At 47.0% G+C, this 71,274-nt stretch overlaps 5 protein-coding genes and 2 pseudogenes across 5 annotated transcripts; 5 read left to right on the top strand and 2 right to left on the bottom strand.

Moving 5' to 3' along the window:
• The first annotated feature begins 9,218 nt into the window (after positions 1-9,218).
• Positions 9,219-13,449, top strand: LOC136529061 (amino acid permease 1-like). The gene is made up of 6 exons (XM_066522113.1): positions 9,219-9,513; positions 11,499-11,732; positions 11,887-11,980; positions 12,092-12,309; positions 12,388-12,530; positions 12,650-13,449. The coding sequence occupies exons 1-6, from the start codon at positions 9,444-9,446 to the stop codon at positions 13,259-13,261; spliced, it is 1,371 nt and encodes a 456-aa protein (XP_066378210.1). The 5' UTR covers positions 9,219-9,443; the 3' UTR covers positions 13,262-13,449.
• A 906-nt stretch (positions 13,450-14,355) lies between these two features.
• On the top strand, positions 14,356-15,204 carry LOC136526208 (uncharacterized). The gene has a single exon (XM_066518953.1). It carries the CDS (start codon positions 14,356-14,358, stop codon positions 15,202-15,204), a length of 849 nt encoding a protein of 282 aa, XP_066375050.1.
• Positions 15,205-16,476: 1,272 nt separating this feature from the next.
• LOC136526207 (glycine-rich cell wall structural protein 2-like) lies at positions 16,477-17,340 on the bottom strand. The gene has a single exon (XM_066518952.1). The coding sequence runs from the start codon at positions 17,338-17,340 to the stop codon at positions 16,477-16,479; it is 864 nt and encodes a 287-aa protein (XP_066375049.1).
• Positions 17,341-48,155: 30,815 nt separating this feature from the next.
• On the top strand, positions 48,156-50,114 carry LOC136526205 (uncharacterized; annotated as a pseudogene).
• An 18-nt stretch (positions 50,115-50,132) lies between these two features.
• LOC136526204 (uncharacterized) lies at positions 50,133-51,055 on the top strand (annotated as a pseudogene).
• A 567-nt stretch (positions 51,056-51,622) lies between these two features.
• Positions 51,623-55,943, bottom strand: LOC136529212 (thaumatin-like protein 1b). The gene is made up of 3 exons (XM_066522303.1): positions 55,786-55,943; positions 54,970-55,690; positions 51,623-52,401 (listed from the first exon to the last, which is right to left on the bottom strand). Exons 1-3 carry the CDS (start codon positions 55,844-55,846, stop codon positions 52,233-52,235), a joined length of 951 nt encoding a protein of 316 aa, XP_066378400.1. The 5' UTR covers positions 55,847-55,943; the 3' UTR covers positions 51,623-52,232.
• A 2,769-nt stretch (positions 55,944-58,712) lies between these two features.
• Positions 58,713-65,927, top strand: LOC136529211 (amino acid permease 1-like). The gene is made up of 3 exons (XM_066522302.1): positions 58,713-59,108; positions 64,290-64,617; positions 64,747-65,927. The coding sequence occupies exons 1-3, from the start codon at positions 59,003-59,005 to the stop codon at positions 65,726-65,728; spliced, it is 1,416 nt and encodes a 471-aa protein (XP_066378399.1). The 5' UTR covers positions 58,713-59,002; the 3' UTR covers positions 65,729-65,927.
• The last annotated feature ends 5,347 nt before the right edge of the window (positions 65,928-71,274 follow it).

Raw genomic sequence — 71,274 nt, 5'->3', positions numbered from 1 at the left:
TGGATTTTGTGGCTCCAATAATGTTGAAATTATGAATGATTTGGAGCCATATGAGATGGCTAGGGCTCTTGATTCTGATGATGATCGTCCTGTTGGAGAGCTGACGGAGAGTGATGTTGAGATGATGAGACGTATCTTTCCCGACCGCCGTGATCCTAGAGTTCATGAGTTTAGTGATCTTGCTCATTCTGATTTGGCGTTTGCAGAAGGACGTGATGATGAGCTCCTAGAAGCTCCTGAGGTCGGTCCTAACATGGTAATTGAGGAGGGGAGGGTGTTCAATGACCTCCCTACTTTGAAGAGGTGGTTGCAGGCTTTTGTAGTGATACGAAAGAGGCCTTACAGGGTATTGCATTCATATGTGGAGCGCCGTTACACAGTTGTGTGTGACAAGGAACGCTGCCCATGGAGGGATTATGCAAGGAAGCAACAGGTGACCGGAAAATGGAAGATCACAAAAGTAGTTGGGCCACACAATTGTGCTGACCATGAGCTGACACTGAGGCATCGGCAGTTGACATCTACCCTCATTGCCAAGCGATTGATGGGAATTTTGTAGGGAGAACTCAACATGAAGGTGAGAACAATTATCAGGACCGTTGAGGCGTTGTATGGAGGATATGTGATAACTTATGGTAAAGCATGGAGGGCTAAGCAGCGAGCGTGGAACATGATATATGGGGACTGGGAGGATGGGTATGAGCAGCTGCCAGTTCTTTTCAATGCAATCAAAGCGGTGAATCTAGGCATGCATTATGAGTACATCCCAAAACCTAATGCATGGAAGGATGGGAGGCAGATATTTTTTCGTGCCTTCTGGTGCTTTCCTCAGTGTGTCGAGGCCTTTAGGCACTGTCGTCCCGTCTTCTCCATTGATGGTACGTTCTTGATTGGCAAATACTAGGGCACACTTCTTATAGCCATATCCTGTGACGCGAACAGCAAGTTGGTTCCTTTGGCATTTGCTTTGGTTGAGAAGGAGAACAATGATAGTTGGGGATGGTTCTTGAGGCTAGTCTGGATACATGTGGTTGGCCCTGGCAGGGAGGTTGGTGTCATATCTGATAGGCATCAGGGCATACTTAATGTCGTGCGAGAGCAGTTAGAGGGGTATGCACCTTTGCACCATCGTTGGTGTACTCGACACCTTGCCGAGAATCTCCTACGGAAGGACAGTGTCAAGAAAAACTTTAATCTGTTGCAGGAGGCTGCTCGATAGCTTGAGGACAAGTACTTTAGGGAAAAGTTGGAGCAGGTCAGAACCGCATCAAATGCAGAAGGTAGACAATGGCTCACAGGTTTGATGAGGGATTTGGAGAAATGGACGAGAGCTCATGACGATGGTGGCTGGAGGTACGAGTTTCAGTACAGCAACATGGCAGAGTCATTCAATAAGTTGCTATTAGGGATACGTGGTATGCCCGTGAATGCAATTGTTCAATTCACCTTCTATAAGCTTGTTGCCTGGTTCAACGATAGACACGCCCATGCATTGCAGTTGAGTAGTGATGGAGAGATATGGGCTCCGAAACCAATGGCACACCTAGAGAAGGCAAGAGAAAGGGCTGGCACACATGAGGTTGCATGCTTTGACCACGCCACAGGGACTTATCAGGTCGAGCATAGGGGTGGTACAACGTCCGATGGCGAGGTCCGAGAATCGAGGATACATGTGGTTGTCCTCCAACATTTCAAGTGCACTTGTGGTAAACCAAGGCAATACCACTTTGTATGTTCGCATTTGGTGGCAGCAGCTAGGCATCGCTACTATAATATCGAGAGGAGGATACCTCACGAGTTCAGTGTCAACACGCTTGTGAACACATGGAGCCCTCGCTTCGTGCCTTTCCGGGATCCTGGAGAGTGGCCTCCTTATGATGGGCCAAAGTACATTACGGATCCAGCTTACCGTTGGAACAAGCGTGGATCAAGGCAGAGGACGAGGCATAGGATGGTTATGGATCAGATACCCGGAAGAACTAGGCGTGGGAGAGGAACTCTATTTGTTACTGATCCCGAGCAGTACGAGTGCGGCAAGTGCGGTAGACTTGGCCACAACTCACGAAGTTGCCATTGGCAGATTAGTGAGGTAGGACTATTGGTTTATAGTATTATTTTATATTTTGTCGTATCATATATTTAATTATGCATGTCTCAATTTATGCTTGTATTTGTGTCAATTATGTATACATTTATAAGTTCATGTTTCATTGTACATTGCAATTCTAATTCATTCACTTTTTTTGTAGGATGGAGCAATTCCACCTGCTCGACCCGACGTACAAGGAGACCCACAGAGGACGTCTCGTTGCGCTGGGGCAGGTAATAATCTATAAGTTTTATTCGTACGTGTGTTCGTGAAGTAACATGTGACTATGTTATATTCGATGCAGGACCTTCCGCACCTTCGTTCTAGGACCCACAGTGGGTTCTTGGACATTCGGTACGACGATAGGTACACTCCTTTCCTACAAAGAGCTGGCCTGGATGTCATCTCCTTTCAGGTTCATCGTGGGTTGCCCAAGTTCAACTCAGCGGCGATAACTGCGTTGGTAGACAGGTATTAAAGTGAATCATTGCCTCCATTCATGGCCATTTGTTAATGCAATTGACTTTTTGACAAGTAATCTTCCTTGGTCTTAAATATAGGTGGCGGCCAGAGACTCACAGCTTCCACCTACCTTTCGGGGAGATGACAGTCTCGCTTCAGGACTGTCAGAAGATGCTAGGCCTAAGGATTCATGGGAACCCAGTCACCGGGCAGTGCAGGTCAGAGGGATGGAGAGCACGAGTGGAGGCCTTCCTTGGGCGTGAGCTTGGCGAGCAAGGGGCTCGCACTTCTGGAGTTCCCATCTCATGGCTACGTACAGAGTTCGCACAGTGCCCCGAGGAGGCAGATGAGGAGACGGTTGTGTACTACTGCCGGGCGTGGATCCTACACCTTTTTGCTTGTGTTCTCTTTCCCGACGCGACGGGTGACAATGCGTCCTAGATGTGGATCCACTGCCTCAGTAACTGGGACCAGGCGGGTCAGTACAGCTGGGGCTCTGCAGTCTTGTGTTTTCTATACCAGCAGCTGTGCGAGGGGTGTCGTCGGTCTACGGCGAACCCGTCACTTGGTGGATGCGTGTACCTGTTATAGCTATGGATGTGGGCTCGTTTTCCAGTTGGTCGTCCAGAGGTACTGGCTCGTCGTGAGTGGTTCCAAGGTCAGCCTCTAAGTCGCCAGCCGACGTGGGCGTACCTTTGGGACCAGGTCAGGATTTCGCACACGAGGATAGACCGGGCGTACATTCAGTACACGAACGAGCTAGATTCGCTGACGGCGTCTAGTGTAAGTAAATTTTATTTTCCATGCACATATTAAAAGGATTAGTATACCATCTATCATCTTATTTGAACATGATGCAGGTAGAGTGGGAGCCGTATGGTGGAGAGGACGCACTACTTTTTTAGCTGAGCACCGTATGTGGGGCCGACGACTACTTCTATAGGATGAGGTGCCCTCTAATATGCTTCTATGCTATCGAGTACCACCTGCCAGATAGGGTTGCACGCCAATTTGGAGTGAGACAGCTTTGGCCTATGCCTCTGTTCTCGACTGGCGTTGACTTACACAAGTAAGTGTTTTGATATTTCAAATGAGTCATGATAATGGTCCATTTCTTATAATATGGTGCCACGTACGTGGATTAATGTAACGATGACATATGTGCAGGTTGGATCGTCAGAGGAACAAGAAGATTTTTGACTGGGAGAGGCACCACCAGTCCTACATTGAGGAATGGGAGGAGATGCACGACAACCTGGACGACAACAACGAGCCACACACGAACCGTGAGTTCAGGCGGTACCAAGCTTGGTACCAACGTTCGACAAGGTGCAGGCTCAGACTACAGTGGACCGAAGCTGACTATGCCGACATCGAGTCCTCCGACGATGAGGACACGACGTACGACCGGTCCACTCTTGTAGGAAGGCAGGTGGAGGCAGGACCGATCCTGGACAGTGTGGTAAGCCAATCGACTTATTTTGTTATGTTTAGTTACATAACAATACATTAGGTGTTCTTGGACCAACGTTAGGAGTTATCTATTATAGTTATTGCAACCTTCGCGCTGTATAACCCTTGTAATAAGTTACATTCTTGTACAAAAGAAAACAAAACTAAATGATATATGTTCAGAAGTCTTATTATTGAAAACATTGTTGCAGGGCAATACACTGAGAAGCTCAGTTGAAGAGATCGAGCGCGTTCGGCCTAGAGTCAATGATGACTACATACTTGGCTTCCTAGATGTAAGATTACAAATATTCTTTCAAACAAATCATTAATACGTTATATTCTTTCACTTAACATTGTTTTGTACAACAGAGGCTGTCACGTCGTCTATGCCGTGCGGCTGGTCGTTGTGGTTGTAGGACAAACACGACGCATGACATGTACGATCCTTCCGCAGGAAGAGGAGCCTTGGGTTCCTCTAGTCAAGCAGCTACAAGGGACGAGGAGGAGGATGAGGAGGCCGCCGACAACGATGACATGGACAAGAGGCACGATGAGCTTGGGCCCTCTCAGCTCCATGACGCTCCATCGACTCATCCTACACCGCCTCTAGGCACTAGGCGACACCATCCCTGTGACCCTTACACTCCAGGCACCAGCGCTCTGGGTCACAAGGGTAGGGGCAAGAGTAGGAGACAGTGAGGAACGTGGTAGATGTTACTATGAACTATTGTATTTACTTATCTTTAATTATTCGGGATCGTATGGACATTGTGGACTATTTGTACTTTGCATGACATATTATGTTAGTTGTGATATTCGTTGTGGTTGCATTATGCTTGTTGGATGAGTAAATGTTTAGAATATATATTGATGTCTCTGTTTGTAACTGTGGATGCTTCTAATACAAGACCGTATCTTGCGAATTTTTTGCGTGAATCTTTAATCATACTATACTTGTACAAAGGCACAAATGTAGTACACAGATTAACTATAAATTTATTACGTTTATAATCCAGGAATATTTGTACATACGCTGTGTACAAGAATCTATGCATTTTAGAGAATCTATGCTTTTCAGAGAATAAACATAGACTTTTCAGATACACGGACATCATCGAATTATCACATCACTGATATAGACCTCTCAGCTGCAAGGACAACATGCAAGGAAGCACAACTAAACTCTATCTCCACCATCCATCTTATGACTGTTTGGTCCAAGGGCTGAGGTAAAGCGGCACACGGATCGCTGACATGGCACATTGATAGGCCTCCATTCCTTCTCTCGACCTATAAATAACCACTCACTCCCTCTCATTCACACAAACAATAAGGAAGAAGAACACTCCTCAGCATTTGCTTTCGTTGTAGTACCAATGTCTGGAGGGTCGTCCAGAGGGAGAGGAAAGGGGAAGAAAACTACCTGGGGGTGAGAGGGTCCTCTTGGTCCTGATTTCTTTGAGGAAGCTCTTTATGAGAGGTTCCCAGTTGAGAGCAAAAGTGATTTCACCAAAGAGGCACCACTGACAGGATACGATGAAAGGAAAGAAGAGTGGCCAAAATGCATGCATGGTGAGGACTGCCTAGTGCAGATGTTCACCGAGGGAATAGATGGAGGTCGTTGTTTCTTCAAATGCCCGCGAGCATGGGTAATTTCTTTTACTATTTGTTTCTTCAATATGTTTGTCTTGTATATCACTTACACGACATACTTTTTGTAGTCTTCCTTGACCGAAGAAAACTGTGGGTTCAGTAGCTGGGTCGATCCTCGACCTATTTATCCGCATGCGGAGTACATCTACTACGTACAAGACCGTATCTTCGATCTAGAAAGGGAAGTTAGCAGCGGTTATAAGGACGACGAACAGGACGACAACAACAATGGTGCCGATTCACAGGAGGCACTCTGCAATGATCCATATTGCACCTTCCCTAACCACAAGAAAAAGGGGTCTCCCCCATCACCCCCGCCACCACCACCACCAACAATGGGAGGCTACTATGGAGAAGGTGCAACACAATTTGCTATGTGGCCACACTACTAGGATGACTTTATGTTTTTCTTGTGGAGAATCACAGGTTTAATTATCTAAGGCATGTTAGGTTTAATTACCGAAGGCATGGTTTAATTACCTAAGGCATGTTAGGTTTAGTCAAAGAAAACTATGTACCCAGGTTCGGTACCTGTAGTCACATGCCATTTAATGTGTTTCGTGTGTTGATTTCTATAATATCGTATGTCGTTAACTGTTTTTTGCAGCACGTGTTCAAATGGAAATAAGTCTGTATCATTAAGCGGAATATTAAGACCATTGATAATGAAAACAACCACATAATGAAAAGTTCGATACTATGTCACATTACACAACATATTAATAGTATAACTAAGTGCCGACAGTAGACAAAGGGGCAAATGCACCTCCAAATCCTCAATCTGAAACGTACTGAGTAAGCAACTCATCATCCGAGTACCAGTCCTCTACTACAACCCTGTTGCTGCGGCTAGGCTCAACTGCGTTGCTCTCACTTGCCTGTCGCTTGTAGTAAGCGGCCTCCGCTTCATCTATGGCCGCTGCGGCCTGAGTGAAGAACGCGTCATCATCCTCCTCTGCCTGTAAGCCCGCCTCTGCTAGAGCGATGAGCTCGCTCAGTCTGCCAGTGTCGTCGTCAGCCTCCTGCGCCTGAATGCCCGCCTCTGCTAGAGAGATGAGCTCGCTCAGTCTGCCTGTGTCGTCCTCAGCCTCCTACGCCTGTATGCCCGTCTCTGCTAAAGCAATGAGCTCACTCAGTCTGCCAGTGTCGTCCTCATCCTCGTCTCCATCATCACACAGCACAATCGGTGATTGAACGGTACGACAAGCTCGTGATCTATGGGCATCTAACTTCTTCTCCTCATATCTTGCATGAGCCACCTCTACAGAATGTTCCCCGCTGCAACTAATCCCTTGATGTATAAAATGCTATCAGTTAGCAACTCGATAATATTACATTTAAAACCAGGCAACGAAAAAAGGTTTTCAAGCACTCACTGGCACATAATGTAGCAACATGCTCGTCCAAGACCTGCATCTGTACTCTTGTCTCCTCCCTTGCCTCATTCCTTGCCCTCTCCTCCTCTAACGTCGTCCGCCTCTCCAGTCCCCATTTGTTAAGCCCAACATCGATCGGGTTATAAATACCGCGCTGTCTAGCAAACTCACACATCTTTTCTTTGTGATGTTTAACGAATAGGTTGACGTAGTCAGGTCCATATCCCCTCTTCCGTGCAATTACTTGCCTCTTCTTCAGTTCATCCAAGAACTTAGCTTGACCATCATAACATTCCCAACTGCATTTCCTAGTGCTCTGTTCAAAACAAATATTATATCATATATGTATTAGGAGAACAAACAAAATACGATTTCATGTTTACCAGAAATATAACGAACCTCATCATACTCAATCATATGGCCGCAATAATGACCTATTCCAAGCTTCGAATGGACTAGGCCATAGTTGGATTTTACACCACATTCGCACATGACAGGAGGTGCTTTGTAGATTACCCGTTCTTTCTTCTTTTCCTTAACCCTCGCGGTTCTTCCGGCCATTGGTTCTTAGGACCATACAACCACTCCTTGAAACGACACTTCGCCATTGAATACACCTAAATAATGAGACATTAGTACATAAACACATATAGCTCAAGATTTTAACATATACACTTTGCACTTACTTCATGTTTGTTTGGACACACAAACTCCAACGTATTCTCAAGGTTTATCACAGCTCGATCTCCGCAATCGCACAGAGAAGGTTCCTCGAGTCGTCTAACGGCGGCTAGGTGCTTCTCCTTAGCCGTCATTGCCGGAGGGTTAGGGGGGGTGGAACCCACCGCTTGAAGTGCTCACGTGGATGTCTCCCTCTAAACCAATCGTCGAAAAAGAGGTACCTAGGATCAAACTTTTCTGCACCATCGATCCACTGAAAGAAAAAGCACCTCTCATGGTCCTACACAACGAGATTCCAATAATATATTAGTACCATACTTAAACAAATAAAGATAAAGGATAGTACAAATAATTTCTTACATTAAACCGACTACATGTGTAGAAGCAACGCGCGGCTGTGTCCGGATGTTTCGATTGAAAAACATGGGCCGGGAAACCACAATCACAGTTAGGGACAGGAAGGTCAGGAGGAACGGGAGCATCTTTGCTAGACGCGTCGGGGTATAATTCTCGAGGACGACCCCGTTTTCGCCAAAACTCCTCCCAAAACATTTCTTGCATCTAACAAATATGATGTAATTTAGCAAACATAAATAAAAACATCACAACAAAATATCAATGAGAACCATAACTATAATCCAATAAATTTCGTTATAAGAACCAAAAGCAGTTAACATTATACCCTAAACCTAGGGTTTCTCATTTCATCCACAATAATAAACCCATAACATAACTACATGCGGCTTGGTTTGCTAGCATTTTCCACGCCTTGAAATGAACCTACGGTTGTATAATACATATATTGAGGGATACAATGAAACCCTAAGTGATGACGATTCTTAGTTTCAAAAATCCGACTAATATGTACCGAATCTATGCGAGAAAAACAAGGAGGTGAGCGAGTATACCTTGCTCTCGAAGATCTATGGATCAAATCAAGGTTTTCAAGGTCCAATATGTCGATTCGTGAGGTAGGATGAAGTGGCGAGAAAAAAAACCCGAGGAGAAAGAAGAGGAAGAACGCTCAGGGAAGAAGGCTGGGTTGGGGTTAAATGCAGGTAGCTCGGCGCCAGAGTGAATGGCGCCGAGCTCGGCGCCAAGATCTACGGCGCCGAGCTCGGCGCTAGAGTGGATGGCGCCGAGCCCCTTACAGGCCGTTTGCCCGTGGCCAGGACCTCGGCGCCAGTCACCGTGGCGCCGAGCCAAGGATCTATTTCTGGAATTCTTTCCGTCATGAGTCTATTTGAGAGAAACTTTCGAAAAAAAGGGTCAAATAGTAAAAAATTCGGTCTCATGACCCCGCGGGCCTTCTCCGTCTTCGGCCCCGCAACCGCGAAAGACGGGGAAGTAATGCAGCGCGACCATGACAGGCGTCAACCTGTGGTCGTTCCACGCCAATGTTTTATTTACTTCCCCATGCCACCCGCGCTGCTGCGCGCGTTCATTTCTTCATTTCTGTCGATCGATAGCGTGGCGCTCGATCGTTCCCTCGCCGGCGCCCCTTGCCTATATATAGTTTCCTCCGCCCCTATTCCCGCTCCCGACCACTGGCCGGCCGGCACCGCCATCGGAGCGCACACGTCCTGCTGGTGTCCTGCCACCGGGGCCGGGGGAAAAATCGAGCGAGCGAGAGGAAACCAACAGCTAAGCCCACATGCATTGTTTCTGCAGCTGAGGTCTCTGGGGCACGGGAGTAGTGGAGAGGTTGAGTGACGGAGGAGAGAGCCATGGACGTCGACATGCCAACCCGCGGCATCCATGGCGAGGTTGACGACGACGGCAAGGAGAAGAGGACAGGTAAATATAATTAACCTGCTTTAACCATGCATCACACTGAATCGATCTGGAGGGTTTCGCCGTCCTCCTCGATGTTTGATGAACATAAACATGGGGCAACCAAACGTGCATACATGCCTCACGCAAAGAAGGAAACTTTATTTTGTTGCGGCCGCCGTTCGGTCGTTGCAGCTGCAGCCAACGTGAGATGACAGTGGAGGCACCATGAATAGAGGCCGGTGCCAATGAGATTATTAGAACAATCTGTCATACTACGGATTATCAAGAAATGCGGTGCATCCTTGAAGTGTTTAGGACACATGATATGTCACAGTTTTGTGATACAGGCAGGCAATAGTTAAAAAAAGAGAGGTATACAAAGTAACATTTTCCATTTTAGTTGAACTGTATTGTATAGTAGAAATGATCAATAACTGCATTTGTTGTCAACTCAGTTACAATATCCTTCTGAGTGTAGGTTATGAATCAATTCCGTCCTTAGAAATCCATATTCCATTCTTATTTCAATGCCTTAACTTTATCTTAGCAGCACACTTAAAGCTCAACTAGTCCTGTTGTGTTGCTACTTAGTACTTACAGGCCTATTCCGTTCCAAAACATGGGAAATTTTGGTTTTTCTTCTAAGTCGAACTTATGTAATGATCAAAATTATAGAAATAATATGTACCAACATCTATAACACCAAATTGGTTTTTACTAAATCTACTATAGAATATATCTTGGTACTCGGTAGTGTATTTATTATGTATTGTAGATGTTAATGTGTTTTCTATAAATTTGGTCAAAACCAGAGAAGTCTGACTTAGGACAAAATTAGAACCTCTTACATTTTGGAATGGAAGCAGTAGTGTTGATTTTGTGCTATAAATTTCATTTTCCCCAATTATTCTTATTTTTTTCTACTGAGGCACACATTTTTGTTCTCTTTTGCACTAAAGAAAATAAAATTTTAGACTAAAGACTTTTGGTCCTGCTTTGAAATTAAAGCTTATTAAACATATTTTACTGGTGTTACGAGTTTACATGCAGAGTTCACACAACCAAAAGATATAGTAGCCAAACGCCACACAACACCTACTCCCCTTGTCACTCAACAGAAACAAACATAGAGCAAAATATAGCAACAAACATATGGGTGGCATCCGCATACCGCATGGAGTTCAGGTAACTGAGAGTTCATGTATTTTATGCTCCCTTCTTATCAATGAAAGCCAGTAACCGATCTTTTTAAAAAAAATAAAGAGTAAAGGGCTCCTAGCTAAGCTTAAAGGTTAAGTGTTTCGTGCGTTTGTCACATCTTGAAAGGCCATCCTTCATCATCTTTGAGTAACTCCTCTGGCTTCTAGACTTCCTCCTTCCTTACATCTTTCTTTCACCCATGTAAGAATCCGAGCACTTTGTAAGCCATGTTTTTGGGAGGTTTAACAAGAGTATTATTGAACACCCGATCATTTCTAGTCTTCCATAAACTCCAACCCACCACCACCAGAACTACAATCCTCCTCTCGCTGTCATGCCACGCCATCTATAAAAAATGATTTTTCAAAGATAACTTTGGCATGCCAGAGATCTCGAGATCCACACCATGTATAATGACGTAGATCCCATTTGGTATAACTATTAGGTTATTAGCTGTGTTAGCAGGGAGAAACCAACTATTTAATTGTTAGCTAGGTGATAGTTAATTAGCTGGTTTATTAGCTAAGGATCCAAACAGAATTCAGCTAATTTTTAGTAGCTAACTGTTTATTACGGATCCAAAGAAGTTCTTAGTGGAAAACTTTCCTGAAGCCTTCAGCTTCCAAAATATGTCATCTTCATCACTAAACTCCGATCCACTTGATCCAGTATATCCACTGTACCTCTTCTTCCCGTACCTTCACTTCAAAAGAAAAAAAAGAACAGAAATAGCTAGCTCATGCATGATTCTGATTCCCCTCCCTTGCGAAATCTGCAACCTTGTTTTCTATATATGCATGGCACAGGGACGGCATGGACGGCGGCGGCGCACATCATCACGGCGGTGATCGGTTCCGGAGTTCTCTCGTTGGCGTGGGCGATGGCCCAGCTGGGTTGGGTGGCCGGGCCGGTGATCCTGCTGCTCTTCGCGGCCATCACCTACTACACCTGCTGCCTGCTTTCCGACTGCTACCGTGTCGGCGACCCTGCCACCGGGAAGCGCAACTACACCTACACTGAGGCTGTCGAGTCCTACCTAGGTACTTATTACTTGCAAGCAGCACTTGACAAGAACCTGTTGATCACTTGCAAATTCAGACGATCAAATAGGCATCATGCAGTAAATTTACATGCAGATCGAGGTCAGTGTAACTGACATTGCAAGATCTCTTGCGCGTGTGTGCATGTGTGCAGGCGGGGGGTATGTCTGGTTCTGCGGCTTCTGCCAGTATGCCAACATGTTCGGCACCGGCATTGGCTACACCATCACAGCTGCTGCCAGTGCTGCGTAGGTCCCTCCAACTAATTAATAAACTTTTGTGCTGATTTAATTTAGTAACCAAACCAAATGATCGATCGATTTGATTGTCTTTGGCTTGGCTATATATGCACTGTGCAGGGCTATCCTCAAGTCCAACTGCTTCCACTGGCACGGGCACGACGCCGACTGCACCCAGAACACAGGCTCCTACATCATCGGCTTCGGCGTGGTGCAGATCATCTTCAGCCAGCTCCCCAACTTCCATGAGCTCTGGTGGCTCTCTGTAATCGCAGCCGTCATGTCCTTCTCCTACGCCACCATCGCCGTCGGCCTCGCCCTCGGCCAGACCTTGTCAGGTACGGTGGTATACATCTGTAATTGTCTCAACCAATAGCAATACATAGCACTACTCATTCTCTGGCTGGCACTGGCAGGTCCCACGGGGAAGACGACGCTGTATGGCTCGCAGGTTGGAGTGGACGTTGATAGCGCAACGCAGAAGATATGGATGACGTTCCAGGCTCTCGGCAACATCGCGTTTGCCTACTCTTACACCATAATTCTCATTGAAATCCAGGTCAGGAAAGCTGCTTACACTCTTACTCTAATGGCCTCCAACACCTAAACGAGAGCATCAACTTGTTGGCCGCAAATAAAGTTGTTCGTGGTGGTGATGGCCGGGTATGTACGGTGCAGGACACGCTGCGATCTCCGCCGGCCGAGAACAAGACGATGCGGCAGGCGTCGATCGTGGGCGTGGCGACGACGACCGGGTTCTACATGCTGTGCGGCTGCCTGGGGTACTCGGCGTTCGGCAACGCCGCGCCGGGGAACATCCTGTCGGGCTTCTACGAGCCCTACTGGCTGGTGGACTTCGCCAACGTGTGCATCGTGCTCCACCTCGTGGGCGGCTTCCAGGTGTTCCTGCAGCCGCTGTTCGCCGCCGTGGAGGCCGACGTGGCAGCGCGGTGGCCCTGCGCCACGCAGGAGCACGGCGGCGTCAACGTGTTCCGCCTCGTGTGGCGCACGGGGTTCGTCGCGCTCATCACCCTCTTCGCCGTCCTGCTGCCCTTCTTCAACAGCATCCTGGGCATCCTCGGCAGCATCGCCTTCTGGCCGCTCACCGTCTTCTTCCCCGTCGAGATGTACATCCGTCAGCAGCAGATCCCGCGGTTCAGCGGCACGTGGCTGGCGCTGCAAACCCTCAGCTTCTTCTGCTTCATCATCACCATCGCAGCCGGGGCCGCCTCGGTGCAGGGCGTCCGCGACTCGCTCAAAACCTACGTGCCCTTCCAGACCAGGTCGTGATGCATGAACAAGGTCCCGTACGTCGTCATTACGTGCAGTACTGGTTTACGCGTTTTCTTTTGTATGCAAACAAGATCCTTACGTGCTCATCGGTTTGGAAGCTGCTCAAGCTCCTTGATTCTAAAACAGGTATTTGTGATAGTGGATTGTGGCTTGCTTGTTTTGCGATGATAATAGAAGGACGAGTAATAGGGTAGGAGCAAATCCTCGTAGGTGTTTGGCAATTCTCCTTCATTCTTGTGGCTGACTGCGGAAACAGCCTCCCAAGGCACTGTAAAATCTAACCAATTACTACAATCATCAGCTAACCAACAAAGGCAATGCTACGTTACAACCTTTACCTATAGGTAATATCTCAAATCAATCCGAGCCATTCATTTTTTCACATTTTATGAATTATTTAATAAATTAAAAAAAATCCAGGAAAACAAAAATAAAACTTATCGGTGGATTGCTAAATGAACTTTGACAATCGTTATACATGTTACTAAGTTGTGGCCTCAGTACGGGAAACTGGTAATTTACCGAGTGTCGAATACTTTGCCGAGTGCCAAATATCGGGCACTCGGCAAAGACTCAGTTTGCCGAGTGTAGCCGTCGGCAAAATAAAACACTCGGCAAAGGCTATTTTGCCGAGTGCCTAGTACTCGGCAAAATATAGGCACTCGGCAAACCTTAATATGCCGAGTGCCAGGCCCTCGGCAAACTAGAGCACTTGGCAAATATTGTCAGAGGTATAACGGACCCAACGCCGGCAAAATAAAACACTCGGCAAACTATAAGTTGAAAATTTCGGCAGAACCTCCCCTGTACGGGGAGGTTTTCAAAACCTGCAAGAAAAAACAGGCACGATGGCCGACAACCACATATCAAGAGAACAAATACGGCACAATGGCCGATAGCTAGATATATATTAATCCACCACCAACACACTACCACCACGACCACACCACCACCACCACAACCACCACACTACCACCACCACCACCACAACCTCCACCACCACCACCACTACCACACCACCACCACCACAACCACCACACTACCACCACAACCACGACCACGACCACACCACGACATCCACCACAATGACCATGACCACACCACCACATCCACCACAACGACCACCATTGCATGCCACCACCACCTACACCTACACCTACACCTACACCTCCTCCTTCACCAGCATTGTACACCATGAAGCGAGGGAAGGGCATACATGGACGCCAGAGGCCGTGGACGGGGCGAGGGTCACGGACAGGGCGGCGTCAAGGGGCCGGGGTGGGGCACCTCCTCCTCCTCTCTTCTCGGCCTCCTCTCTTCTCCTGTTCCCCTTCTCCTCTTCCTCCCTTTCTCCCACCTTCTGCTCGGAACGAGGGCGGGCATGGCGAACAGTGTGGACGGGGTTGGCGGGTGGCGCAGGGTCCTCCTCCTTCTCCGGTGGCCGGCGGATGGCACGGAAGTTCTCCTCCTCCTCGGGGCGGGCTGGCCGGCGGGCGTGGGCGGGCAACGCGACCGGGGCGGGGCACCTCCGGCGGGTTGAGGCGAGTGGCGGGGTGGGGCTCCTCCGGTGGCCTGCTCCTCCTCCCTCCTCCTCTGGCGGCCGGGGGCCGAGGGCGCGCGGGGTGGCGGTGGCGGGGTGGCGGTGGCCGGCCGGTGGGCGTGGGCGGGCGGCGCGGCCGGGGCGGGGCACCTCTGGCGGGTTGAGGCGAGCGGTGGGGTGGGGCTCCTCCGGTGGCCTGCTCCTCCTCCCTCCTCCTCTGGCGGCCGGGGGCCGGGGGCGCACGGGGTGGCCGGTGGCGGGGTGGCGGTGGCGGGGGCGCGCAGGGTGGCGGTCGCGGGGTGGCCGGGGCCGGGGCGCGCGGGGTGGCGGTGGCGACGGCCGGGGCAGCACGGGGCGGAGCGGGGCGGCAGAGCTTGGTGGGGCGGCGCGGGGAGGCTAGGCGGCGGCGCTGTGTGTGGTGTGTGTGAGTGTGTCGGCTGGGAGGCCGACGTATTTTTTTTAACCGCCCATAGCTTTGCCGAGTGCTAAGATCTACGACACTTGGCAAAGAAGATTCCCTTTTTTTATTTAAAAAATATTTGCCGAGTGGCAGGCGTTAGGCACTCAGCAAATAATTAAGTTTGTCGAGTGCCACGGATTGGCACTCGGCAAATTTTTTTTTTGATTTTGGCCACCAATTTTTTTGGTAGCCCTACAACAGTACCAGGAACCACATATTCAAATTTTGCACATTTTGACTGATTTTTTCTATATTTCATTAGTTTATTCCATTTTGTTGATTTTTTTCGGAAAATACGAGCTTGAACTGCAGGTGCATCGAATATTGGATTTGAATGATTCGAAAAATGACATTCATGTTTGTGAGTGTAAGTTTAGGCCAAATCCAGGAACTAACCTGAAATTTCTATCAACTTGCTCATGAGGCAACGCCACCAAATTGCGTGCGAGTTGTTTTTTAATTCCATAAAATGCAAACAAAATCGAAAAAACATGAAACTTGTGGAGATGCCGTGTTATCGTATGCGTAGGCTGTGGTAAAAATTTGAGAAAGTTTCGAGCACGTTGAAACATGTGGAGCATGGTACGTGACAACGTGCTCGAAACTTTCTCAATTTTTACCACAGCCTACGCATACGATAACACGGCATCTCCACAAGTTTCATGTTTTTTCGATTTCGTTTGCATTTTATGGAATTAAAAAACAACTCGCACGCAATTTGGTGGCGTTGCCCCGTGAGCAAGTTGATAGAAATTTCAGGTCAGTTCCTGGATTTGGCCTAAACTTACACTCACAAACATGAATGTCATTTTTCGAATCATTCAAATCCAATATTCGATGCACCTGCAGTTCAAACTCGTATTTTCCGAAAAAATTCAACAAAATGGAATAAACTAATGAAATATAGAAAAAAATCAGTCAAAATGTGCAAAATTTGAATATGTGGTTCCTGGTACTGTTGTAGGGCTACCAAAAAAAATTGGTCGCCAAAATAAAAAAAAAATTGCCGTGTGCCAATCCGTGGCACTCGACAAACTTAATTATTTGCCGAGTGCCTAACGCATGGCACTCGGCAAAGTTTTTAAATAAAAAAAGGGAATCTTCTTTGCCGAGTGCCGTAGATCTTGGCACTCGGCAAAGCTGTGGGCGGTTAAAAAAATACGTCGGCCTTCCGGCCGACACACTCACACACACCACACACAGCGCCGCTGCCTAGCCTCCCCGTACTGCCCCGCCAAGTTCTGCTGCCCCGCGCCCGCCCCATGCTGCCCCGGCTGTCGCCACCGCCACCCCGCGTGCCCTCGGCCCCCGGCCCTGGCCACCCCGCGACCGCCACCCCGCGCGCCCCCTCCACCGCCACCCCGCTACCAGCCATCCCGCGCGCCCTCGGCCCCCGGCCGCCAGAGGAGGAGGGTGGAGGAGCAGGCCACCGGAGGAGCCCCACCCCGCCGCTCGCCTCAACCCGCCGGAGGTGCCCCACCTCGGCCACGCCGCCCACCCACGCCCGCCGGCCAGCCACCGCCACCCCGCCACCGGCCACCCCGCAACTGCCACCCCGTGCGCCCCCGGCCCCTGGCCGCCAGAGGAGGAGGGAGGAGGAGCAGGCCACCGGAGGAGCCCCACCCCACCGCTCGCCTCAACCCGCCGGAGGTGCCCCACCCCGGCCGCACGCCCGCCCACGCCCACTGGCCGGCCCGCCCCGAGGAGGAGGAGAACCTCCACGCCATCCGCCGGCCACCGGAGAAGGAGGAGGACCCCGCGCCACCCGCCAACCCTGTCCACACTGTCTGCCATGCCCGCCCCCGTTCTGAGTAGAAGGTGGGAGAAAGGGAGGAAGAGGAGAAGGGGAACAGGAGAAGAGAGGAGGCCGAGAAGAGAGGAGGAGGAGGTGCCCCGCCCCGGCCCCTTGACGTCGCCTCGTCCGCGACCCTCGCCCCATCTGTGGCCTCCGACGTCCCTCCGATGTCCAGGTATGCCCTTCCCTCGCTTCATGGTGAAAGAGGAGGTGTAGGTGTAGGTGTAGGTGGTGGTGGCGTGCAATGGTGGTCGTTGTGGTGGATGTGGTGGTGTGGTCATGGTCGTTGTGGTGGATGTCGTGGTGTGGTGGTGGTGGTGGTGGTGGTGGTAGTGTGGTGGTTGTGGTGGTGGTGGTGTGGTCGTGGTGGTGTGGTCATGGTGGTGGAGGTTGTGGTGGTGGTGGTGGTGTGGTCGTGGTGGTGGTGTGCTGGTGGTGGATTAATATATATCTGGCTATCGGCCATCGTGCCGTATTTGTTCCCTTGATATGTGCTTGTCGGCCATCGTGCCGGTTTTTTCTTGCAGGTTTTGGAAACCTCCCCATACAGGGGAGGTTCTGCCGAAATTTTCAACTTATAGTATTGTGTTTCTTCTTTTGCAGAGAAGAGCACGTCAGAGGGGACTCGGTGACCCCGATCCTCTTCGTCGGCGTTGCGGGTCTGCCTGCACAGCATCGCCTTGTCACTGCCCCGACTCGCCACTGCCCCGCTAGCTTGACTCCACCGCCACCCTAGGTATAAATAAGCCCTCCTCCCGTATCATTATCTTAGATCGCGTAACCCAGTTAGGCGTCTCCCGTCCGAAAGAGATACGGTCGTAGGTATGCGGATCTTTTCATATCTACGACCGTATCTGTTTCGGATTGTCCACGTTTTTTGGACAGCACGCGGATGCGTAGATGAGTTAGTTTCCATGGTCTGCTCCGGTCCGAGACCGGGTTTCGGCAGCTCTTCCCTGTTGTTCTCCGGATACACACTCTCCCTGCCAGGACGTGTATCGGGAGAACAGCGGGGAGGTGCCGCTGAAATTCTGTCTCGGATAGGAGTAGAGCATGGAGACTAACCTCATCTACGCATCCGCGGGTGGGATTAGGACCTATCCTTCACCTATTAGATAGTAGGAACGTCGTGTAGATGCAATTGCTGGTTTTATTACTCGCTTATATATATATATATGTCAGAGGATGGATAACCATGACTGGATGTACACGGGCCACGCAGAGATGACCCCAGAATGGATGTGCAATACCTCTGCTTTCTTAGACCATGCATTTGGCCCGGCTGCTCAAGGGGCAAGTCGGATGCCGTGTCCCTGTAGCAAATGTGACAACAGGAAAAGAAAAAATAGGAAGAAGGTGGGGGGAAGATCTTTGCAAGTTTGGATTCACGCCAAACTATACCCGTTGGATCTTCCATGGTGAAGCGGATCGTATGAGTGAGGAGGTGGTGAGACAATGCCTCGAGGATTTTGATGGTGATGCCAGGGTACCAGACATGATGGATGACTTTCATGAGGCACAGTTTGGTGAAGGAATGGAGGAGGAACCAGAGGAAACCGTAAAGGCGTTCTACGACATGATGTCTTCGGCACAGCAGCCCCTTCACGAAAAGACTGAGGCTTCGTGACTGGATGCCGTTGGACGCCTAATAGGGTTCAAGTCGTAGTATAGCCTGAGTCAAGACGCCTTCGATGCTATGTTGGTAGTTGTTGGGACCCTGCTTCCAGAGGGTCATGTTCTGACGAAGAACATGTATGAGTCACAGAAACTTCTTCGTGCACTAAAGATGTCGTATCAGCAGATCCATGCTTGTCCGAATGGTTGCGTCCTATTTAGGAAACAACACGAGACAGCAACGCACTGTCCAAAGTGCAAATCCTCTAGGTTTCTGGAGGTAGACTCTAGTGATGGCCAGAAGAAGCAGCTTGATATCCCCGAGAAGGTCCTACGGTACCTTCCTTTCATACCGAGGATCCAATGGCTATTCATGATAGAGGAGTCTGCCAAACAGATGACATGGCACAAAAATGGCAAAAGATACAATTCTGAGAAGATGGTACATCCATCCGATGGTGATGCATAGGTCCACTTTGATGGTAAACATCCCGGTAAAGCTGAGGAGGCTCGGAATGTACATGTAGCGCTGGCAACAGACGGGTTCAATCCGTATGGAATGATGGCGGCCCCGTACACTTGTTGGCCCATGTTCGTGATCCCCCTAAATCTTCCCCCCGGCGTCATGTTTCAACCCAAGAACGTATTCCTGTCGCTCATAATTCTCGGACACCCAGGGAACAATATGGGAGTGTTCATGGAGCCTCTGATTGATGAATTGATCGATGCTTGGGAAAATGGGGTACTGACATACGACCGAGCTACAAAGAGGAACTTCAAAATGCATGTCTGGTACCAGTACTCCCTGCATGACTTCCTAGCGTATGGCATATTCTGTGGGTGGTGTGTTCATGGGAAGTTCCCATGCCCAGTATGCAAGGAAGCTGTGAGGTTCAATTGGTTGAAGAAGGGTGGCAAGTTCTCTTCGTTCGACGAACATCGTCGATTCCTCCCTTCTAACCATCCATTCAGACGAGACATCAAGAACTTCACGAAAGGTGTTCGAGTCACTGACCCTGCACCTCAGATGATGACCGGCGCCGAGGTCCGTGCTCAGATAGAGGCTCTCAAAATTGATGACAACAAAGGTGGTTTTATTGGATATGGTCAGGATCACATGTGGACTCATATATCGGGCTTGACTAGGCTCCCCTATTTCAATGACCTCCTTCTTCCACACAACATTGATGTAATGCACACTGAAAAGAATGTCGCCGAGACACTTTGGGCAACACTCATGGACATTCCTGATAAGACAAAGGACAACGTTAAGGCTAGACTAGACCTGGCAACATTGTGCGATAGACCAAAGCTAGTGATGAAGCCTCCTGCGCCCGGCAAGAAATGGAAAAGGCCTCATGCCGATTTTGTCTTGAAAAAGGATGAAAGGAAGGAGGTATTGCGGTGGATCCAGACGTTAATGTTCCCTGATGGGTATGCGGCGAATCTGAGGAGGGGAGTGAACTTGTCTACTATGCGAGTCTTAGGGGTGAAGAGTCATGACTACCACATATGGATTGAACGGCTTCTTCCTGCCATGACCTGGGGATATGTCCCCGAGAATATCTGGCGCGTGCTAGCAGAGTTGAGCTATTTCTTTCATCAGCTTTGTGCCAAGGAGTTATCTCGAGCCGTGGTTGTTGACTTAGAGAAAGTGGCACCTGTGTTGCTCTGTAAGTTGGAGAAGATCTTTCCTCCCGGCTTCTTCGTGCCGATGCAGCATTTGATTTTGCACCTACTGTACGAGGCACGAATGGGGGGGTCCCGTGCAGGCCCGTTAGTGCTATCCAATCGAGAGATGTCTAAAGGTTCTTCGCAAAAAGTGTAGAAATAAAGCCAAAATTGAGGCGTCCATGGCAGCGGCATTCATTATGGAGGAGGTGTCAAACTTCACAATAGCATACTATAAGGACAACCTTCCAAGTGTGCACAATCCACCCCCTCATTACAACGACGACGAGAGTTCATCGAACCTCAGCCTTTTCAAAGGGCAACTCGGAAGCGCAAGCGCATCGAGCACCAAGACCTTGCAGTATGATGAGTGGCGCACTATCATGTTGTTTGTGTTGTTGAACCATGATGAAGTGAACCCATATTTGCGGTAAGTTCTCAATGAGCTTGTTACATACGCCGTCACTATCCTCCATCCATCCAACCCCCTTGTATCTCGTTTTTTTAGGGAATTTCTGGATAAGTACTAGCAAGAGGATTGGGCTCCTTCCCCTCAAGAACAAGATAGCCTTCTCAAAGATGGTGTGCTCGATTTCATTTTCTGGTTTAGTAAGAAGGTACCGTCCAATTTACCTCATTCTATCTTTGACTCACCACTTTGCTCATACGAGCGAGTAATGTAACGATCTATCTGGCCTCACTTTGCAGGCCAGCACGGATGTGGAAATGAGTGATGAGTTGAGACAGGTTGCCAATGGCTTTGCCTATAAGGTCAAGTCATTTACCGTTTCTGATGTGAATGGATATCGCTTTCACACAACAAGACACGAACAGAGTCGCCCAAACCGAAGAACCATGAATACCGAAGTTTGTACGCCTGGCACCGATGACCGTGACTACTACGGCATAGTCGAAGAAATATACGAGCTCAGATTTGAGGGTCGTAAACCTCTTAATCCAGTCGTATTCAAATGCCATTGGTTCGATCCTGATGTAACGAGAACGACCCCTGAGCTTGGGCAAGTCGAAATTTGGTAGGATTCCGTCTATCGAGGCGACGATGTCTATATTGTGGCTCAATAGGCCACGCAAGTTTATTATCTCCCATGGGCGTGCCAAAAAGACCCTAATCTTACGGGTTGGTACCTTGTGCACAAGGTATCGCCGCACGGTAAAGTGTCTGTCCCGAACGATGAAGATTACAACTTTGACCCAAACACATACGATGGAGAGTTCTATCAACCAGAGGGGCTAGAAGGGAGGTTTGACATAGACATGTCTTCGCTGATGGGCATGGAAGTACACAATGACATTGATGAGGACGATGGAGATGAGGTGCAAAATGCCAACGACTTACAAATGCTTGAGCGATTACGTTTAGGCGATGATAATGATGACAACGTTGGAGATGAGGTCGATTTTTTCGACAATATTGATAGTGATGCCGATGACAACGAGGGAGATGATGACAACGAGGGAGATGATGATGAGGGAGATTATTTCTAATTCATGTAATACTATATTATTATTATTATTATTAATTTGCAATTATGTTTCGTTCATTTTCCATCTCTTTATAAGGACTTACAAATTCATTTTGCATCTTTGTAATTGCAGGAACTCGACAAAATGCCTGGGGGGGGCAGAGGCGTCTCCACTCGCTCTACACGACACCCCCCGCTCAGGAGGATGAGGAGCCGCCACAGAGACATCGACGAGGAGGACTAGGACCGGCCGCCCCGCGGCCGTCCGAGGACAAGGCCTACGCCTCGCGCCCCGTCGCCCGAGGAGGACCAGGTGGCGGCCTCCGGGGACGAGGGCGACCAGGGGGCGGCCGTGGGGGACGAGGACGACTAAGCGGCGACAGCAGGGGGTTCTGCTTTGTCTGGCCACGAGGAGGCGGCGACAGCAGGGGGTTCCTCTTCCTCTGGTGGGTTGACCGTCTACTTGCGCGGGCCGCCGACCCTCCCGTGGAGGCCGATCCCAGTTCACCAGCGCCCGATGATTCGACCCGTGGGCAACGAGTACGTAACCATTCATGTTTTCTCTACTTGTTCATATGACATGTTGACAATCAAAATGGAGACTAATAATTCTTCTTAATGACTCATGCAGCAACTGGGAAGTTGTGTCCGGAGCCGGCCAGGTACGCCAGATCAATGGCATCCTGAGCCTTCTGATTCGGGAGCACTACCCTGGCATGGTCACCGTCGTAGGCACCAACGGCAACGTGACTATGCCGCCCTAGATGTGGGACCACTTTGGCCTCGCCACGGACAACGTCGCAGGCACCAAGGCAGCGCGGATTAAGCAGGAGCACTGGGTAAGTCTTCATCGCACTACATTGGTCAATTTATTGTATTCATTGGTCATTGTTAAAATAATGAAATGATACATGATGCATGTTGCAGGACTTCTTCAGGTGCGCCCCGGGGTACGAGGGCCGGGCAGAGCGAGTGCAGGACAAGGTCTGCAGGAACCGACTCTCAGACCTGTAGCACGAGACGTGGCTCCAATGCATCATCAACTACAACGGGAATGTCCTTGGTGATGTGGTGAGGAAGCAGGCGGCCAGGACCATGACGCTCACCAAGGAGCAGTACCTCCAAGTTAGTACGAAACATTAATACTGATTCCTTCCATGAAGAATAGGTAGGCTTCATTTTATCTTTTGACATGTTATATACTTAATGGTCTGCAGATGTGTCCTGATTGGTGCGCCAAGGACTGAGCCTGCTGGGCGGCCATTGTCAACAGGTGGTGCTCGAATGAGTGGATGGAAAAGCACAACATCCGTCGGGACTGCCGCCTGCAGATGGGTGGTGTGCCACACCACCAAGGCAACCGCCACCTCGGCGCGTACGCCCAAACATGGGTAACGCTCTTTATATTTATTTCTTTATTCATTCGAACACTCAATTCTCATTACTTGTAATCATCTTGGTGTTTTCCTCGTAGTCCCAGTCGCATGGTGGCCAGGAGTGCAACGAGTTCATGGCATACGCCCTGGCACACAAGGGCAAGGCGACAGCCTCAGACCTCACCTACAACCCGGAGGACCCACCCGAGGTGTACACCAACACGAGCGTCCACAGCAAGCTCAGCGAGTACTCCTCGGTAGCTCGCACGAGCCATGGAGAGGACTTCGATCCGACCTCCCAGCCCCTGGATGCGGACCTCGTGATGAGGCTTGGAGGAGGGAAGCAACACGGCCGGTACTGGATGGCGAACAGCCAAGTTGACACGGCCTCTACTCCCACCCTCTCCCAGATTCAAGCAAGGAGCACGAGCTCCTCCCTCCCTATACGACCTCGGCAGCAGAGTGCACAGCAGCAGGTGGCGGAACTCTAGGTTAGTCCTGTTTTATTCGTCGTTCATTGCTTTTACATATATCTTGCCTTTGCATTGTTGAAACATTGTGGGTGAAATATTGCAGGCCCAGGTGCAGAGGCTAGAGGCCAGGCACTCGGTCTCACATGCGGAGCAAGAGCGAAGGAGGGAGGCCGAGGAGAAGAGGCTGCAGGACCTTTACGCGTTCACGGCGAACCTTCAGGCCACGACGGGTATAGCCGTGCCACCTTCGCTCCTCGCTCCAGTGGTTTGTACTCCTGATCCTAGTCCAGTGAGTATGGTTGTTTATTGCTTTAGCTTGTGCGACCCTCCTGTAGAAACTCATGAATTCGCTTTTCCTTTGCGCAGCCACCGTCCTCGGGTTCGAACCCGACTCCTCAAGGGCACCACTCGACGCATCCAAGTGAACCTGGCCCTTCTCCACAGTCCGGGTGGCCAGCTGGCCCTCCTCCACAGCCCGAGGGGCTAGGTGGCCCTTCTTCACACTCCGGGTGGAAAGGGTGACAATAGGTACCTTGGATTGGTCTCTTTTCTTATGTTTCATGGACTTAGACTTGTGTTGCATCCTGTGATGGATATTGTGATGGTTGTGTTGGATGTGGATATTGTGATGGATGTGGATGTGATATACATTGTGATCTATATCATGTATGTGATGGATATTGCTATGGACGAGGCATTTATGTGATATATATTGTGATTCTGGGCATGTGATGGTTGTGAATATGTGATTTGTTTGTCCGTAAAGATGGGAAGCAAAAAACAAAAAAAAAGAATAATTCCCAGCTTTGCCGAATGTAACACTCGGCAAAGGTGCCTTTGCCGAGTGCCATGACAACAGCACTCGGCAAAACTGTGCAAAACCGGCTCAGGTCCCAGATTTGCCGAGTGCTATAGTCATGGCACTCGGTAAAACTGGACACTTTGCCGAGTGCCTGGTCCAAAGCACTCGGCAAAACTGGGCACTTTGCCGAGTGCCGACGTTGTGGCACTCGGCAAAGAATTTTTTGGAAAAAAATTAAAAAATATTTTACCGAGTGCCCGACACGTCACCACTCGGCAAAGGGGACGTCAGACGGGCGGTCTCCGTTAGGTCAACTTTTCTTTGCCGAGTGCTGACGTGGCACTATTGCACTCGGCAAAGAACCCTTTGCCGACAAAAGCTATGCCGGCTGGTCTTTGCCGAGTGTAACACTCGGCAAACTCTTTGCCGAGTGCAAACTTGGGTTTGCCGAGCGTTTACGGCACTCGGCAAAGAACCCGTGTCCAGTAGTGCCTGTTGTAATGTTGGCTAATATAATCAACTTTTATCGGTGGATTATATGTAATAAACACGTTATATGCATCAAAAGGCTTATTGGATCCAAAAGTTACAAACAATAAAACGCTACGTGCACTAACACATTATTCACTCATGTTACCCACGCTCATCTGACAACATATATGGTCACGCTAACACGTTATCTGCACTAACATGCATGAACACGCTAAGCACGTACACGCTAGCCACGTGCACGCTAGCTAGCCGCGTACACACACGCTAACCACGTACATGTTAACCACACCACTACCGGACTCAGGGTTTTTCCTGACGGCCAAAAACTTGCAGGAAAAGCCAAAAAAAAACCAGCGGTCAGGAACAAGCCGACAGGAATAGCTCAACAGGAAATGTGAACTTTTCCTGACGGTTAGCCCTCAGGAAACAATTCGTGATGGCATTTCCTGACAGCTACGCTTTGAACAGTCAAACCTAAATCCTAGCAGCATGACCATTAGGAATTTCGGTCAGAAAAACAAAATTGACAGAAGAAGTGATGTCTTTCCTAACACGAGCATCGACAGGAAAAAATGATCACGCCGACAGGGAACACATATACACCACCAAAATTTTAATTTTATATACTACAACCATTAATCCAGCAATTATAGCTAATTGATACACTCAAAAGGCATAGTTAATCTACATCATATACATATCTAACTCATTGTCCATCAAAATATATGTTGTTCATCACATTCACATGTCATCCAAATTCAAATAGCTGTGATTGATTAGTACATATTAGTTGATCCCAACATTGGAAAATTCAAATGATTTTAATTAAACTTGAGATGCTTTAACTCTAAAAAAAATTAAAATAACTTACAATTTAGGATGGAGGGAGTACAATACAACGACCTCACCCAGTCCGCACCCGTCCTGTGTCTGTCACGCTAGCGAGCGCCATGAACCAGGATGTCCATTGAGCTCCCTCTAGAGATCGCCGACGCCTCATTGCTGTGAAGACCGACCTGGAGCAACAACTTCATTGTCGATCCCATCCTGGAGGCGGTGGGACTTCTGTCACGGCTGCTGTCGCGGCTGAACCAGCTGTCCCTCCCGGCTGAACCTGTCGGACAACATGCTATCCAGCGAGATACACTGCAGCCGCTGTGGCTGTGCACGCTGTTGCTCAAACTCGCTGGACTTCTCCATTCTCCAACAGCCACCTGTCGGCGGCGTGCCGCTGTAGGCCTGTAGCTCATCAAGGATGGCCTGCTGGAGAGCGTGGCCGGGAACCTGGGGCTGTGCATGGCATTTCGGCTGAACCTGATGGACCCGGCGCTGCCGCGATGGCCGCAGTAGGTACTCTACTCTGATTTCCATGCGGGCTTCCTTCTCCGTCCTGATGGAAAATTTAACGGCAAGGGGCCAGCGCCTGGACGTTGGGCTGTAGGAGGCGTCTGGACGCTACTTCCCGTTCGAACGCATTGCGCCCACGTAACAGGGCCGTAACAGACAGGAGCGCATGCCCGCCTCACCCCGCCTGCGGATACGTGTCGCGGGGTGTTTGCCGGCCTTAGGCACCCGCACGGTGACCCACAGGCGCCCCCCGCAGCAGTAGCAGACAGCTGTGGTAGGCCGCTGTCCCCCAGCCACTGGGGCTATTATTGCAACATGTGCTCCCCTAGATCTACTTTTGAAACATCCAGTTAAAACACTTGCCACATATGACTAAAAACAGAAGAAACACTTAAAACATGCGTGTATAGCTATAGCAACATATGCAACATGCAGACCTACTTTTATAATATTCAGATGAAACACTTGCAACATACGAATGAAACACCTGAAACACTTGAAACATGCATATTATGCAACATCTAGATATACTTCTGCAACATCTAGATGGAACACTTGAAATAAACGTCTGAAAACAACTGAAACACTTGAAACATAAGCTTGCAACATGTGTATATTGTCATTGCAACATATGTAACATCCCATGATCTACTTTTGTATCATCCAGATGAAACACTTGAAACATGAGTTTGAAATGCCTGACACACTTGAAACACAGCGTCGCCGGCCTACCTGGTGGGGACCTGCGGTAGCCAGCAAGGTTGCGGTCCCTTCTCCTCCATGGTCCCCAAAGTGCCTCCTCATCCTCCTCTTCCTACTCCTCGCGCTCGTACGAGGGTGAGTACCGCGCGACCACCACGAGCCTCGCCGGCGACGCCTGAGCCCACAGCCTGGGCGGGAACCGCACCGATGAGGAGGGACCCAGGGCATGGAAAGCAGCTCCAGGTCGGAAAGACATGCAGGACACTAGCGGCGCGAGGGCGTAGCCTACGGCGACGACGACCATGGCCGGCGGTGGTTGGGCGCGGGCACGGCGACAGACCTTATCTGCTTCGAAAGGAACGAGTGGAGTGGACGGAATGGCTGTCAGTGGGGAGTGGAGGAGATATTTTTTAAGAGAAAAGACGTTGTTGGGCTGGTAGCGTACAGGCGTAGGAAGCACACGGCCTCCGAACGGACGGATGCCCTAAGGGAGCGTTACCGAAAATTTAAATGAACTTTTACTGGGTCATGCTTTTGAACCGTTTTGATCCAAGACCAATGGGAGCCAATGAGAAGACAGCAGTTCGCTTCTTGCCATTCCATGGCAGCGAGTGTGCGTCACGGACCTGTGGTCTTGACCGACTCTCAAACCGAGAGCCTCTTTGGCAGGGCTCTTGCAGGGCTTCAGCTTCAGCTCCTGCAGGAGTTGTGCTAAATGTCTGTTTTGAAAAGGACTCCACATGGAGAGCCGGTTAAGAGCCGGAGCTATTTTTTACCTGCGCAGGAGAAGCCTCAAAAACGAGTTTCGCGCGGCTCCTTGCTGTAGGTGCACGTCGTCTAGTACGAATGAGCCGTTTTGCCAAACGTTTTCCAGAACGGCTTCAGCTCCTCTAGAGAAGCTGCTCTTTCAGAGGAGCCAGAGCTATTTTCAGAGGAGCCAGAGCCCTGCTAAACAGGCCCTGAAACTCCTTCCGAGATGCCTAGCTTTCTGTCTTCTTCAAGTTATCCATTTATTTTCTTTTTGTCCTGTTGTTAAAAGTAGTACTCTCTATTCCAAATTATAAGTCGTTTTGACTTTTTTTAGTATATCGAATTTGTTATGTATCTAGACACATATATATATATATGTATATGTATATATATATATATATATATATATATATATATATATATATATATATATATATATATATATATATATATATATATAACAAATTTGATATATATCAAAAAAGACAAAGCGACTTATAATTTAGAACGAAGGAAAACATTTCGTTAAGAAACTTCTATGGTATAACTCGGATATTAGCACAGAACGGACCTACTAGGTAGAAATACTTGCTCTGTGTCTAGCGTTGCTGTTAGATTCTGCTGGGATAAACTTTTGATGTCATATATATTGTAACTTCTTAATATTTCTCTCTCGGGCAGAGCTCCTTACTCTGTTTGCCAAGAGAAATATCATCCTAAATTCTCAGTTACCACTTCGCAAAAAAATACATGTCCCTATATGATTTACTTATTTATTTGCATGATATTCCCATGCTTGTGTAATGTACCTATGTTCTTGATAAATGAGATGTAATTACCAGTGCATGTCACCTAAATGCCTTTGCCAATTAGCATCATACCTAATTAAGCAATCGTATGTATTCTCTCCACTTGCATATTCATGTGTTCCCGTAATGGCATAATCACATCATCTCAGGATGCTTTGCCCCTACTATCCTAATAATATCATAAAGAGCATCAACATTCAAATAATATTACCTCCGACAAATCCCGCGGCAATGCGCGGGGTTTCCACCTAGTTAACATGTAATCGGGTTACCATCCAAGGAAGCTTTAATTTGCATCTATATGTATTGTCTTCATTTATATCTAGATTAGATTATAATGAACTTTTGTTGACATACTGGATATGAATTGAATTGGGTACTAGTTTCATAATCGGGGTTTCATCTTCAAAATGGAAACTAGTTTCATAATTTTTTGAGCTAAAACAAAATTTCTTTGACTTTTTAAGATTAATCACTTATTTTTCAAGTAAAGTATTTAGACATTTCTTGAAACTTACTTTTTATTATTTTTGGATATTTTTATACAAATATTTCTAGTGCAATTCACCTCTTGGAACTTTGAATTTAGTCTCATCATCCCCATGACTTGGCACCACATTTTAAACCACCATTAAAACGTTTAGTGTGCAACAACGAATGGTTTTAAAAAGTTGAGTGGGGTTAAAAAGTTCGGTAGGCTCTTGTCATTTGTCATTTGCCAATACTGGACATTTGGTGAAGGCCAGATGGGGATAGCGCTCACCTGATACTTGGACTCCAAGGGGTTTTGTAGATTAGAGAGGAAACACATACGACCGCGATGACGAGAGAGGTAAATTGGAATGTTTCCTTTGTAGAATGAACTTTTTTCGTTAGGCCTGAGATGAACAGGCCTTTTCTACGGTCTGGCCCGGCCGGCTCGGACCCAGCATCCTCTCGGTTGCCCCTACTCTGCCCGAACTCAAATGTGGCAAGGTCCAATTACCCCCTAGCACCTACGTGTCTAGATCATCTTGCTCCGCTTCCAGAACCCGCCCCTACTTTCTGCCGTTGCGCTACACCGCGCATCCATCATCTCTATGGTTTCTCATATGGGTTTCACCGCCATGGTGTTCATCTTCCTTGTCGCCGCCGCCCCCACCATCGCCGCCGCCTCTGTCAGCACCGTCGCCGCCTTCTCCATCTCCACCGTCGCCGGTAGGAACCATATGCCATATGATGCTGCGCTCACGATGGCAATGGCGTGCGCATATTCGATTTCTCAGCTGTCTAGACCCTGCTGTGCAGTGGTCTTCTCCGCCGCCAATGGCGGAGCCAGGGATTTGCAGCTAGGTGTGCCACGCATAAAAAAATCAAAGCAAATATGTAATATAATGGACCATAAGTAGCATTTGTTGTGGATGTGGAGGCTGTTTTTTTGCCTTCGCAGCTTTCTCCCACAATGTCAATATGCTACTTCATCTACATTACAAGAATACAATCAAAAAATAAGAAAAAGAAATCTTCAATAGTTCAAATTTCATACACCGAAGAATCGATCAGGGGTGTTCTGCTCACCTTGCTTCAAGCCGCCGAGGGGGAGGGCGAAGGGCCGGACACGGACGCCGAAGGGGCGTCGCCGCCTGGCCATCGGTGGATGGCTCCTTCGCGCCAGGAGGAGGCAGCAGGGAAAGGGGCAGGGCCACAGGGGAGAGTGGGGGAGGTGCTGGCTGCAGGCTGCTGGCGGCGGCGCGCTGCGAGGCGAGAGCAGGGGTGGCGCGGTTTTGCCTCTCGTGAGCGAGAGCGACGGATAGGAGCCGGGGAGGGAGAGCGAGACAAGCAGACAGCGAGTCGATGGGTTTCTGCATTTTTGGGCTTTGTTTCTTCGTGGGCTGCTAGAACTAATTTGTGTATTGGGCTGATTTGCCATATTTGCAACATAAAACGGGATGTATCAATATACATGTAAATCTAAATAGATATATTTATTGTAGTGTCACAAAATCTTGGGTATTCCAAGGAATACAGGGGCATACCCCTGGCGTCGCCCATGTCCACCCCTGAGGATGGTAGGATCATCTTCTTGTGTCGCGTGCATGAGACACCGTACACGGTTGCGCTTGGATTTGGCTGACGATTCTTCGCGAACGCTTACGTCAAGTGCGGCGGCCAGCTGCTAGATGGATCGGACATCAGTACAATCTGCATCGAGGATGAGTTACCACTTAGTACGTTTACACTAAACCCTAAGCCCCAACACACGACACAAAGAATTTTATGGTTTAACTATTGTTTCCTCATTGCCTGATGACTGATGTGATAATATTGTCTGATGTATGGAGACATCGTCAATTTTTTATGAAACAGTGTCGGATGCTAATCTCTCCCCCCTCCCCTATTCCTCACATGGATGGTGCAGTTTCACATGCCCATGCCATGTGTTTATACATTACTTGCCAATTTCATTGGTTCAGATATAGTGTATTTATTGCAGCATAGAGATATTTATTGTTGTCATGGTATTTTTGCAGGCTTATTGCGCTCAGGCAGATAATGGATGCTCATGTCTACGATGGTTCGTTAGATTCGTCATAAGTGCCCATCTACCTCTCTTACTGGCTTCTTAATGCTAAGTTATACTTTTTAACTTGGGAATTAATAGAAACATAGCACGATGATCTATAGAATTAATTTCCATCTCCCACCTTCTGAATTTGAGATAGGTTTATATAGGAACTTAAAAGTTGTGGAATGTGAAATTCCAATCCAAAAGTCCATTAAGTAGATTCCAATTTCTCTAAAATGAAAGATCCAAATAGACCGTTGGTTAGATATGGAACATGAGAGAGGTTGGAGTGGAGAGAAAGAGAGAACAAAAATGAGTGAGAGGCCAGCCCCCTCTCCACCTTCCCCCTTTCTCTTTTTATAGAAAAAAGGTGGGAGGAGAGGTTTTCATTATTCCTTCGTTGGGTCTTGTATTTTACACTAGAGCCTCTAGGACTATAGATGGGGCCTTAAACCTTATCCTACAAGCCCATAAGGTATGTAATTGAGCCCTGAAAACACCAATAGGGTCTCTAACATATAGTACACCCCAACAATAGCTCCTCAGCTATTCGGTTTTGATCGAAAGTATAAGACCCAATAGCTGAATATAATTAAGTGCGGCCCAATTACAACTCAGTCTCGACAAGCAGCTCTTGTCTATATAGAGACAATCTATGGATGATTTTGTTGTTAGCTAGTTTTCGGTATCGACCTTCGCTCGAACCTCCATGACCTTGTCTATGGCAGAGCCCTTGATACCTTCCTTTCATATAATTGAGCCTTCGCCAAAGACATTAACGTAGTCGAAGTAGGCAAAGTAGTCAACATAGGTGAGGTAGTTCTAGATGATCACGACCCGTCTTCAAGCTTTCACTACACTGGATGTTCTTAGATGTCCCTTTCAGCTCCGGTCAATCCGCTTTATAGAGGGGAGGTACCAGAACATTTGTTGTTCTTAGTCTTTACTCATTAATTTGGCAACCATTCAGTATCACATTCTCACATTTGCTCTCTGACTTTCATTTCTTAACAAAACATACTACAATTGTACATCTACTCAACTATTCACTGAATTCTTACTTTATCTAGCTACTTTGCTTGTTAGTGTAGGTGACCAAGGGTTTTTCTAGGTATATGGGTGGCAATCTAATTTTAGGATTGATAGTAACTAGATTTGGTAGGTTCACCGTGTTGTTGAATGGTTGCGTGCTTCTTGTCAAACAAGCGTCAGAAGTGCCAGTGAAAGCCTTGTACCACCTTGAATGTAATGCTCTTGAAATTTTGAAGACTTCCTTTTAAAAATAAGTGATTATGGCATAACACAATCAGAATTTCATTTGAAATACACATTACACACAAAATAAAATAATATGTAAGTAAAATTTTGAAACATAATACCATCACAACGCCGATCACACTCAACCAAGACCTATATATGAAACTTTCAAGTTTACCTGTCTCTATGAACACGTTTTGCTAGTGTCTACCTCACTATTGTAAAAAAAAAAAGCTACATGGAAGTATTCTACGTACACACGATAGCTATCTAAAAACACATCAAGAGAAATGATAATAAACAAATTGAACATATTTCAGCTGGTTAGGTTGCTTAGAGTGATACCCTCTTGTTCGGGTTCAAGTTCGACTTAGCACAGAGTATGTATTTTTTTTACTTTATTCTTGTAAGGAATAATACTATCCATTCCAATGATAATTGACGTCTTAATCAACATTGAGATGTCTATGATGACTTTAATATCAATCTTAAAATATACCCTTTAATTTTTAGAGATGTACATAGAAATATGATATATATACGTGCTTATGTAGACTGAGTTCGTGTGTATGTGCAAGTGTCTACCTCACTATTGTGTTTCAAAAAAAAAGAATCACTAGTACAAAAACGAGTTGTACTTCCGGTTGGGAAACCCCTTCAGTCCTGGTTTTTCAACTGGGAGCACGAATGCGGGACTAAAGGGCTCCTCCTTTAGTCTTGGTTTCTCGCCCAGAACTAAAGGTCCACCTATAGTCTCGGTTTGTAATACCAACCGGAGCTAAAGAGGCCTCCCGGCCTGGCCATGTGGGTCGGCCCTTTAGTCCCGGTTGGTATTACAAACCGGGACTAAAGGTTTTCTTTTTTCCTTTATTTTTTGTTTCTATTTTCAATTGATGATTCGTTTTGGTTTTCGAATAGGTTTTTGAATACGCATTCTGCGCTGCTAATAATATACGTATTCTGCACGCTTATAATGTTCGAACATTTTGTACAAACTAAAGTATGAAACTAACGTATATATTACATGCATATACATATATTGTACGTTATTTTATGTACATATAATATGTATATATATATTACAAATAAAGCTTGCATTGTATATTCTATCATATCCTTGGGATAACAAATTCACTCCATCTGGTTTGGCTTCCGTGTTTCATTCACGTCATTGTAGAACTCGCCGACGGGGTTTAAGACCTGGTCATTAAGAAATCCTGCTATGGTCTCTTGAATTGCTTTCAGTTGGTCACGTCGTATGACTTTTTTCTTCAACTATAGAGTCTTCAATAAAAGTTAAAGGAAAAGTATTAATATATATATATATATATATATATATATATATATATGTCTTGGTCACGTGATTACTTATATATATGAGCAATAAAAGAAATTGTGAATATATGAATATATTTATATAACGTACTTTGAGGATCTCTTCGGGGGTTCTTTTTGCGTACGCCATGATGAACTCGTAAACATAGTATCCGCAGTAGTTGTTCCCCTATTCTTGCCTCAGAACCCACTTTTACAAAAAAAAAGATCCGGTGAAATGAAAGCATGTTAATTGAATTATATATATATATATATATATATATATATATATATATATATATATATATATATATATATATGTGTGTGTGTGTGTGTGTAGCTAATACTTACTTTATGTGCGATTACATCTAGTGGCGCTTTGCAATGTTTCATGTGGTGTTCCTCAATGAAACTTTTCCAAACACTGCGCTCAATAAAATAAAAAATTAATTTGGCCTTTAATAATTGTTGCAGTTAAGAGATCGGGGTATATATAATTGTTAGAGAGACCAAATTACCCTTGGATAATATCTATCATGTCTTGGTACTCTGTTTGCTCTTTTCTTAACAAGTCTAAGATGCTCAACCGACTATTGGCCATATCGATGACCATCAATATCCAGTGATTGCTGCATATGTTTTTATACACAAATATGATCGACATTAACTAGAGTCAATATATATATATATATATATATATATATATATATATATATATATATGGGAGATAGCTTAGCTAGTAAGTAAATAATTGAACAAATATCCATATGATCGATATTAATTATTTAACACTCACTTGAAGTTGTAGGGGAAGAGTATGTCCTTGTTTTGTTGGTTCACTAAGAACCTCATGAGATTTTTCTCGAGTTTAGCTTTCCATTGAGGCGGAAGATTAGGGTGTTTGAATACGATATTTGGATCAACGAAACCAACATCATTATTCTTTCTCTTTCTGAGTTCTGTCATCTCATATCTGCATATATAAAAATATATTGAGGATATATAATTTATATATATACATATAGCTTTATATATATACACTTTAATAGTAGAAAATAATCACACTTACAGACAATAGCAGCTAATGAGACTTTTGTCGAGAGAGTCTAGGTGGCATAGTTGGTGTAATTCTAAAAACTTGACATATATAACGTCATCGCCACGGAAGTAATGTTGGTTTCTAACTCTGACAGAAACAAAGTTCTCTCCCCGTTCACACGCCGCCATGTACCACTTGTTTAGCAGGTACATTTACGTACCCAGTTCACCTTAGGCCTCAGGGTTGTATAGACTCTTTCCATGTTCAAATTTCTTCTAAGGATCCACTTTCGGAGCAGATGGTCCTTCAGCGAGTACTTGGGCAAGCTCCAAATTGGTATCCTCGTAAAACTGAGCCAGGTCCTCAAAATCGACGTCCAGTAAGTCTAAGTTTGAACCATATTCATTACGAATGACAAGAGGGGGGACTGATTATTGCGATTGTTGTCCGAGTTGTGCAACACCTTTCCCTGTTCTAGTCTTTTTCTGTGCCGCCTCAAATGACTTGGTAAGAGAGCGGTCGTAGTCCGATTTTGGTAGGGCCTTTTGAGATTCTCGCTTTTTCTGATCCACCTTCTTTCTTAGAAGATCTGGAGGTAGGTAGAAGTACGGTTTCTCCGGGTTCTCCCTCACTTCTCGTTGCTTTCTTACTTTTTCGAAGAAACTGCTCATATCTTTTTGTGCTGCAGCATTTAATTCCTTTTCACTTTTCTCGTAAGACAGTTTTTGGGGAATAACTGGATTAGAGGAGGCTTTCTTCTTTGTCGGCTGGTGGGCCAATGGCTTCATTTGCGGGGCGGACCTCTTAGGAGCTGGCTGCTTCTTGGTCATGAAGGGAGGCGGGGCAGCCGTTGGAGACCTCCTTGGAGGTGGCGGTAGTGGCGGCGTTGCATAATCATTGCCTGGAGCACTATGATGATCTAGAGATTGAATAATTGGACTTAGGTTGACGGAGGCCCTGCTGTGTGAGTACAAAAAAGAATAATTAGGTATAAGAAATTGTTATTATCAATCATGCATGTCAATAGAAAATTAGTGAAAAAATTATTTCGTTCACTTTTGTCTACACCTTTTGTCTGGCAGTTGAGGAAGCGGCGGTGTTCTAGAGACCCCAGGAATAATGATGTAGCACTTGCGCCATAGTAAGGCTGGACGAAAAACTCGAAGCTCGTTAGCTCGCTCGGCTCGTGGCTGGCTCGACTCGGCTCGGCTCGGCTCGTTAAGATAACGAGCCGAGCCGAGCCAAGATTTTAGCTCGTTAGCTATAACGAGCCAACTCGAGCCAGCTCACGAGCCGCTCGCGAGCTAAATGAGCCAAGCTTCCAGGAAAAAAGTATCATTTAAAGTAGTTAGATGCATGAATACTATAGTATTTTATTATACTTGTATATATATTAGCGCATATTAATTTTTTTATTTGATTTAAGGTTGTTAGATTCATTTCTTTTGTATTATTATTATTCTCAAACTTTAAATAAATGCAAATATTATATTTTGTGTATTTTTTATACCTGGCTCGCGAGCTTAACGAGCCAGCTCGAGCTTTTAACGAGCCGAGTCGAGCTGGCTTTCTGGCTCGTTAGGATAACGAGCCGAGCCGAGCTAGCTCGTTATCTTAACGAGCCAGAACGAGCCGAGCCCAAACGAGCCGAGCTGGCTCGTTATCCAGCCTTACGCCATAGTATGAATGTCTTCTCTGCTTCTTCTAGAGTCTTCTCCCCATCACCTCCTGGAATGTCAAGAGCCAGATCACTAAAACCTTTGTTAACTCTATCCACTGAGACGCTAACATATCCAGGTGGTATTATTGCCCCATGAATTCTTGGTGTCTTGGTAGGATCTGGAGGAGAAAAACACCAAGAGCCACTATGACTGTGGCATTCTCTTTTGGAATATGTAGCTCACATGATGTAAATGGTGCAGTGATATCATCCATGGGGAAACGTAACATTACATCATCTTGATTTGGCAACTCCATGAAAGCGCAGCTATTTTTTAACTGATTAGGGGGACTAATATTAATGTTGATTTCTAGATCTGATGCCTGCCTTTGAGCACTCATTGCTATTTGCACTTGCTTTATGATTTTGTCCTGCATTCTAGCTTGCATGTCTTTTTTGCGCTCCTGTGCTTGAAGCAACGCCTCCTATGGCTCACGAACATATTCCTCCAACCTGCTGATCCACGCTGCTTCCACATCCTTCCTTCTCTGCTAGCTTCTGTAGGTATCTCTGTCATTAGGGAAACCATGCTCCCAAGAAATGTTCCGTCCTAAACCTCTCATTCGGCCACTGTGTTCAGCAATCCCGATGGCATACGTCAGTTCATCCTTCTCTCTATTGGGCCTGAACGCACCAATAGCTTTAGCTTGTAGAGTATAAGAAAATCTTTGTGTTGCTCTTTCGAGTTTTGGGCCATGAACCAGCTTCCCGGTCTCTAGGTCTAATCTTCCCCCATGAGCGAAAAACCAATTCTTCGCGCGTTTGGGCCAATTGAGTGATTCTGGTGTGATACCCTTGGCAAGAATGTCCGCTTCTATTTTTTCCCACTTGGGAATGGCAGTCGTGTAGCCATCTGATCCCATGCCATGGTGGTATACCTTCCGCCGGGCATTCTCTTGGTTCCTTCTCACCCGTTCCTCACCCTCTTCCGATATCTTGGACTGTACAAAATCATTCCAGGAGGGCATCAACTTCGTGAGCGGGCCCCTAGTATTGAAATTGTGCGTTAGGTTCTTCTTGATGTATTTCGTGTATAGGGATTTCTTCCAAGTCTGGAATTGTGTGACCATCTTCTTTATAGCCTACTTTCGAACTAGCTCCTTCAATTCATCATCGTTGATATCATCATAATCATCCGCTTGCAATGTGAAATGTTGAAGGATATCATCCCAAATTAAATTCTTATCAAGATCAGAGACAAAACTAACATGAGGCTCGTTAATCTTTTGCTTCCATTCACGGGCACTGGTCGGAAGTCTGTCCCTTACAAGGCACCCACAGTGTTGCATGAATTTCCTTGCATGTGGACCAAGTGGTTCGCCTGTCTCAATATTGAATTTCGATATTATGTAGCGCCCCTCCAATGACTTTTTCGGGCCTCGAATATTTTTGCTTTTCGCCGTTGTGGTCGTCGATCCAGAGGGCTACGTTTAAAAAAGAATAAATAAATATCATGTGTACACATAATAGATGATAGATATTTAAATATATATATATATATATATATAATATTCAAATATATATATAAATATATATACCTTGCTAGTATTTTCTTGCACAATATTTTCTTGGTTATTTTCATGAGCCAGGTATTGACTCCCGTCATCTACATCCTGCTGGTCACCATTGGCAAATTGAGTGCCGGTGTTGATAATATCCATCATTTCTTCATCCATGTTGTCTCTCGGGACAACCATCTAGCTTTTACACCACTAGATATATCTATAAAAAATAAAAAACTATATCTATAAAATGGACTCCTGCAGGACATGCCACCTTGAGGATAGTAACATTTGTAGATGACATTTGTAGGTCTGAAGTTATCAAATATCCATCAAATTCTAGCTCAAAAATATATTTAAATAAATAACCATCCGTACTAGTTGACCTTGCTTACGTGATCATCTCGGCAAGCATTTCTCCACCAGACGGCATCGTACTTGGCCACGGAAGAGCTCCAATTCTACGAGGAAGGGAACATGGTCTTCCATGACCGTTGCCGCTCTCCCTCGTAGAATCAAAGCTCTTCCCTGACACCCGTTACCGCTCGGCAGAGAACATGCTAGCCGAGATGAACACGGTCCGCAAGTTCAACTAGTACGGATTTTCTATAATTTTCTAAGTTTTTCATTTCATGGAAAAATTAATTCTAAAAAATAAAAGGCATGATTTCTAAGTGACCTGCTCGACATCGGCGAGCTCGCGGGCGACGGCGTCCGCTTGCCATCCGTACTAGTTGACCTTGCTTACGTGATCATCTCAGCGAGCATTTCTCCACCGGACGGCACCATACTTGGCCACGGAAGAGCTCCGATTCTACGAGGAAGGGAACACGGTATTCCACGACCGTTGCCGCTCTCCCTCATAGAATCAAAGCTCCTCCTTGACGTCCGTTATCGCTCGGCAGAGAACATGCTAGCCGAGATGAACATGGTCCGCAAGTTCAACTAGTACAGATTTTCTATAATTTTCTAACTATTTTCTAAATTTTCATTTCATGTAAAAATTAATTCTAAAAAATAAAAGGCATGATTTCTAAGTGACCTGCTCGACATCGGCGAGCTCGCTGACGGCGGCGGCCGCTTGATATATATTCGTATTGTACTTCATGCAATTTTTCAACTTTGTACTCCTACATCAACGGCGTAGTTTCGCATGACACGGTCTCCTAAATTATGTTGTAACCATTAATTTATTTTATATTATATTATTGATATTTATGAACTTATGATAATTGAATAGTACATTTAATTACAAATCTAGCAGTATCAGAATTTTCCAATTTGCATTATAATAATTCAAATTTGTTAGTCAAATATTGGTCAAAGATATTAAAGTTCGATTCTTGATATACGTGTGCGCCTTATAAAAAATAGAAGAACTAATCTATAAATTGAAGACTTATCATATTTTTTCTTGCTTATATGCCAAATTGAGTAGCAAATTTTTATAACTGTTTACCGAGTTGGTAAATAGATTTTACCGAAATACATGTGAAATTTTGGTATGGCATACCCTTTAACAAATTTCTAGATCCGCCACTGATCACTCACATACATGTACAACATGATCATCGTTATATCACACACATATATACACTGTATCTGCCACTGATCACTGAGGACGAGGAAGGAGAGGATGCTGACATACGACACGCGTGAACGACGGTGGCGAGGCCGGCGGGGCGTGACGAGCTCGAGGCGAGGCCGATGGGGTGACGAGTGAGGATGGCACGGAGACGAGGTCGGCGGGGTGACGAGTGAGGATGGCACAGAGGCGAGTCTGGCGGGGCGTGACAAGCTCCAGCGAGGGAGACGATGAGCGCGCGGCGATGCAGCACGTGGAGCCGGGGATGACGCGCGAGTGACGAGGTGGTGATGACGAGGACGAGGCACTTTGGCGAGGACGAGGGCCGAGCGGCTAGCTAGAGAGAGGAGGCACGCTCGTGCGGGCTGGGGACGAAACGCGAGTGACGAGGCGGTGATGACGACGACGGAGGCAGTTCTAGATCAGATCTGGGTGAGAGGCGAGGACGACGGTGGCGTATTTGGATCTGTGCATCGCGCTCGGGCGGGAGAGGCATGAGCCGGCCGGGCCGCCGGCAGAGACGGCGAGAGAGGTGCGCGTGTGTGGAGGTGGTGCTAGAGGCGATGAGGAGCAGTGGCGGCGCGGTGGCTCTCGGCGAAGAACAAGAGATGATGGAGGGAGAAAGAGAGGGGGCGGTATATAGGGGGACCTTTAGTCCCGGGTGAAGCCACAGCCCGGGACTAAAGGTCCTTTAGTTCCGGGTGATGGTTAGAACCGGGACTAAAAGTCTGACCTTTAGTCCCGGGTGCAGCCACAGCCCGGGAGTAAAGGGAATTTTGGCGGGCCACAAAAACATAGCCCATCTTTAGGGCCTGTTTGGGACTGCTCTGCTCTACCTTTTGTAGCTCTGTTCTCAAACTTTTCTGCCAAATAGGTCCAACTTCACAAACTCTGCTCCTAAAAAAAGATGGAGTTTTGATCCAACTCCATGTTTTTCGCGGAGCTCCTCAGAGGGTACTCCACGAACCAGCGTTTCGTATGTCCTCGTGGAGTTGGAGGTAATTACCCGCAATTGACACTCGTTACACAAATACCGTTTCATTCTATTCCTGTTTCCTCCCGTCGCCCCTCACCGCCGTCAGGACCGCAGCACCCTCGCCACCCCGCCGCCGTCGGGACCGCAGCACCCCGGCACCAGTTCTAATCTACGTCCTGGCTCGCCAGAGCTCCGCCCTCTGCCGCCGCTTCCACGTGTCGGACCGCCGTCAGGCAAGTTCGCATCCCGCAGCTCGGCCTCCGACCCGAGCACCGTGTCTCCCGCCGCCGCTGCCGACACCTCGTCCTCCTCGCTCTCTCCCTCCTTGCCGTCGGCTTCCTCAGCCACGCTCGGCTCCAGCCCCGTCCATTTCCGCCCGCCGTCCATCCTGCAGCCGCGTGCCTGAGCCCCAATCCCTCGCCGCCTAAACGGAGGCCGTCGCTGCCCAAGGGTGCTGCGGAGCCCGTGGCGGCGCACGCGTGGAACCCCTTCGTGCCGCCGCCGCCGCGACCAGCAGTTGCTTCGTCAGATGACGGTGACTCTGATCAGATGATGGACCTGCGCAAGTCACGGCCTTTGCATTCGGACAAGCTCAAGCCTGGCTCTTTGCAGTAAGACCAAACCTTCTTGTTCCCTCCTTCTTCTTCTGCATGCGGATTCGATTTGATATCTGAGGTTGCCTCTCTCTGCCCTCAGGTGTGTTTGCTCGGTGCCCTCAGGTGTCATGGCATCGGGATGATTGTGGGGGCATTGGGAGTTTCCAAGGAGCAACTGAGGGATGCACTCTTGGAAAGGTACAGATAGACTGATCTTTCCTCTTATCATCAGGCAACCCAGATTGAGTTTTCTCTGAATAATGCTAACAAAGTTGACGGAAGTACTCTAGTGTTTATTACTTGTGGGGGACCTTCGAATTGGTTGTTGTGCCATTGACCATGTTTGTAGCATCACATGGTGCCTTGTTGATTATGAGTTACATGAGTGATTGTCTCTGATAAACATTGGGGCCTTACCAATGGGCCACATGGCATGCCCCTCCTACTATCATAAGTTTGAAAAACCAGAGTTACACAGCCCGCTTTCATTTTAGGTGCATTGTCTATTTCATAGAAAGAGATTGCATTTAGGGTACCATTGGAGCATTTAGTTACATAGCCCACTAGGCCACCGCTCTTTCTCTAGCTTGGAACTAGAATTATGTATTAGTCACTATTCTCTAGTTATCTATGGACAACTATTTTTATTAGAATGATGGACTTTGTTATCTTATTTATCATTAGTCATGTATGGACAATTATTTGTATCCAAAATATGAACACCAATAAATTAAATGAGATTATAATATTTGTTTTTTACTTGGCCAAAATATTTGTTTTTTACTTTTCTCCAATAAATTAAATGTGATTATAATATTTACACCATATTTGAATTGGTAAAAAAAATTCAATTACACATGCTCTGCATACAACAGAACATACACCAAACATCAATCAGGGGCATAGTAGACCTTTCCTATAGAAACCTCATGTTTCCAGAGCTGGAGCTAAACTGCGTGCCAAACAAGTCCACTTACTCCAGAAACTCCACAATGGAGCTGCTCTGTGGTGGAGTTGGTGGAGCAGAGCTGAAAAAGGTGGAGCAGAGTAGTCCCAAACAGGCCCTTAGTCCCGGGTGGTTGATTCACCCGGGAGTAAAGGTGGGCTACGGTTTGGCTTCCCGCTAGTTTCTAGAAGTTTTTCCTTTTTTATATATTTCTTTTATATAAATATGCAGAGAGTTGTTAATTGCCTAGTAAATAAAATATTAGCAAAAAAATTACAAAAAGAATTCCTGGACCTGGTTTTACATTATTGTACATAAGAAAAATCTATAACCTAAACTCTTTTGTTTTACCGTATAAATATTTAACATAGTGTAAATAATAATCATAATTTTCACCATGCAAAAATGTACTACTTAATTAAAATCATTAAAACTATTGCTTTCGATAGGAAATTAGTTTTCACATCTTATTGACATTGATCATTTGTTTTTTCATCACACGTTCTCCACAGGAAATCCACTGTCAAGCAGAAAATTTATTTAAATCGTAGAAAATATGAATACTCGACAGAAAAATCTGAAGTCACAATTATTACATAATAGGTCTAATACATCACTATATCAAGTGGGAACAACAGTGATCTTCTTAACATATATCCCTTGGTTATGATCGCGCCGTAACCATGGAGTGTCCTCATCATTTAGCTGGATGCTTGGGTCTTTGTTCACTGTGAAGGGTGGAATTCGGTCATCCTTTTCATAATCTTCTGATATGTCTAACTTGTCTTCAATTCCGACGATGTTTCTTTTCCCTAAAAGAACTATGTGGCGCTTTGGCTCATTGATTGGGTCGTTGTTGTTTTTCTCTCTCTTCGGTTTTGTAGACATGTCCTTGATATAGAACACCTGATTCACATCTTTGGCAAGTACGAACGGTTCGTCTTTGTACCCAATATTATTGAGGCACACGGTTGTCATTCCATACTGATTGTCGACTGCTACCCCGCCTCCAGTCGCCTTTACCCATTGGCACTTGAACAAAGGTACCTTAAAAGTAGGTGCATAGTTTAGTTCTCATATCTCCTCTATGCGGCCATAATATGTTTGCTTATTTCTATTAGGGTCGGTGGCATCTATGCGGACACCACTATTTTGGTTGGTGCTTCTTTTTATCTTGGGCTACTGTGTAAAATGTATTCCCATTTATCTCATACCCTTTGTATGTGAGGATATGCCACGATGGTTGCCTAGCCAACAAATACAGTTGCTCATCAATACTCTCATCACCCTGACATTCTTTTCGCAACCAGTCACTGAAAGTTTCCATGTGCTAACGCATAATCCAAGCTTTAGACTTCCCTGGAAACTCGGATCGGAGCAACTCTTTATGTGTCTCGATATACGGATCCACCAAGGAGGAGTTTTGCAGAACTGTGTAGTGTGCTTTATTAAAATAATTGTCCTACGTACCAATATATGTTTTCTTCCCTAGTGTCCCCATTCCACTTAGTCTCCCCTCGTGTCGCGATTCAGGAACACCAATCGGGTCAAGGTCGGGAATAAAGTCAACACAAAACTCAATGACCTCCTCTGTTCCATAGCCCTTGGCGATGCTTCCTTCTAGCTGAGTATGGTTGTGAACATATTTCTTTAGGACTCCTATGAACCTCTCAAAGGGAAACATGTTGTGTAGGAACACAGGACCGAGAATGCTAATCTCCATGACCAGGTGAACTAGGAGGTATGTCATGATATTAAAGAAGGAAGGAGAGAACACCAACTCAAAGCTGACAAGACATTGAACCACATCATTCTGTAGTTTAGCTAGATCCATTAGATCGATTGCCTTCTAAGAAATTGTATTGAGGAATGCACATAGCTTCACGGTGGCTAGACGTACATTTAGAGGTAGAATTCCTCTTGATGCAACTGGAAGCAATTGCATCATGAGCACGTGGTAGTCATGGGACTTTAAGTTTAGGAATTTCTTCTCTGGCATATTTATTATACCCTTTATATTCGAGGAGAATCCAGATGGTACCTTGATGCTTGCTAGGCATTCAAACATGCTTTCCTTCTCTTCTTTGCTAAGAGTGTAGCTGGCAGGACTTAAGTAATGGCGCCCATCATCTGTCTTCTTTAGATGCAGGTTGTCTCGTTCTTTCAAACACCACAGGTCCTGTCGTGTTTCAAGTGTGTTCTTAGGCTTCCCATACACACCCATGAAGCCTAGCAGGTTCACACAAAGATTCTTCGTCAGGTGCATCACATCGATCGTGCTACGGACCTCTAGGACTTGCCATTAGGGTAGCTCCCAAAATATGGACTTTTTCTTCCACATGGGTGCGTGACCGTCGGCGTCGTTCGGAACAGGTTTGCTGCCATATGCCTTTCCAAATACTACTTTCACATCCTTGACCATATTGAGTACATCCTCACCAGTTTGGTTGCCCGGCTTGGTCTGGTGGCCTGCCTTACCTTTAAAATGCTTGCCTTTCTTTCTTAGAGGGTGATTCGTAGGAAGAAATCGACGATGGCCAAGGTACACGATCTTTCGACATTTTTTCAAGAATATACCTTTAATGTCATCGAAACAGTGCGTGCATGCATTATATCCCTTGTTTGATTGTCCTAAAAGATTACTTAGAGCAGGCCAATCATTGATTGTTATGAACAACAATGCTCGCAGGTCAAAGTGCTTCTATTTGTGCTCATTCCACGCATGTACACCTGGTCTGTTCCACAAAAGTAGAAGTTCTTTAACTAGTGGCCTCAGGTACACATCGATGTCGTTGCTAGGTTGCCTTGGGCCTTGGATGAGCACTGGCATCATAACAAACTTACGCTTCATGCATAACCAGGGAGGAAGGTTGTAGATACATAGAGTAACAGGCCAAGTGCTATGACTACTGCTCTGCTCCCCAAAAGGATTCATACCATCCGTACTTAAAGCAAACCTTAAGTTTCTTGTGTCATTTGTAAACTCCAGGAATTCTCTATCGATTGCTCTCCACTGGGACCCATCAGTAGGGTGTCTCAACATATTGTCTACCTTACGGTCTTCTTTGTGCCATCACAACAACTTTGCATGGTCTTTGTTTCTGAACAGATGTTTCAAGCGTGGTATTATAGGAGCATACCACATAATCTTGGCAGGGATTTTTTTTCGTGGGACGTTCGCCCTCAACATCACCAGGGTCATCTCACCTGATCTTATACCGCGATGCATGACATATCGGGCATGCATCTAACTTCTCGTACTCCTTGCCACGATAGAGGATGCAGTCATTAGGACATGCATGTATCTTCTGGATTTCTAATCCCAAAGGGCAGACTACCTATTTTGCTTCGTACGTAGTGGCGGGTAATTCGTTATCCTTCAGAAGCATCTTATTTTGGATTTTCAGTAACTCCCCAAATCCCTTGTCAGATGCACTATTCTTTGTCACTATTCTTTGTCTTCCATTGCAGCAATTCTAGTGTGGTACCCAACTTTTTCTGCCCTGCATCACAAGTTGGGTATAGCAATTTCTTGTGATCCTCCAGCATGCGCTCGAACTTGATCTTCTCCTTTTCACTTTCGCATTCTCTTTGTGCGTCACGAATGGCCTGACCAAGATCATCAGCAGGCTCATCTTTTATCCCTGCCTCTTCTTTAGCTTCCCCCATTGTAGTATCATTAAAGGCACTATATTCAGCAATTATGTCATCATCGTCCCATTGTTCTTCTTCACCTTCTTCCATTACAACCCCGGTTTCTCCATGCTTCGTCCAACAAATATAGTTTGACATGAAACCCGACTTCAACAAGTGTGAATGAAGACTCCTTAAGCTAGCATATTCCTTCAAATTCTTACATATGGCACATGGGCAGCACATGAAACCATCACATTTGTTTGCCTCGGCCACACGTAAGAAAGAATGCACGCCCTCAATGAACTCTTGGGAGCGGCGATCAGCATTGTGCATCCAATGCCGGCTCATCTGCATTACATGACATACATATCATATTAAAACCTAGAACATAATTAGTTAATTATACGACATGCATGTCATCACACAAGGTATTAATTTATGAAAGTCTCGCTACAATGTAGACAATCCCAACTACCACTAAAAAAACTAAAGCTAAAATGCAATTCAACAGCATAAGGATTTCGCGACCAATCCCAACTAAAACAGACAGATCATGCGTTTGTTCAACATTTATGGCTTCTTCCACAGGATCACTGCCTCATCAGCCGCCGTAGCCACCTGTGCAAGATAGTTTTGCATGTTTTCAACATACTCTTCCTCCTAGTACCAGCCTGAACATCCAGTGCCATCCCACTGAAATTAAAACAAAAAGTTAGAACTTTAATCACAATCATCATGAAAATAAGTATAAATTAACCATAATCATCAAATGCGACAAAATAACTCACATTGCGATCCGGACACTTGTAGAAGATACGGCCCTTGTTGGGACACTCCGTCCTCACCCTATACTCCATCACAATCTTCTCCTCACACTTGCCGCATGCAATGAGAGGGAGGTCCGGCCTCAGTCGCTTTGGAACCTGATGAGAGGCCGAGGACCCAGAAGCAGTTGCCATCTACTCTCTATACTCATTTTTAATATAATATAAATTTCTCATTTTATAAACAAATAAAATTAAAAAACTCTAAAATTCTCTATATCTCTAAACCATGAAGTGTGCTATGCATGCTAGAAATGAAAATTCAATACTAGTTTTGAATAACTACTTTAACCTTCCTTCATCCAAATATGCAAACTTTAAAGTGATTTTGAGCTTAAATGGCTTACAAATAAGAAAAAATTCACCATAAAAAAACACATATATCTAGTCCACAAAATGAGATATGCTACTGATGAAACATGAGAGTATAAAGTTGGTAACCTTTACAACCGAAGAATCGATGGAGGAATCGAAGAAAATCTTGTGATTACCGGCGATGAGGAAGAAGAGAGGTCGGCGATGAAGCAAGAACACTGAGGTCGAAGTGGCTCGGGCTCAGGGAGGAAGAAGGGGTATATAGGAGGGGACCTTTAGTCCCGGTTGGAGACAGAAACTGGGACTAAAGGTCCCTTTTTAGTCCCGGACGGAGCCTCCAGCCAAGAGTAGACTTTTACTCCCGGTTGGAGGGACCAACCGGGAGTAAAAGTTAACCCTTAGTCTCGGTTGGTAGCTCCAACTGGGACTAAAGGTCCCCTGCAGCAAAAGCCTGCCGCTGTAGCCGTTGGGCAGGGACCTTTAGTCCCGGTTGGAGCTACAAACCGGGACTAAAGGTCTCTCTAGTCCCGGGCACGAAAAAATACTGGGACTAAAGCCAAATTTTGAAGTGGATCAAAAGTCATTTCTCTGCTAGTGAATGCTAAGATAGACCAGCAAAATGCAGCAAGCAAATGTAATTAATAGAATAGAATTAGGGAGTTGAATAGATGATTATCCTGGACCAAACACATACTATGGCCCTATTTGGATCTAGGGGCTAGAGCTAGTTTGTGCTAGTTTGAGCTCAACTAGCCCAAAAGTATCCAAACAGGAGGGCTAGAGTGGGTTATTTGCAACTAGCCCACCCCAAAAAACTATCCCCCAAAAGAGGTGATTATTTGGTCTACTTCTAGTGGGGCCCACTGGAAACTCTTATTTTTTTTATTACACCACCCGCACCGGATCCTCGCGACTCCCATCCCCCCATCGTGACTCACCTCCCCCCATCGCGACTTGCGCCACCGCCGGTCCCAACCGCATCGCCGCCGCTTCAATCCGCCAAAGGAGCAGCGCCGGCGGCCCCCCGGAGGCGGATCTCGGTCGCCCACGCCGCCTCCCTCGCTCCCGCCGCGCCCTTCCCCTTCGTCTCCAAGGCCGCCGCCGCCGTAAGCTCCGACCATAGCAGGTCGCCTCCATCGGGCCACTTGCTGCGCAGGTGAGAGTGAGCCATGTCTCCATACCTCCAGATCGGCCCCACTCTGCTGTGCTCTGATCTAGAGAAGTTCGCCATGGACGGAGATGATTAGACGACTTGTGGAGCTCGCAGCCGTCGGCGAGCGGCCCTGCCCGCGCCTGTCTCGACCTCAACTTGCAAGCACCGATGGCGGAGGGGTTCCCGGGGCTTCGGCTGTACGGAGACTTCCATTAGGGCGACGACGTCGAGCTCCTTCCTAGACGCGGCAGGGGCTCCGGCCTCCCTCCCTATCGCCCACCGCGTGCCGGAGCAAGAGACGCGTGGGCGACTCCGGCGCCCTAGCATGCCCGACAACTGCTCTTTGGCGGCTCCTCCTCGGCGGCAGCCGGTCGCAGAGGAGGAAACAGTGGTGGCTACATCGGCTGGTCATCGTCGGGGGCAGGCGGTGGTGTTCGGCAGCGCACGAACTCGGCCGCCGCAGTAGCCGGCTGGCGTCCCCAGTGCACCAACACGGCTTCCCGTGGCAGCGGTGGCCAGGGCGTACCATTTCCTCGAGCACCGAGGGCACCGAGGAGTGGCGTCCGTGGGCAAGCATCCGGCTCCGACACTACCTTCGACATTGACGATGAAGCAATGGAGGATAACGTGGAGGAGTTAGCGAGCTCCGGCGGTCCCCCGGTGAACCATGCCAGTCGAGCCCAATGGAATGATGCAAATAATGCTTGCTTGTTAGAATTGTACATAGAGCAACGTAGAGCAGGAACGTATAATGGTTCACAAATGAGTGGTGAAGGGTACCAAGCCGTTGTCGATGGCTTACTTGCTAGAAGAAGGTTGGTGTACACCCGTGGACAAGTGAAGAACCAAATAGGTGTACTCAAAAACACCCACGCTTTCTAGCGCTACTTGCAAACGCACACAGGGTTGGGGAGGAGACCAGATGGATCCATTGATGCAGATCATGATTTCTGGCTAACTCACACAGAGGTACAATATTCCTTAGCATATTTTTGTGCTCTCATATCTTAACTAGTATTAACTAGTATGCTTGGTTACTCTATGCTTGCTTCAAATTTGATCAATGCAAGTCGTTGCACATAGGAACTTATCACTGTCTTCTGTTTTACTTGGTTGTACATGCTGTTATCCTTTCGTTTGGACTATCTTCTGTTTTACTTGGCTGTACATTAGTGAGTGTGAACTGCAGCAACAGCTAGTGCGTGTGAAAAAATGATGCTTGTGCTATGTTGTGGTGCCTGATTATACATCTTTATTGTAAACAGCTAATATTCTCCTGTCATAACTAGTTTCTAATCAACTTTTGTGCTCTCATATCTTAACAGAAAAAACCATACTTAAAGAAGTTGCTGATGAGTCCTCCAGCAAACGAGGACTTGCTTGATGAATTGTTCAGAGGGTACACTGTGGATGGCACCACAGCCTTTTGTGCCTAGTGATGATTATGGTGACAATGAGGGGCAAGATGCAAGGACAGAAGATGAAGAAGAAGAAGAGTTTGCACAAACACCTACAAGTAGAAGCAGCCAGAGGGGCAAGAGGGCATTGAACAGCACTACAAGCACTTTGACCAGTCCAGTGAAGAGGAGCAAGAGCCCAATGGTGAAGATTGTGAAGGACATAGCCAGTACCTTCAAAGAATCTGTCGCAGCCAACACTAAGCAAATCCAGAAACGTGCAAATGACAAGGCTGCATTTTCTGTCAAGAGGTGTCAAGAGCTGGCATTTGAGTGTGGCGTTGAGAAAACCGTTGAATCTGTCTATGCTATGTCCAAGATGTTCGAAACAGAGTACCAAAGGGAGTTCTTCTGTGGCCAGTTAACTCCTAAGCTTAGGTTGGGTTACTTCAAGAAATGGTGCAGGGACAACAATTTGGAGTAGTTAGGATCTTTTGGGTCCATGTGTGTTGAACCTATCATCTATGTGTGAGGTGTTGAACTATTATATGTGCGTGTGAACTATTATCTGTGTGGTGTAATGATCCTTTATGCTATGTGTTGAACCTATTTAAATTAATCTATGAGCTATGATGTCAAGTGTTGAAGTATTAATTTGTTGAATTAATTTGCTTACCCTGGTTCAAGTTTTATGCTATGTGTTGATAGTTTGTTACATGTGTTGAAGCAGGAAGATGATCATGGCCCCATGATTGAGGAAGAAGAAGATGATGGAGGCAGCTCAAGTGAGGATGAAATTATATCCATGTGCCGCAACAATTTGGTGCAGCAACAAAATTTGATTCTGCGGTTGGTTCCTATCTTGGGTATGTACTCTGATAACTACTTCCTGAAACTACCTAAGAGGGTCACTGGAGATTCTGGTTTGAATTGGGTGCATGAGACACTAGCCCGAGGAACCCAATGTTATAACATGTTTAGGGTTGAGAGACCTTTATTTTACAGGTTGCATAATACTTTGGTCCAGAGGTATGGGTTGAAGTCCACTAAAAAATGACATCTGTAGAGGCTATTGCTATGTTTTTATGGATTGTTGGTGCACCACAGTCAGTTAGACAGGCTGATAATCGTTTTAGGAGGTCTCTGGAGACAGTAAGCAGGACATTTAACAGAGTTTTGAGGTGCATCCTTAGGTTAGCACATAACAACATTAAACCCAAGGACCCAACATTTCCAGAAGTGCACCCAAACTTAGAAAATCCAGCATTTTGGCCACACTTCAATGAGTGCATAGGAGCTAGGACACATGTGAAGGTTGTGGTGGATAAGAGTAAGAGAGTTCCATACTTGAACAGGCACAATGAGACCAGTCAGAATGTGCTTGCTGTTTGTGATTTCGACATGAGATTTACCTTTGTGTTGTCGGGATGGCCTGGTTAAGCACATGACATGAGAGTTTTCAAAGATGCCATAACTACTCATCATCACAAATTTCCACATCCACCACCAGGTTTGCTACTTGAACTTTCTTACAAAATTTTTTATCCAATTACACTTGTTCATCTAAGTCTCATTGTGTGCCTTTGAAAATATGTAGGGAAGTATTATGTGGTTGATGCGGGGTACCCAAACCGGCCGGGCTACCTTTCACCATACAGATGTACAAGGTAGCATGTGGAGCGATGGCAAAACGGCCCGCCGCCACAAGGTATGAAAGAAACCTTCAACCATGCACATGCCAAAGTTAGGAATGTCATAGAGCGAACTTTTGGAGTGTTGAAGATGAAGTTTAGGATTTTGTTGAACATGCCAAGATTTTCAGAGGAGAAGCAAACTAGAATTATTGTTGCTTGTATGGCTCTTCATAATTTTATTCGAGAGAGCAGAATTGCGGATAGAGAATTTGATGCCTGTGATGCGGATGAAAATTATAACCCAATGCCTAGTTGTTCTTCGGCATCAGCATGGCCATAAGATGAACCTCTTGTTGAAGATATCAACATGAATGCCTTCCGTGATGAATTAGCTCATGCTTTGTTTCATGGAGTGTAATTTTTTTGTTTAGCTTGATTGAGGACTTGTAAGTTTGAGTGATACATCTCATATGTATGGACAAATTAAAATTTATTGTGATTTGGATGCTTGATTTGTAAAAATAATGTATTTGTATCATTTGTGTGCAGGAGGATACCACACAAGAGCCTGCCACACCAAATCCGGCTGGAAAGATGATTTAAATGAGCCAAATAATTAGAAAAGTACATTTATTGTTAATCTAACCCTTGCATCAAACATCTCTTAGACTAGAGTTAGTTCAGGGCTAGTCTAGAGCTACAAACTAGCTCTAACCTCTAGCCGAGCTAGAGTATCAAACAGGGCCTATATATATCCTGAATTCCAGTTACATCGGCCAAAATTTCGTCTCTATCGTGTACACGTCCACAAAATTCCAACAATCCCATCTCGACTGCGACCTGGGACCCCTCTATGGCCGTGCACTAAATATTCGTATTATATCCACTAACTTGCAGAAAAAGTGAGAAAAGGAAGAAGCTATCAACTACTGCCATATATGCGTATAATCGTGTAAATATATATCTAAGAAAATGCACAATAATGTTTTCAATCAATTTTGCATCGCAGCTGTCTCTTTCGGCACGGGTGAATCACACTGTCGTTGCTGGGGCTCTCAATATATCTCGCAGCACCGTGTGAGCACCACCGGCAGGCAGGTGGTGCGTCCATTTCTCGTTTCTGTCCTGCATTTTCCAGTGTGCAGGAGCACGATTGTCTCGTGGCCTGTCCCGCGACCGGCGTCGCGTCATTGTGCAGTGGGGCTAGCTTGTGATCAGTACAGAGCACCTGCTAGCGCAAGGGACACGACGGCGATGAGGACCTCGTGGTGGCCGGACGGCAGCCGTGCCGCGGCTGTGGCGGATCCGAGCTGGTCGCCGCCGAGGTACACCATGGTGGCGTTCATCAGCGGCAGGCCTCCTTGCGCCCCGGCCGCTTTGACGCTGCAGTTACATAGGAAAACACACAAAGGTAGTGAGAAACTACAGGTTTTTTCTATAATGAGTCACATGTATGTCAAACCATTAAAACCAAGTACAAAGATTTAGGATCCTATGTCTCAAATAATAACCCTGTAGCAACCTAACTATGACAGGAGAGTCATCATAGTGATTCTAACAGAGGAGCTCATATGCATGGGTATAAAGTAATTTAGAAAAAAAATAATCTGTCTTTCTGCTCGAGCAAATCGGTGATGTCCCCGTGGGGACACTGAGCCTAGAGAGAGAAGTAGCCACAACGAAGACATAAAGATCCTCTTCATTACACTTCAATGGTACAATTGACTCTCCAGTTCATTGTCTAATCAACCTGTATCTTGGAGGATCAGAAATCCTGAGCTTCTCTTCTTGATTCTATAGAGAGAATGGGAGGAAGGACACCAGAGAAACGGGCAACAAGGAATAGGGTCGGCGCGGGTAGGGTTTGGGAGGAGTGTAGCCTAACAAGAGGAAGAGGAGAGAAATGCATGGAATCGAGACAATTTTGAGGAAAATTGTAGGTTACTCAAGAAAATTGCATGTTAGTCACGCCTATAGACTAGATGGCCAAACAGGACAGGCCCGCTGGGCCGGCCCGGGCATGACATGAGAAAGCATGGCCTCAGCATAGCACGACATGGGGCCCATAGTGCCAGTGCCGGCACAGGCACGGTTGTAGTGTCGCGCCTAGGCCGCGACTTTGGCCCACAGTGCCGGCATAGGCACAACACAGAAATTGGGTCGGCACAATGCGGCCCGATTACTTTCCACCATTGGATGACCTCGGATACATTAATAATCGTTAGATGCATGTAAAGGAGTATATAAATAGAACCTAAACCCTAGCTCCCATATCCTGATCCCTCTCTTGGCCGCCTCTCCCTCAATCTGCGTGACCGTGCCTCTCTCTCTATCTTACGAATCCCCATGCCCTCTTTGTATTGGGTTGGTGTCGAGGTAGCGGATCGCAGACAGCGGGTGCTATTTGCGGATGCTAAGTTTCAATAGCGGCATATGATCATTGTGTAAATTTAAGCATATAAATCATGAATAATTGGTATAAATATACATTTAATTGTACTCAATGAACTGAGGTTTCACATACTTAAATGTTGAAAAAACATGGTGTTTTATGTAAGTCATCCTACATATCAGAGTTTATAAAGAAATAGATTATGAGAGGCATAAATAGTTCATAAGATTATTATTCATTATTATAGTAAAAATAACAACCTTATCGCTCTCATGCTCAATTCAACCATGTGTATCTTAAGTGGGCTAAGATTATTAATTTATTATATACCATACCACGCTATCATGGCCGCTACAAAGAATTATGGACCGCTGTAGCGCGGCCCGCTAACTCAAATAGCGACCCACTATGTTTCAACTTACTAAATCCAGTCCGCTACGTCGTAGCGGTCTCGCTATTGCGGCCGCTACAACCTCTATTTAGTACCTTGCTCCCCTCGCGGCGTTGCGCGGGCACGCAGCCTCGCCTAGCCACCTCTCGCCTTTTCCACCTCGCGGAGCCACTCGTGCGACCTCTTTCTTGCGCAGGCAGAGGCGCGCTCTGCCTCACGTGGCACGGCGACGGCAGTGGGCCACGTGGTGGTGGTGCGTGGTGATGGTGAGGCTCGAAGGTGAAGTGGGGCGGCGACAGCGAGGCTTGTACACGGTGCGGCGACGGCGAGGCTCGGACATCCTCGCGCATAGGGCCAAGGTCGGCACGGGCACTGGGCTGCGACCTGTGTGCAGTAACATGGCACGCAGTCGTGCCTGATAGTGTCGTGCCCTTTCGTGTCATGCCAAATCGTGCCAGGGTGCGGTTAGGGCCGGGCCGCGTCGTTTGGCCATGTATAGTCACGCCGTGGGCTCGTGCAGAAAACAACATATGATGCCAAAAAAATCACACGGAAGACGGGAAGAGGCGTGTATACACAGGGCAGTGTGGTCAACACCTCAATCAATTCGTGGTCCACCGGGGCCAACAAAAACACCCAAGCGGCGGTTGATCGATGCTGACTCGCGGGATGCGGACGTGGACATGGACGTGTGACGGACGCGTACGCGCCGCTCGGCATATGGGGGTGGGCAGGCGGGCGGCACCGCAGTTGCTGCCGACTGCCGACACGGCTGGCCATGGACGCGGCCGGACACGGTTGCGGTGGCTGGCCGCCGGGCTGACCTCACCGGTGTGCGTCAGGCGTCACTAAACTGAGCGCACCGAGCACCTTGTGCGGTGTGGTCTGTCTGTTGCCGACCTGTTTTGTTGAGAAACGGTGATGAGCTGGTGCTTGCCTTCTTCTAGCTTCTGGAGCCACGGAGAAAGGTGTTTTGGTTTGACGCAATTTGTCTCGCAGAGTCATGCTTACGCACACCAAATTAAAAAAAAAATGAATCTTTTTTTGTGACACTACACTAGTCACGAACAAGAAAAGAAACCTGAGATTTTCTTCAAAAGAGAAGAAACCTGAGATCAAGCCCGGCTTCAGTAGCAAGTGATGACGTACGTAACGTATGTGTATTTACCTGGTTGTGCTGGGGCAGAAGGTGATGGCGTACGTGGTGTCGCCGCCGGCGCAGGTGAAGGTGGAGGTGGCGTCGTCGTACGCGTAGCTGTACGCCCGGGGGCACGCGTTCTTGAAGAACTGCGAGTACGCCGACGGCTTGCACGTGCTGGGGTTCCCGTACTCGCCGTTGCAGCAGTACTGCGCCGACCCGAACGCCTCGCACGCGCTCTTGCAGGCCACGCCGCCGCCACCGGAGGACGACGACGCCGTCGTCGACGCCACGCGCAGGTCGGCGGGGCACGCGCCGTTGAGGTCCACCATACATCCAGTTGGCACGCAGCTGCCCCCCGCGGCAGCAGCGGCGCCCTGCGGCGCCACCAGCATCGGCAGGTTGTACCCGTCGACCAGGCTGACGTCGTAGAAATCCATGCCCCCGCTGCCGTCCATGGTGAACTCGGCAAGCGTGGCCGGCGGGGCGGCCCCGCCACCGGCGCAGTCCTGCTTGCCCGAGCCGCAGTCGCCGGTCACGCAGCTGAACGCGCCGTCGGTGGAGGTGGAGCAGAGCGTGCGGCCCCACAGGCGGCCCGACCACCCCGACGGCACGCTCATGGCGCGCGATTCCCCCGGAGCCAGCGCGAAGCCTGTGGTGTCCATCTCCGCGGAGCCAGCGCTCGAGAGGATCCCTGGCCAGACCGTGTGCTCGCAGTTGTTGGTGATGGTGAACGACTTGGACGTCGCACCTGCTCAATAGCGCAGCTGGATTAGCAGACATGCATTTCTCCGATGGATTGGAATAGCAAGAAACGGATCAGATTCGGAACAGCAGCAGCCTTACCTGTTGAGGCAGCGAGGGCAGCTACGAAGCTGACCAGCGCTAGGTGGTGTGCTCTCGCCATAATATTGCTGCGGCTAGTGCAGAGGCGAGAGCTCTCCGCTTCCACTTCTGGGCTGTGGCACCAAGATATATGGGCAGGCCAGGCGTCCCGTGTGGTTAGGATGAAAACGTGACTTTTGTTGTCAACGGTGTGGGGCATGAGCCGCTGATATTTTTTATACAAGAAAGCGTAATTGTTATGGGACCCACTACACTCCGATTTTTGTTAACCAATCTGCTCACATATTGCGATTGTATTAATAATCTATAGAGGTGTTGAATCTCTTCTGTGAGATAGGAATATTCATTATTACAAGAAGATGACGGAATCTTATCTTACTATTACTAATAAACACTTTAGAAGAAAGATAAATCCTATAAATTCTCATAACAGTCAAAAACATTTGTCCTTTAATTTAGCATAACTCTAATCATTATGAATATCATCATCATCATCATAAATAATAGCCATTAGATTTATTTTGTTTCATAAAAAACTTACCCATCCCGCCTTTAAGAAAAATACATAAAGTAACCCTCAATTTGTATATAGTATTACCCAACTCTTTTTTTATCAAACATAATCAAAGTAAATCACAAAATTTGCATCTAAATTACCAACCTCTATTATTGTACTCCCTACATTCCAAATTATAAGTTATTCCAACTTTATTGGAGAGTCAAAGCATCTTAAGTTTTGCCAAAATTATAGAGAAGATTATAAAGATTTATGACATCAAATATGTATACTATGGAAATAGAATTAATAAAGAATCTAATGATACTTATTTGGTATCATAATGTTATTATTTCATTATATTAATTTAGTCAAATTTGAGATCCTTTGACTTTTCAAAAGAGTTAAAATGACTTATAATTTAGGACAGAGGGAGTAAAAGATTTTCCATTACGACCAGTCTGAAAGATAATTTAAAAATAAACCATAGATACTATTTTATAAATTACATGCATGTGTCAGCGGTAATGTAAAATGACCCCCTATATTTGCATTCATTTTTTATAGACATAAATTTATAAGTTTTAATTTATATATAAATTATCCACCTATAAGCTATCAAGAAAAATAATTAAATCTCTATAGAGTATGCTATATATATTTATAAATTACAAACTTCTACAATTGTTAAGTTAAAAATAAGCATAATGATATTTTTCTACCATGTAGATCAAGTAAACATGTATACATTAGGATAAATATTTGTTTTTATAGTTTATCAAGCACAGTGTATTTCCTTAACAAACTACATAGTAATGACACCAACAATTCAATTCAAGTTATATCAATACTCTATCATAATAAGTTTTGTAAGTTGTTATTCTAAACAAGTTAAACATTTCACTAAAACATTATGTCATATCAATATTGGTAATTTAATTTTAAGCCCTCTGTTTTTTATAATACAATGTTACTATATATATAATTGTTTGATACAACAAATGCAACATGTTAAGTGCCACGGTCCAAGTTTAAACTACTATTTATGCCATTGCAAGAACCAATAGAATAACCTAGGACCTATGATCTTTTTAGCAAATTTTGAATAAAATAGATATAACAAGTACTAGAGTTTCATCTTAACAAGCACTAGAGTTTCTACCCTTGTCTTCAACCTCAAACTCTTCACTGATTATTTGTCGTAACACACCGCAACTGCCGATTCATTGTCGTCCTTCTCTGACCACCTGCTCCCGCGCAAATGGGACCTAGCGGGGGTAGGCATGGTCGGAGGAGGAGGCGGACCCAAGTGGGCAGGTGGTCGAAGAAGGACGGCGATGAATCGGTGGCGCGGCGGTTTGTTATGGCATATAATTAGTGAAGAGCCGGAGGATGAAGACAAGGTTAGAAAAGACATTTCGTCCACTTTCTCTCACTAAAAAATGAGAAATGAATAAAATAATCAGTACGGTGTGTTATGACAAATATACATAGTTTCATAGTGGTACTTGGAATAATTCGCATTGGCGGTGTGTTTCGACCAATTTTACATTTGAATGGCGTCCTGCAGACCGCGTCCACATGGAGCCGGCGCAGCGGAGCGCAGCTACCGTGCTAGTAACCAAGGTTCTAGGATTCCTTTTTGAAAAAAAAATCGGTGCCCACCGAATTGGACGAAATTCAAAAAATTCAAACCGGTATCCACTCAAAGTTTGAATGAAATTTGATCAAATTTGGACAAAATTTCCCCCAAACAGTCAGAAAGTGGCAGTGGGCATGGAGAGAGGATGTATGCAAGGCCAGCGTGGAACGCGTAGGCGGCGAGGAAGACAGCGGCGATGCGGTGGTGGCAGCAAGAGGTTCAGATGGCAGCGACGACATGCATGTTAGGGGCGGTGAAGGCGCGACGGCGGGTGTTGAGGAGCAGCTATGGCATGTGGCGTAGCGTTGTGAGGAGCATCCATGAGCGAGCTCGGATGTTGGGGGAAGCGACCACGACTCTCACGGTGGCTGCAGGAGCATTGGCGCAGGCGGCGGGGAGTGGAGACGGCACCGCTAGCGGCAGCTCGCAAGCAAGCGACGTTGGCTAGGGACCGTGAGGAAGGTTTTCAGCGTCGTATTGGTTGAGGAATGTCTGTGGGTTCTTTGTTGGGCCATAGAATGGGCTGAAAGTTTGAATCGGGCTGAAATGTTTTGGCCGGTTTATTTTTATCTCGGGCTCGATCAAAATGGACGAATTTCAGTGACCGAGAACCCCTGCTAGTAACCTATAACACGGTGGTATTGCAGGGTCTCTTGTGTGTCGACTGCGAGAGACACAGTTTGTTTCAGTTTCACACCCAGCAAGTTTTGCCCCCATCACTAACGTGCCGCTCGTCAGCGAGGAAGGGCCTCCTCATTTTTGAGCTATATATAGCGCCATTCATTGGCTCCCCGGCCCCTATTCCCTCTCCAAGTGCTCCAGACCCACCACCGTACCGCGCTCGGCGGACTCTCTGCTGCCTGCCTGCCATCGTGTCACCCACCGGCCACCGGCGGCGTGGAGCGAAGCCAGCGAGCGAGCGAGCACGCCAGATAGCAGATCGAGGTTCCAGCTGCGTCGTATCAGCGCTCGCGCATAGCGACTAGCCTGCGCGTGTGCGTGCACAGGGAGGAACAGAGAACAGAGAGAGCTAGAGATCGAGAGCGAGAGATTAGGAGGGAGGGAGGGGTGATCCGGCCATGGTAGGAAGGATGCGCGGCGGAGCCATGGAGTTCGAGGACCGCCTGGCCACCCTTCCCCGCGTCCGCGGCGACCTCGACGACGATGGCAAGGAGAGGAGGACAGGTACGTCAAAGCATCCATCGATCCATCCCTCCACCACAGAGTTAAAAATACATAAAAATGGCATGCATGGATTTTTGCTTGCTCGCTTCTTGTATCTTATATTCATTGTTTCCCTGAATGTTTCGTGCGTTGGGACTGCGCGCGGCCGTGTCGTCGTTCCGTGATTCGCCCTGGCCGTGCAGAGGCGAAACCAAATATTTCCCCGCCGAGAATTAAATCGGGTGCCGGTCGTCCCCTACTCCCTACCATCGATACTATCTCAGGATGCACCTACTGCATGCTAAGCCCTGGTTTAGTTCGCGAAATTTAGAATTTAGGGCTACTGTAGTATCTTCGTTTTTATTTGGCAAATAGTATCCAAACATTGACTAATTAGGCTTAAAACGTTCGTCTCGCAATTTCCCACCAAACTGTGCAATTAGTTTTTCTTTTCGTCTACATTTAATGCTCCATGCACGGGCCGCAAACATTCGATGTGACAGGTACTATAGCAACTTTTTAAACTTTGGGGTCCAACTAAACAAGGCGTAAGTTGCTAACCCAGCATTTACTGTCCCTTAGCTTGATTATCTGCGCAGCTAGAAGATTCTCCTGTAATTATTACTCTAGGCGTGCATGCATGAGATGGCTGCTGCATGCTGTTTCTCGTTGAGCCGTATTACAGCTTGGGTTTCTAAATCACTAACTTTAATTTCTGCCAGACAAAAACAGATGGAATAGGTGAGATCGAGGGTGATGAACATTCTAGACTCGAATCAGAGTGCATTTATACGTGCTTCTGTTTGAGTGTTTTATTCTCTTCAGCATATTTGACAAAAAGGAAATGATTGGACTTAAAATGTATTTCTTTTTCTTGGCATCTCCGGTTGTGGAGGGCCTGGTTCAAAATATTTTGAGCACACGAATTTGTAGAATATTCATGCACTGATTCTTCTGTTATTTAAGGAAGGGGAAGTAATAAACTGATAAATATGTGCCTGCCTCACTGGCGCCCTGCGTGCATGAGCAAGAACCAGCAAATTCGTATTGAGCACACGAATTGGACTTAAAATGTGTTTCATTTCATTCATTAAAAGCTGCCAAAAATAGGACTGAAAGCTAGTATTGTGGTTACTGTTTTGTTTCCACTTATTGTACTCTTTTCCAAATTCCTATTTATGTTCTTGGATGAGCACAATTAATTAGTATTGTCTTTATATGTGAGGATTTTAATTCCCTTCCACACATCCTTATTACTGCCAAATTTTCCACACATATCCTTACATTAGTTAGATTGTAATATGGAAAATCCTTCTACTCAAGAAAATACTCTACTGGCACTTACTTGGGGCGACCCTTGATAAGTGTTAAAATAATCTATTGGCATGGGTATGCTCCTTTTAGGTAGTCTTATCTTTTTTTCCTCTAGCCATGTACCCTATGCCACCAGGAATTTCTTTGGTGTTGTTTACCTTACTTTTCCTTTTTCTTCTTCTTCTTCTTCTTTTTATTTACTGGGTCCAACACTTGGGCTTGAAGTTGTCTCCTTTCCAAACTATTGTCTTTGTTCTATGTCAAACTTTGACCAAGTTTATTAAAAAAATACACAACATAAATTTGTTTCATCAAATTCTTCAAGAAATATATTTTGAAGTGCATCTATTTGAATTTGTTAATGCTCATAAAACTCACATAAACCCTACCAATACCGGACTTATAGCAAAGGCCTTGTTTAGTTTCTTTCCCTAGAGTTTAGTCCCTATCTCATCGGATGTTTGACACATGTATGGAGTACTAAATATAGACTAAAAATAACTAATTGAACATATTATGACTAATTTGCGAGATGAATTTTTAAGCCTAATTAGTTCATGATTTGACAATGTGATGCTACAGTAAAGATACATTAAACATGTGCAGATGACGGATTAATTAGGCTTAATAAATTCGTCTCGCGGAGTGCTGAGGACTTCTGTAATTTGTTTTATTATTACTATCCGAACACTCCCATATAATACCCCGATGTGACACGGCTAAACTTTAGCCCCTGGATTTAAACAAGACCTGTATAATCCAAACATGCGGCTCCCCTGGTGGGCCCTACCATGGAAGTAGCCCAGAGGACTTAGAGGTTCTCCTACCTTCCATACAGACTTAGGTTCCCCTACCTTCCATACATGTAGGGATGAAACCAGATCGATCTGATATTACATTCTATCTCATATCCCATATTATATTCCTTATTTTCTTGGATCTCAGAAACCGAATATAGATACGTCGGATATTGATATATATACGTTTTAGAAATCCAATTGTAAGTATTCGGATTTGAATACGGTCGGATATTAAATGTTCAGATTATACAGATCATTCATATAGGGTTTTGACAACCGTAAATATGGGTTCCGATTTCATCCCTACTACGAGACCATGACATTGGCACGGCTTCCAGCTAGCAGAAGGCCGATGTGAGAAGTAGAAAGAACGGTGGATATGATGCAGAAGCTGCATGCAGAGAGGCGGCCGATTTCTCTCCCAGGCACTGAATGAATGCTGCCAAATAACAACCTAGTTGCGGCGCTACCCATGTGCATGCGTGGACTCGTCGCGATCGATCAGAGCAAGTATAAGCCGTAAACTAGCTAAATGCGGAAGCGGAGGAGAGAGAAGGAAAGAGAGGAAAAACAGCTTGGCACAAGAACAAAAAAAAAAACTCTATGAGAGAAACAAGTGAGCTATGTATTAACAGTAAAGAGCTAACTGCTATATGGTTAGGCTAAGAGAAAGCTATAAAAAATCTTACAGCCAGCAAACCGGCTATATTATTAGCATTGCTCTCATGCATGTAACGAGAGCGCCCTAGCTAGCTTAGCCGCTATCCATTGATGACCTCCGTGATGGTTTCCGGTAGCTTTCTCGCCGATTCTTGCCTATATGGCTCTCCTCTGCTGCTTCCTGCATGGCACACGCCGAAAGAGAGTGAGAAGGTCCGTATGCCTTTCTGTCCGTCTGTCCTTTTGTGACTTTAAATTTGTCTCCGTCGATATTTTGATCGTCGTTCTGTTATGATGAGAGGCGGTTTGATGTATGCGTCGTCGACGACGACTGTTTTGTTTTCGTGTTGTTGATTATATTGAGTGCAGATGGTACGCATTTCTTCCTTTCCTTCTGCATGCATTGAGTGAGGACAAAAGAACGCTTGCTACTAGACAATCTACTGCTGCTGCTACTACTACGTGCCCAAATCCTGAAACAGCACCTATTATGCCCGATCGGTCCATGCGTGTTCAATTTTGGAGATCATGCATATGCTATAGCCAGATTATATAAGAGAGATTTTTTCAACCTGTTAGTTATAATTCATTTGGGCCGTTCTTTTTCTTAACGTGATATGGCTTCGGATCTGATTATTTCGTAGCAACGAGGGAGAGAGAGTTCTCAAATCAGATTCTCTACTTTTGTTTTCAGGGCTTTTTCTATTTTTGAGGTCTTATTTTTTTTCCATTAGTGCTCAAGTTAGGGCATCAAATCTATTCTAGTAGACGGTTACATGGAACCAACTTGTCATTTTCTCCTTGGAGCCTATATCCTTGGTCGCTTCAATCGATTGAACTATGAGTGGCACAAGGGAGGAGCACTGCAGACAGCATGGCTCTATGCAGTGTGGAGAGACAGACTCGCTGGGAGGAGGTGGCAGATGAGCACTGCAGATGGCACAACCCCGTGCTGGGTGGAGAGACCAACCGAGGAGGTGAGGATGTACGATACGGGGGAGGAGCACTGTAGATGGCACCAAGAGGGCAGCCACACGCCGGTCCAAGGGGCCTCATCGAGGACCCGCGTCGAGGAAGTGATCTCACAAGGGAAGGAGGTGGTTATGGAGTGAGACGGTCGGGGATCTGCGCCAGAGGAGGGTCTCATCACGGTTGGAGGTGGTTACTGAGGGATCTAGCCTGGGGAAGACGTCACTGGAGGAAGCTGTCTGGTCGTGCAAGATCCAGAGCCAGGTAGAAGGTGTGGGAGGAGAAGGGGCGGGCACCAGGAAAGGAAGGAGTCACGCACGAGAGAAAAAAGCAGTAAACCCTCAACCGATGCATAGGGGTTGAGGGGTGCGTCCATTGGAATGAGATCGGGATTCAGATTTTCTAGTCCTCTTAGTACGATAGTTTGAGTAAGAATGTGAGCCGTTAAATTTAGGTTTGGGAGGTCCGAATAGTTAGGTTGGGCATATTTAACCTAAAAACCGAGGATAGGACCGGACCGGATAGAACTGAAACCAAACCGAAACGTCGGTTTTGTTTGGCTTCTGTTTTTGACATCTGGGAGGTTCGGTTTTTGGCTCGGTGTTCGGTTCTACCCCTAAACGGAGCCGAAAAAACCGTTCAAACCGAGGAGCACTCGTCCGTCCAGTGGTCCAACCGTCTCTGTGCCCGTGCCTTTTCCCGCCGTGGCCCAATAACTCACCAAGCCCAGCAAGCAGTAGCCCACCGCGTCCCCTCGCTGCCTCCCATTCACTCGTCTCATTCCAAACCCTAACACTGACACGCGTGCCCACGAGATGCGGCGGCGCTGCCGGTGTGAGTGGCGAGCGGGGACCGGGCAGCAGGGCAACGCGACGGCGCGTGCGAGCGGTGAGGCGGCGAGCAGGGTGTATCGGCCGCGCGTGTGAGCGGCGAGGATGCGAGCAGGGCGCCGCGGCCCGTGGCTGTGCACGCGAGCGGTGAGCAGAGCTCTGCGGATGCGCATTCGAGCACCGAGCAATGCGGCGCTAGCACGACAGTTGAGCGGCGAGCGGCCGCCGCGGATGACGCAGGAGATAAGTTCTCTGGAATCTCGGTTCAAACCGAAGACTGAACCGCTGAAACCGAAACCGAAATCGTCGATTTCTCCTCTTCTCTGGAACCGAACGGTTGCAAGCTTTTCCAAAACCGAATTTTTCCTAAAGTGGAGAACCGAGACGAATTATCGGCTTAAACCGAATGCCCAGCCTGACTGAACAGGGTCTCTACCGGAGTTATTTTGAGCATGCTAATTCAAGCGGTTCAGAGCTCAGTCTCTGAGGCTCATGTATTACTGCGAGTATCCCTTTATTATTTCTACCGAATCTCAATGTTTTTAACCCATCGATTTCCCTCGGATTCGTTGAATGGACTATATTTACACAACATTCTAACTGGGTGCTGCGCATTCATGCACCTGCAGGGACGGTATGGACGGCAACGGCGCACATCATCACGGCGGTGATCGGGTCCGGCGTGCTGTCGCTGGCGTGGGCGATGGCGCAGCTGGGGTGGGTGACCGGGTCGGTGACCCTGGTGCTGTTCGCGGCGATCACCTTGTACACCTGCGGCCTCCTCGCCGACTGCTACCGCGTGGGCGACCCCGTGACGGGCAAGCGCAACTACACCTACACCGAGGCCGTGAAGAGCAACCTGGGCGGCTGGTACGGCTGGTTCTGCGGCTTCTGCCAGTACGCCAACATGTTCGGCACCTGCATCGGCTACACCATCACAGCCTCCATCAGTGCTGCGTGAGTCGTCGCCCCTTTCTTTTCTTCAGCCAACTACGTACTACTATGAACTGATGACTGACTGACATTGTTGCCTCAACCTCAACTAACTTGCTGCGGATGACATGGCATGAATATGTACGCCTGCAGGGCCATCAACAAGTCCAACTGCTTCCACTGGCACGGCCACGACGCCGACTGCAGCCAGAACACGAGCGCCTACATCATCGGCTTCGGCGTGGTGCAGGTCATCTTCAGCCAGCTCCACAACTTCCACAAGCTCTGGTGGCTCTCCATCATCGCCGCGATCATGTCCTTCTCCTACTCCACCATCGCCGTCGGCCTCTCCCTGGCGCAGATCGTCTCGGGCCCCACGGGGAAGATCACCATGACGGGCACCCAGGTCGGGGTGGACGTCGACTCGGCGCAGAAGGTGTGGATGACGTTCCAGGCCCTGGGCAACGTCGCCTTCGCCTACTCGTACGCCATCGTCCTCATCGAGATCCAGGACACGCTGCGCTCCCCGCCCGCCGAGAACAGGACCATGCGCCGGGCCACCATGATGGGCATCTCCACCACCACCGGGTTCTACATGCTGTGCGGCTGCCTCGGCTACGCCGCCTTCGGCAACGCCGCGTCGGGGAACATCCTCACCGGGTTCGGCTTCTACGAGCCCTTCTGGCTCGTCGACTTCGCCAACGCCTGCATCGTCGTGCACCTCGTCGGCAGCTTCCAGCTCTTCAGCCAGCCGATCTTCGCCGCCGTCGAGGGCGCCGTGGCGGCGCGGTACCCGGGGTCCACGCGCGAGTACGGCGTCGCGGGCCTCAACGTCTTCCGCCTCGTGTGGCGCACGGCCTTCGTGGCCGTCATGACGCTGCTGGCGATCCTGATGCCCTTCTTCAACAGCATCCTCGGCATCCTCGGCAGCATCGCCTTCTGGCCGCTCACCGTCTTCTTCCCCGTCGAGATGTTCATCCGGCAGCGCCAGGTGCCGAGGTTCAGCACCAAGTGGACAGCGCTGCAGAGCCTCAGCTTCGTCTGCTTCCTCGTCACCGTCGCCTCCTGCGCGGCCTCCGTGCAGGGCGTGCTCGACTCGCTCAAGACCTATGTGCCATTCAAGACGAGGTCGTGAGCTCTTGCCTGCGACGTTTGTTAGTTACTCCATGTTTTGTATGATTCGGCCCTGTGATCAAAGACATGTAGCATACTCGTGCCTCTTTTCTAGTGGCACCGAAACTTGAGGAAACTCTGCCAACTTAGTTATGCGGTTGACCTTATGAAGTAGTAGAATGTTGCTGTCGAATGCAACCAAATGAATAACGTTGGACTGACGTCAACCGATCGACAGTTTCGCTATTTTGTTTGACACCACCCTTGTCCAGCAATAATAGGCGTATGTTGATTTGAGAAAAGTCAAACTAAGCAGGTTTTTGCAAACTGAGCAACTAGGTCTATATATCTGGAATAGCTCCGTTCCATCTTTTCCAGCCATGGACCGTTGTACGAACTCTACTCTAGAAAAAAAAAATGTAGAGCACGTTGAGACCAACTCTAGCCTTTTTTTTAATGCTTATAAGGGTAGGGTTTGAGTACGTGTGTTCATAGGGGTGAGTGCGTGCGTGTTGTCGACGTCCGCGTTATGCTGTGTAATTCTATAAAAAAAAAACAGAGTCCGTTCCACGAACTCTGCTCTAGAAAAAAAAAATAGAGTTGAGGACCAACTCTAGACTTTTTTTAGCACCTTAAGGGGTACTCTAGAAATGTAATTTCTAACCTTAAGGGGTACTCCATCTTTTCCAACCATGCTCTCAACTTCACTAGCTAAACAGGACCGTTCTACGAACTCTACTCTAGAATGGATTCGGTCTTATACATACGTGAGGAAGGTAATCAAAAAAGAATTCCTGTAGACAATTTTATTGAATCCTATGAATTCTTTTGAAATTTCTATAAACAAGATATCCTATAGAAATTTTGAAGGAAAATTAGCATGAGGTCCAACCTCAAGTTTTCATTCCCTTTATATCTTAGAATTTAGACATGTTTGGTAGAGCTCTACTCCCCTGATTCCTTGATGGAGTGATTCTAGTGGAGGAGCATGGTGGGGAGCATGCGAGAAGTAATTTTGGTGGGGATTGAATGGGGAGTGGGTTTTTTAGCTTCCAACTCCTAGTATAAATAGAGAAGTGATTCTCGCCAGATAATCACCAGAATCTATTTCTCTTTTCACCATATGGTAGAGCTTCAAAAAATCAGCTTCGAAGAAGCAGGGAGTCGGGCCCTGCCAAATAGCCTCTTCATGTATGCTTCATGTGTAGCATCTAAACGCTTCTAGGAATGCCAATAGGAAGCAGAATCCATTGAAATCGAATTGATTGTTATAAAATTCATGTATGAATACTATGACTTCCTGTGTTCCTAAATAATACGATCTGTCTGATCTTCATGTGTGGGAGGATACAAATTTGCAACCAGTCGTTGCAAACTCTTGGTTAAGTCTTCTTGCTTGGCTCACGATATTTTCTGTAATGGCAATCATGTTTTATATGTTCATTGCAAACACTGTTTTTCTAATGGAAATAGTCATTATGTCTCAATAAGATCTATTAGAATTAGAAGAAAAAACACGAACCAAAAAAATTGGTTAGGTGCCTAGTGGTAAAAACTACCCACTAGAGTTCAAGTATCAACTTGGCATAGGTGCTCATATTTTTTGAATTTATTTCAGAATTCAACCACTATTATTTTCTATGGTAGACGACGTGCCTATCGACAACGAGGTGGCTATGATGATTTTGTCAAATCTCAAAATCTGAGTATTTGTCTGCAGTGGCGTTTGAAGGATCTTTGTCTAATGAAGGAGGGGGGTTTGGAAAAAACGGAAAAAGAACTAGAAGAAAAGATGGGTCTTTCCTTTGAAGAGCACCTACAAAAGTCTTTCTAAAGCTCACTCTCTAAATCATCATTTAGAGAGTCTTTTACATAAAAATCATTTTCTATGTCTTTCCACTCTCTAACCGTTTTTCTATATCTTGTTTGCACTCTATAGAGCCATTCTTGTTTTTTTTTTATCTTTGGCCAGCGAGAAATCCGAAATAAAAGATGCCTATATTTGGATAACCAATTAAAAAGGCCGTTGGAGATCAATATTTTTTTCACCAAAATCTCCATTCCATGCAATTAGGAAGGATATAGAGAGTCTCGTGGAGTTGCTCTTAGAAAAAAAGATGGGTCCTTATCTAACGACAATGGAGGCGGTGGATTAGGACACTTGTAAAAATTAAACCAAAAAAATGATCCTATATCGTACTATCTAGACATGCTCTATGGTTTACCTAGTGTTAACTTTTTTGTGAGAATTAACTGGTCCTAATTAACATATCATTTGGTCTAATTTTACGTCAACACATAATACTAAGTATTACTCCCTCCGTTTTTAACTCACAGGTCAGATATTTCTAGATACATAAATTTTATGTACCTATAAATATACTGTATATGTTGGTAACTATTATGTAGCTAGAAAAGTGAAAACAACCCACAATAATTTAAAACGGATCGTGTACTATACAGAGATTAATAATACGCCGGACGGCCTGTAGGCCAGAGGTCCGAACCTCTTGATTTCTGAGAAAAGAAAAAGTCCGACTCCGACCCGAATTGCATGGACCAAGCAACAACCAAGTAGCGCCTATAAATCGCGCTCCGTTCGTTACCAGCGGCCACGATCGTTTTCGCTGTAGCCTTCCGTGCCAATCCCATCGATGCCTCCAACGCGACGTGCCCGCTCTCCCGCGGCGACGACGCCGCCGCCCTACGCCATCAAAGGGTGGCTGTCCCGCTGCCGCGGCTCAACGAGGAGGCGAAACTGCTGGCGCGGCGCCGCCGGGGCCGACGACGACCCCCTGGCCATCCTGCCCGACGACCTTCTCTACGGGTCCATCTTCTCCCGGGTGTTCTCGGACGCCGCCGACATCGCCCGCTGCGCCGCCGCGTGTAGGCGCTGGGGTCGCATCGTGGCCGCGCGCGGGGCCACCACCATCTGCCGTTCCCTGCCGCCGCCTGACCGGCTTCTCCCCCACCTCGCCCTCGGCTTCTTCCACGGAGGCACGGACGACGGCAACACCAGGCGGAGGCGGCTGGCAGCTTCGTCGCAGCCGAGCCCGTGGTTCGTGCCCATGGCGTCCGCCACCCGCCTCATTGGCTCGCCGTTCCCGGGCCTCCTCCTAGGCGGCAGCCTTTTCCACCACGCGCGTCCGGTGGCGTCCCGCAACGGCCTCGTCGTCCTAGAGCTCTGGAGCGTGGGCGCCCGCCGTGCCGAAGACCTCGCCCTCGCCGTGTGCAACCCGATGACGGGCAACGTGGCCCTTCTCCCGCCCCTCGCGGGACCCGGCCACGACTACGCATGCGCGCTACTCGCCGCCGACGACCTGCTGGATGAACACGGACCGCCTGGCCCTCGCCGGCCGGGACTGTTTTTCAGCCTTGTCCTGGTCTACAACCGCCGCGGCTTCACAGCTCTGCGGTGCTACACCACCTCCTCGTCCTCGGACGGCGACGGAAGCTGGGGGCCGGAAGCCAGGAAACCAGGCGCCAAGATTAAAGGCCACACCCTACGTCATCTAGGGCAGGCCGTCGTGCTCGCCGGGGTGGCCTACTGGCCCATGTACCTAGGGGCTCTGGGCGTGCGCCTGGACGGCGCTGGCGCGGGGGTCGTGGACGTGTGCATGGTGCCATACTGGGGGACAAACGCCCCGCCGGGCAACCGGCTGCTCGGCACGATGCCAGACGGGAGGCTGAGCTTCATCAGCGTGGGCATGCTCAAGGACATCTTTAGCTTCGAGGTTGACACCTTGGACTTGCGAAGCATCGACGACATGAGCACGGCGGCTGGCCGATGGGAGAGGCACAAATTGATCGACCTACACCAGCTGAAGGTGTCGAGGACGACGCATATCAAGTTGCGGTGGCTTTGTGAGAAGAGTGGCACGCTGTTCTTTACCGTCGTCGGGGAAGGTGCAAGCACAAGCGGCGCCTTCGCCTTGAACCTCGCGACGATGTCGTTCGAAAAGCTGGCCGATGGCGCCGAGTGCAACTCTTGGACGAGCTTCTGTGGATATGAAATGGACCACACCGCACTCATTGCGTCCATCACAGCTCGCTTCACTTAGCGACTACCAGCTAACCTCTCGTGAGAGAAATCCAATATTAGAATGAAATGGTTTTAGTTATATAATAGATATATTACGCTTAATTTAGTTCAAATATTCATCTCCGGAGAAGATAAAGCAAGTAATTTAGACGGCTTCATCTTCATCCTTGTCGGTCTCAAATGAGTTTTTTTTTTCCCGCAAACATGCACATTGCATCTATTTCATTAAGAGGATAGCAAGTTTTACACGGTGTGACCTAAGGCGAGCGAGATGCCCCCAGTTTAACACCCCACACAGAGAGATTACACAGATTGTTAGCGCATGACTCTAATCATGACCAATTTATATTAAGATATATTACTCGATTCTTTGATGGTTTATCTGTATTAAATTGGTCAGAGCATTCATACGTACAGTAGCAAACCCATACTTTTTTTTTTGTGAATTAGCAAACCCATACTTTGAGACCATCAATATAGACCTTTTGGCATGACCACACAAGCACCTGCTTTTAATTTTAGAATAAAATATTTTTCTGTTGCTCTTTTGTTGCACGATGTTTTATTTCCTTTGCTACCTGAGGAGTACGTTCATGTTTTTTATATTGCTGATGCATCGACTATGTGTCCGAATCCTCCAATAGGAGTACGCCGGCCTCAGCTCCTCCTCCCACGATTCACCCTCTCTTTAGTCGGGAGAGCCCGCAGGAGCTTAATTATCTCTGTGCAACTAAAACATTTGTAGATGAATAGTCTACTCGGACGAGCGAAATTGCTCCGCCCGGCTCCTTCGTGCACTCACCCGCGACAGTTCCCCGACGATTTTTTAGTGCGTCGATAGGTGGGGCCCTTTGGTTTCCTCTCATTTGCTTCTCTTCATCCGACCGCACGCGATAGGAGACCCGCCCTTGGCCTCCTGCCCTCCCAACACCTAGCCTCCCTCAAATTAACCCTAGCCGCACTCCTCTTCTCACCTTGCGATTCGTGATAGCGGCTGCCCGCGTGGCCCCTCACCTAGCTGGTGCGATGCACGCGACCCCCTGATGAGGACATCAACACCATCTATACATCCACGCCTGCACCATCAACAACACCATTTGGTCCCATTACTTGTGCTCGTGGCCGTCAACTCAACCATCAAGTAAGTTCATTCTTAAACTCTTGTACATCATTTTTAGACAACGGAGACACGTGCACTCTTGTTTTGCTTAGGAATGATGGCGAGGATCAGAAGGGCAGGGGATTGGCGAGGGCTGAATTCGGACTGCAGGACAGCACCAACTTATGATGGCAGCCAAGACTTCATACTGACTCTGTTTTGGGCGTTCAAGTACTTGATGGAATCCTTATCAATTCTACTTTCATATGGATCCAGACTCATGTCCATATCTGCTCCGAGGCGGCCACAATCGTCGATTTAATACAGAGACCTTTTCTGTCCATGGTGCTGCGTCACCTAATTGTTGCCCGATGGGCAGTGTATCAAGTGGGGCCCAATAGGGGCGCGTCCTAGGGTTGTGGGACGA

This window comes from Miscanthus floridulus, chromosome 19 (genome assembly GCF_019320115.1).
Source record: "Miscanthus floridulus cultivar M001 chromosome 19, ASM1932011v1, whole genome shotgun sequence".
In the NCBI taxonomy this organism is placed as follows: Eukaryota; Viridiplantae; Streptophyta; class Magnoliopsida; order Poales; family Poaceae; genus Miscanthus; species Miscanthus floridulus.
Note: the sequence above shows the minus strand (reverse complement) of the source record. Positions and strands in the feature narration are given on the sequence as shown.

Excerpts from the sequence above, each read along its gene's own strand:
- LOC136529061 (XM_066522113.1), top strand. The coding sequence starts at position 9,444 with ATGGACGTCGACATGCCAACCCGCGGCATCCATGGCGAGGTTGACGAC. Across the intron at positions 11,733-11,886 it reads GGCTGTCGAGTCCTACCTAG|GCGGGGGGTATGTCTGGTTC; the intron begins GTACTTATTACT and ends GCATGTGTGCAG. Across the intron at positions 12,310-12,387 it reads CCTCGGCCAGACCTTGTCAG|GTCCCACGGGGAAGACGACG; the intron begins GTACGGTGGTAT and ends TGGCACTGGCAG.
- LOC136526208 (XM_066518953.1), top strand. The coding sequence starts at position 14,356 with ATGACCACACCACCACATCCACCACAACGACCACCATTGCATGCCACC.
- LOC136529211 (XM_066522302.1), top strand. The coding sequence starts at position 59,003 with ATGGTAGGAAGGATGCGCGGCGGAGCCATGGAGTTCGAGGACCGCCTG. Across the intron at positions 59,109-64,289 it reads TGGCAAGGAGAGGAGGACAG|GGACGGTATGGACGGCAACG; the intron begins GTACGTCAAAGC and ends ATGCACCTGCAG. Across the intron at positions 64,618-64,746 it reads ACAGCCTCCATCAGTGCTGC|GGCCATCAACAAGTCCAACT; the intron begins GTGAGTCGTCGC and ends GTACGCCTGCAG.
- LOC136529212 (XM_066522303.1), bottom strand. The coding sequence starts at position 55,846 with ATGGCGAGAGCACACCACCTAGCGCTGGTCAGCTTCGTAGCTGCCCTC. Across the intron at positions 55,691-55,785 it reads TGCCCTCGCTGCCTCAACAG|GTGCGACGTCCAAGTCGTTC; the intron begins GTAAGGCTGCTG and ends GCTATTGAGCAG. Across the intron at positions 52,402-54,969 it reads TTCTGCCCCAGCACAACCAG|CGTCAAAGCGGCCGGGGCGC; the intron begins GTAAATACACAT and ends ATGTAACTGCAG.
- LOC136526207 (XM_066518952.1), bottom strand. The coding sequence starts at position 17,340 with ATGACCACACCACCACATCCACCACAACGACCACCATTGCACGCCACC.